This window comes from Lonchura striata, chromosome 2 (assembly GCF_050655825.1).
Source record: "Lonchura striata isolate lonStrDom1 chromosome 2, ASM5065582v1, whole genome shotgun sequence".
NCBI lineage: Eukaryota > Metazoa > Chordata > Aves > Passeriformes > Estrildidae > Lonchura > Lonchura striata.
In genome coordinates this window covers 125793181-125865269 of record NC_140704.1, presented here as the reverse complement: position 1 = coordinate 125865269, position 72089 = coordinate 125793181, and the positions used below count along the sequence as shown (strand labels likewise).

The following is a 72089-nucleotide window of genomic DNA, read 5'->3' as shown; positions in this document are numbered from 1 at the left end:
CTTATGGAGGGGTATTTATGAACATCAGCCGTCATTTTTTCATGTGGCCACTAAATTTTATTTCATAAGGGGAATATTCTGCCAGCCTTACCTACTCCATCAATATGATATTCATCATTATCTAGAACATCCAGATGCAGTCTTAAATTGTGAAAGAAGGGTTTAATTCACTTTAATTCAACAAAAACTAAGAATATACATGGCAGTTCTGTTCTTTCCTTCTTAAAAGACAGAGTATAAAACATCATAAAACACCTCTGAGCCATTTACCCAATCCAGAAGAAATTTTGGAGGAGGCAAAAGGAAATCTACCTTGAGAAACTGTGCTGGTCATGTTCCAACCTCCAGCAGATGTAAATAGAAATAACCTCACTGTCAGGAGAACACAGGCAGTGAGGCTGTTATGTTTAATCCTTTTGAATAAACTATTTAAAGAGGGCCAAAGCATCATAAAACAATTAGAGGCTGTTTACCCATTGGTTAGTGAAATCTTTGGATCTGTGGGTTTTGCTGCAATGGGAGAGGAGGAAGTGGCCATTTCTACTACCAAAGACTGCTGGTTTCTCTTCTGGATGTAAAGAATAATTTTTTAAAATATATTTTCCAAATATGAATATTTTCTGAGCAAAACATTTTAGAAAGTTTTCTTTGGGTATTTTGAAAATGCATGATCCAAAAAAAATAGTTATTTTCAAATTAAGTTTCCTGTTCAACAGCATAGATGTATGTATGAATATGATAGTTCTGAAGGTGTATGTTTCTGCTGGGAGTGAATCTGCTGGCTCCAGGCTGATGTGGAGAGATGAGGTGTTGGGTTCCCACAAACACACCATGAGAAAGAAGTTTTTTACTTTTTTTACAGTCCAAATGTATGAGCTTATTATTCAGTGCCCAGGACTCAATGCCTCTTCTTTCTGTCTAGTCTTCAAGAGCTTCAAGTTCGGTCACTATGAGTGCTCCAGCCCAGTGAACGACTGATGCACATCTCTGGAAGTACCATGGTCACTGAAGGTGCCAGGGCAGTGCGGTGTTCTCCATCTGTAACGGGGTTAGCTGTCCCAAATGCCCTTGTGGCAGGCTGTGGTGAATTATCAGACTTGCTACAGAGCTGCCTTTGGTCAGTGAAGAATTGATAAGGCTTCTTCTTGAGGACTCGAGCTAAGGCACCTACTTTTCCTGCACTGGGCTGGAGCGAGGCTTAACAGTGGAATGCTGCCTGGGGTGAGGGAAAAGTCTCACAGCCAAGACCCTCATTAAGCTCTATTTGCATATTAGCTTTCATACTCCTAAGAAAGCAGATGAAAAGAGACCATGCCTTACATGTATGATGACAGTCAGCAAACCCCACCTATAACATGCAGTTGTGCCTTCCCTTTGTGAAAGGACAAAATTATCATATAAGAAGCGAGTTTTGGGAGCAAAACAAAGAAAAGCTTAAATTATGTTATCTTTTTTAACAGCCACACTTATTCAAATACAATATAAATTGATTATCTATCTACTTGTCAACCAGTCCTATTCAGCCCTATTTATATTTCCTTTATAGATCTGAAAATGAAAAAGATATTTGAAAATATATGTGACAAAATCATATTAAATTGCTTATCTTTTTAGGCCAGGAAAATGCGGAAAATGTACATTTAAAATTCTGAAAAAAAAAAACAACTTCTTGCCTTTTGCTTTGTTTCCAAATCAGATGAAAGTACCTCAAAGTACCTCATAGTTTTCCTCCTTGGCCTGGGGAGTATATGACTCCTTCCATTCTTCTCAGGAGTGTTTAGGCATGTACTAGATGGATTTACTAAAAACAATGGTCAAAAATCTTCACTAAACTATTTCTTAGAAAATGTTAGGAATGCTGAATATGATATTGCTTTCCCCAGAAGTCTGTCCATTTACCTCATTTCACCCCATTATTTTGCTGTCTTCTACTGATGACAATTGGATTGACCTATTTAAAAGGTAGGTTTAAGTATTGTTTAACTGCAAAGAAATTAATTCAGTAAATTAATTTTAAAGCAGATAACCTCTTTAATGAATGTATTGGAGTTGGGGTGAATGAAAATTAAATATAACTCTTTGCTGAGCAAAATTTAGGAGGCACTCAATCTCCATGAGTTTGAGAGTCCCGTACCAGATGTCAGTATTGTTCCCAGTTGACATTTATTGGTGAAGAATATCTAAATCTAGTTTGCCTGGACAAGAAGTAATTTAGGTAGATACTCACAAAATTAGAATCACAAGATAGAATAAAATAAAAGGAACTTAGAAATTTATTACTGTTATATTGAGAGAAGGATGGCTATGATTTCTGCAAGATTCAAGGATACCTACCCTAACGGAGGGGAAAATCTAAATATATTCATAAATATTTTCATAATTCTGTACTTCAGAAAGAAAATAGAAATGAGGTGTACTATGTCTGCTCTGAGGGAAGTCTGTGAAAAACAGAACGTTTGTGTTTGGTTTTTGGAAAGCTTTTCTTTTACTCTAATCAATGTAATAAAAAAAACTAAATAAGTAAACCCCATTGCTTTTACTGTATTTTCTTGCTTTGATCTCATTCTAAATGGGAAAGCCCCGTGTTGCTTAACAGGAAGAGAGACTATTCAAAGATGCTTCACTTTCCCATTCTCCTGGGGCTCCTTCAGCTGACCTTTTTCTTGACTTACATAAGAATTTCAGATGTAAGATTTTCCCCTTCATTTCCTACAATATCATCACAATTTGGAGGGGTGGAGGGTCCGTGGTCCCACTTTGTGGAGAGTTCATCTTCTTTCATGAATGATATTGATAAAGAATCACTAATTTGAAGTTGCTTTGCTCATTAGTGTTCTTTAATTTTTAAGAACACTCAATACACTTTATGCCCAATAGATGGCAATGAAGGACTGGAAAAGGCACCAGCTTTGTTCATGATTTTGTTTTTAAATGTCTTCTGCAGTGAAAATAACGAGCTAATGCATTATGACCTAATGCTTCCACGGAAGGGCAGGCAGAATTTTAAGTTCCCTCTAAATTCTAACCTGACGTTTCAAAGGAATGTGAAATTTTCATATGCATCATATTTCTGATTTTTTTTTTTTTTTTTTTTTTTTTTTTTTTTTTTTGGTGACTGTTTCTGCTTCTGTTCCTCTTTTCTTAACTCTTAAAATACCTTTTTAACATACACAAAAGTCTGTGCCTCTTTTTTAAATTAAATGTCAATCATTGTTGACAAGGTGATGATAAATTCCAGTGCTTATCTCTTGGTTAAAATGGCATAATCTCATCCATGTCTCCAGGATAATGGCCAATTGAACCACTTCTGAGAAATACCAAATGTTTTACTGAATTACTTGAAGTTTTTATATCAGCTATATAAAAAGATTAGGTTTTGCAGCAATCAAGAGAGTGAGTTTTCTTTGGAGTTCAGAGGAGGAAAGTTGTTTTCCACTGTATGCAATATTCCAGGTATCATTATATAGCAGTAGGATTTTTTCAGAAAACCTTAGAGCAAAAATGTCACATGTCATTGACTGATTGTTCATAAGGGCCTTGCTATCTTTTCACCACGAGGCTTCAAGCTAAAACTGATAATTTATTTGCACTTCAGAACAATGTGAGCTGCAAAAAATGGTGATGCCCTATTATTGTGCTTTCAGTCTGGCAAGATAGTCAATGAAAAGTATCTGCAAAGTAATATTTGCCATTTAAAAACTAGGTGAAAGGACAGGTGTCAATTATTTACAAAAGGATGCACATGATATCTGATAGCCATAAAAGCTGCACATCCACTGTATAAATATATATTTCACAACATATATCTTCCCCTCCCCTTCCATGGAACAAATGCTTCCTTAATAAAGAACTTGTATTTATAATTCCATTTACTAAAAAAAGAGTTTCCTCATAGCTTCTTGCAAGAGTATGGAACTTCTCTAAGGTTTCAAAATTTTGTCCTCACTTTTTCAGGTGGTTGGCCAACATTATAAGATGATGTGCATACACAAAAGAGATCTTGAGAAGACCAGTGTGAGGCAGAGAAAGAAGCAAAGGGAAGATAGTATGAAAAATTCCAACAGAAGGTTCCTAAGCAATGGTTTTACCTGTCAGATGATTAAATTCTTTGCAAGAGATTTCTACCTAACTAATTCCACAGGCTGATCTCTGCTATTCCCTTAAGGACTAAATTTAACATCTGCTTTGTGATATGGAATGCTTCAAAAAAACTCTAAGTAAAGATGTTGGGGATTTGCCACTAGTGATAGGTTTCACTGCTGCCTTTCTAGCAGTAAAAGCCAAAAATACAGGCCTGCCATTTTGTGCTCCCTGAAGTGAAGCAGCTATTTCACACAAACCATAAAGGGTGCAGTTTGCAAAAGAGAATCAAATTTTCTCCTTTGGTAGTAGAAAATTAATAAAATTTACCATGGCTTTTTGTTGGCTTCTTTATTTATTTTGTTGTTTTGGGTTTTTTTCTTTTTTTACCATCAGTTACTATGTAGTAATTTTTTCCTAACTTCAATATTCATATCATTTTGGCTCACACCTCTTTCCTGTAACAACATTATAATAGCTCAGTGGTTTGGATGGAGATGATACATCTTTAAATATCATGTCAAAATCAGCCTGAATAGTTCAAAGAACTGTTTTGGCATTGGATCAAAATTCACTAAAAAAATGTAAGCTTGTATTTATACAATAAACTGTGCTAAACAATGTAATTGTGGTTCATCATGTCAACTTGAATAAACTTGAAAGGTTTCACTATTTTTAATGCCATTGTAAAAATGTACCAAATGTGAAAAACTGAATACTGTGTATTTTCTATTGAACCACAAAAGAAGTATAAGTCCAGATAATACTAAGGGTCTCATTTAAAAACCACAAACTCCTGAGAATGTAGAGTTAATACCAAAAATATAGTCTTAACTTATTTTGTTGCATTTAGGTACTGAAGAGGTGGAACTACCTACACAGAACGGGGTTAGTTAAGGATCCTAAACAGAGTTTGAAAATATCCACAGACGCACCATTATATGTCGCCAGTCCCATTTACGGATACTGCTATATTAATGACACAATATTTGTTTTAGAGGCCACCAAACATCTTTGCCAGATTAAACATTTGTAATCTGGATCCAACTTTAATATACCCTTTCAAATGGGAAAGCCACAAACAGCTATAGGCAACATCAACACAGTCTCCCTCAATCTGTTAATTTGTCAGAATTACAGACAGGGTAGAGCCAATAATAATAAGCACCTTCCATGAGGACATTAATTAGAATGTTAAAATAATGGACTCCTTGCTATAAACAAATCTGAGTTTAGTGTGTTGGAACAAAAATCTTCCACTATTTCAACAAAAGATTGGCAGTAAACAGATCAGTCCAGAGAAATGAGAGCAGACTATAAACCTCCATCCCTCCTTTTAGCCAAAGATGCTCATGATCTGCAACTTTTGAATACACCTGACCACCTTTTCTTTTTATGACTTGGTCCTTGCTTACCACTTTAGGCATATCTGCAGAGTATTTCTGCTCACCTAAACATAGAATATAACTCTCTTAGAAATGTCCATTTCCCTGCCTTAGGTGGAACTAAAGGGATTGTCCTGTATTTTCTCTACAGCCACTGGATTTGCTTTTTCAGTTGCATGGGCTTTCAATGACATGGCAATAAGGTAAATGGAGAAGAAAGTGGGAAAACAATATGAAATACAACATTAATATGTACCAATTTCAGCAGTAGAGACCTTTTTCTGAACAAGGGCTGTGTTCTGGACTAGTGGGCTAGATTAGTGATAAAAATATGGGACACCTGCCCATGACACTGAGCTCAGTGGTAAACAGCTCTTTTTCTGTGGAACTCTTCCTTATTCCCTCCCCTCCAGTTCTGGCATTTCTGCCCTCTGTTCTTAAAGAGGAATTCTTCTGCAAAAGCAAAACATTTTCAGTAAAAAATTGTCTTTGTAAAGAAAGGCTAATTGTGGAACTGTTGATCAATTTTAAGGTTGAAAAATGGATATACATTTAGGATCTATGCATATTATGGCTGAAGTGCCTGTGTGGAATATCAATTTTATTTGTGTCTGGTATCTGCCTCACCAGGTACTAATGTTCAAAAGCCATTGGGTCAACCTTCTCACAAAAGGCAAAGAACAAACTAACAGCAGATATTATGTTGCTGTTTAAATATTATGCTGCTGTTTTCCATAAAAAATTGCACGGAGATTGCACAGAAATATAAGAGTCACTATGCATTTTTTTTATTACTATTTTGTCTTTTTTCTGTTTGTCTCTGTGTTTCCTGATGTATTGGTTTTTCATGGCCTGGATTTTTTGTAGCGGGGAGGCGTTGCAGGGATGGCTTCTGTGAGAAGTTGCTAGAAGCTTCTTCCATGTCCAGCAGAGCCAACCCCTGGTGGCTCTAAAGATGGACATTCTGCTGGCCAAGGCAATGAAATAAAAACAAAAAGTTGGTTCACATCTTTAACTGCGGCCAGAGAAGAGTGGAGTGAGAACACTGCAGACCAAGGTCAGTGCAGAAGGAGGGGCAGGAGGTGCTCCAGGCACCGGAGCTGGGATTCCTCTGCAGCCCATGGTGATGACCATGGTGAAGCAGCTCTGCCCCTGCAGCCCATGGAGATCCATGGGGATGCAGAGATCTGCCTGCAGCCTGTGGAGGAGCCTCACACCAGAACAGGTGGGTGCCTGAGAGGAGGCTGTGAGCCCATGGGAGACTCTGCAGGGAGGGGCCCTGCTCCTACACTGGAGCAGCCTGGCCTTGAAGGACTGCACTGCATGGAACAATCGCCCATGCTGCAGCAGTTTGGGCATGGACTGTTGCCTGTGGGATGGACTCACATTTCAGTAAGTCACAGGGAGCTGTTGCTCATGAGATGGACTCACATTGGAGAAGTTCTTGGAGAACTGTCTCCCATACGCCTATGGGAGTATGGACCCCACAATGGAGCAGGGGAAGGAGTCCTCTCCCTGAGCAGCAGGAGAAGTCATGGGTGATGAAGTGACCATAGCACCCATGCCCTGTCTCCTCATGATGCTGGGGTAAGAGGTAGTGCTGAAAGGAGGGACAGGTGGGGGCAAGATGCTTTTTAAGGGCTTAACTTAATTCTCATTATTTTTGTCTAATTTTATTAGTAATAAATTAATTTCATATCTGTAAGTTAAGCCTATTTTGCCCATGGTGGTATTTGATGAACACTCTCTCCCAGTTTTTATCTCAACACATGAACACTTTGTTCTATTCTATATCAGAGAGGAGTGAGTGAGCAGCTTTGGTGGGTGCCTGGAATCAAGCCAGCCTGAACCCACAACACCTGACAATGCAGTCATTATTATTTTTATACAGTACATATTGACAATTAGGGGCATGGTTTTGGCAGTGTGAGGTTGACTGTTGCACTGAATGATCTTAAGGATCTTGTCCAACCTAAATGGTTCTGGGATCCTCATAATCCTGTCAGTCAGTGAGGCCCAGAGAGAACAAAGAGGTTGCAATGGATTGGACGAGTGGATGGTTGGACGAGTGGATAAATAAGCAGAAAATGGGTTGGAGAAGGGGCTGGTGGGACTGAAAGCCAGGAAACAAAGATTGAAGTTTGATAGGTACAGCATTTTTTAACATATTGAGAAAGAGCAAGGAAGAAGACAACAGGAGTGAAGAAACCTACTTGCAGAGCACCACAAGCAAAGCATTAGTTCTGCCTTATTTAGCCCACATACAGAAATCTGTGGAAACTACATGGTGTAATGTCACATAAATTACCTGCAAACATAGTGAAGCATTTTCAGATTTGTTTGGGGAAAAACTCCAATGACCACAGTGACAGTTTGCCTGTCTCCAAATTAAGCAAAGCAATGCCTATATCTGTAAAATCAGAGGTTTGGGCTGCTCTAAGAGCTTTGTGGCTGGGGTCCATGTGTTACAGTACAGGGTGCCCTGTACTGCATGGGGGTTTTAAATCATAATTACAGTAGTTATTTTTTTTCATTATTTGATGCTAAAATAAACTTGCAGTCCACTTCCTTATCTTTTAGACAGCATAAGATCCATAAATCCTCCCTTTTCTGCCTCACTCTCTAACATCTGTATAAGGATGCCTGTGTCCTGTCATTTCTTCAGAGGCATTGAACATGATCCAAAACTGAATATGTTCCAAGCAGGGCAATTGAGTCCAGCAACTCAGAGCTGGCATACCCAGATGTGGGGACACTGTGAGTGATGGTAAAATTATTTGCCTCCATTTTCAAACTACAGCTTCCTACTGCATGATTCTGCATGATGAAGTGGAGCACGTGCTCCACTGCAAGTGCTCAGGATAGGCAGGTGCCTGAACAATACCAATCTAAACACTAAGAAATGGGAGGTAGCAGTTAAGCACATTTAGAAGAGTGGATTTATAGACACACACAGGTGGAAAGACACAGGGCCTCCTAATACTAAAAAGAGATTTACTTCCTTCCTTACTCCCTTGCCTTACTGCTTGAATAATGTACATTGGGAATTTAGGAAGTGATCAGCACAGTAGGCAGCAGAAAAACAACTGGGATATTTACCTACATTCAAATATTGAAGTATGCAAATCCTAATAAGTTTCTTTTCAGTATGGGAGTCAGTCTTGCTAAAATGATGGCTCCTGCCTAAAAGTCCAGCCTGTAAACAGAGAAGCTACAAACTTGATTCCCTAATACATCTTAACATTAAAATGAGCAAAAATTCTGCAAAATTGAGTTTCTTCCATTTAGGACAATGTTAGAGGCTTATTTGTGTTGTTTGCTAGAAAGCAGTGAAGTTTGGAAAAAATTTTATGTGTGAAAGCCACTTAGTAGCAAACTCACTAAAACTGTTCAGATTTATCTTTTTGGAGTTAGGTGTTCTTGTTCTGTATAATAGTCTGTAAGCATACAGTCCAAAATATGTTGACACTGAAGTACCTGGGGTTTTTGTTTTGCTGCTGGGTTGTTTTACTGTGGTTACTTTATTAATGGATCCATACCTTGGATCCATAACTGGAGGGAGTGACACTGAATTATAAAATTAGTTTTGAGTGCTGTTATTGATATCTCTTCCAGAGCATATGTTTAAAGGAAGGTGCTCTTGAGAATCCTGATATATTGGGAAATAAATCAACTATTTTATAGGTGCACATCACATTTTTTTAATTTTTCATGAGCTCAGATAGACAAGACATTTCCAAAATCACACTCTGTGTAAGTTCTTTGAGCTCCAACACATATATTTACATCCAGTGGTTAAAATTGCATATTGAATAGTATTTTTAGAAGAAGGAAAAAAGGTCCTCATATTCTGTCTTATTTCCTCATTCATGAAAGAAGCTGGTTAGTGTTCTCACATATGCCAGGCCATTTTTAACTAACATTTGTACATGTGCAGCCAGCAATTACAGAAAGTTGCAGGACATCCAGAGACACATAAGAAAGCCTCTGCCTCTTCTAGTAAAGCAGAAATGGACTCCAACAAACAAATATTTATTCAGATCTGTGAGTCACAGATGCTTTAACTTCAGGCTACAGTTTCATTTTCAAGCCTGCAAAGTTCATCCACTTCATATTTGCCAACTGCAGCATTGATGTGTGTTCTCTTTTGGTTTGCTCCAAAAGCAGAACGATTTTGATTCCAATTGATTCAATGTCTTTTTTAGGTAAAGATGTAGGAATCATTTATGTAGACAATTTGATGACATACATTTAAGAACTTAGTTAATTTTTCCAATATATTATATAAGGGAAAAGAGCAAGCTTTGGCCTGTTTGTTATTTTTGTACCTGATCTGAATTTAACATATTCTTTTACTCAGAGACTAATCCAACACCTACTGAAATTAGTGGAAAGATTGTGTTCTTCTTCCATAATAGATGCCCTCAAATTAATTTGTTTGTGGTGTGCTAATGTAAAATAATTTCTCTTGTGTTCATTAAAAACCAAAAAAATAATTATATTTAGAAAATAATTCTTAAAATGTGACAACATTTTAAAATTAAATTTTCAAAATTTTTAAATTAAAAAACCTCATTTTTTCCAAGGCAACTAATATACACGATACTCAAAAAATTAGTCATTTGAAATATTCAGATGGTTCAGAAGCATGACTGTGTTCACAGGGTATAATTTTTGGTGATGTGGTACGAGAGTTGCTGTCTACAGGGTGTAATGATCTGTGACCACAGACAAACTGACCCCAGGATCATCAGCCAGCCACAAACACAACACTGGGATTTAAATGTGGCTTTCAAAACCGCAGACCTCCACCCAGTGAGCTAAAACAGCATCTCTACTAGATCAGCTAATAGAGGTCTGATGAGCAAACACACGAGGAGATGCATCGTGTTTTCACTGCAGCGCATGTGTGCTTCAGTGATCACATCATTAACAGGTACCAGGAGGTTAAGAAAAATAAAAGCTTCTCACACAGATCTATATTTGACAGCAGCCTTGGGATATGCTTGGTCTCTTTTGAAATAGATGAACATTCTTCTTGACTAATGGCTCCTTTGGAGTCTCTTCTCAGCCCTGCCTATTTCATAAGGCTTCAGTGTTTTCTGTCTCTGTAACTAGAGGTGGAGTGCTGTGATAGAGCCAAATAAACAGGAAAGCAATGGGTTTACTGTAGAAAATTGAAGATTCAAAAGGCAAAGTAGCAAGTCTGCTAAACCCATGATTCTTATCTGATGGAAGAAAAAGAAAATAAGGAAACTAAAGAGGGAGAAAGGGTATAATTTTCAGTACATTGTACAAAGTTATCATCTCCAATAAAAACTCCTCCCCTGACAGGTTTCCATAAGAGCATATTAAAACTGGAGAAAGCAAAATTCTTCATCTGGATAGCCTTCATCAAGAGCCTTTGTCATTCTTCTCAACTCACTATTACAATAAAGTTACCCAAAGATAATATTTGCAAATATTCAACATCAGCATTAAATATTAAGTGAGAAAGAAGGTGAAATCATATTTGGTGGAACTCTGAAAGACTAAAAGTAAATTATGGCATATTGCAGAAATGTGACTGACTGGAAATCTAAAAAATTTAAAAGTGTGCTCACATTCTCCCTTGATGTTTACATTAAAAGTTTAATCTCAAAGGATTTGGGATGAGTTTGTTCATCTTGTTCAATTAGCCCTGTGTTTTGTTAAGAGACATCTGTGTTCCTTAGATACATTTTTTAGAAAGCTTTCAAGTAATTTTAGTGAAAAACATAAAATCACCAAGTAATAGCCAAATCTTCAATAGGTATAAAATCAGAACTCTATTAATCCTGTCATTCTGGATCAGAAGAAGAATTACTTTTAAAAAAATAAAAACAATTTTAGCTTTTTTTCTCCATGCATCCCAGTCTTTCGACTGCCTGTTAAACTGTTATCTGACTATTAGATATTCAATGGCTTCTTAAGCATGTAAATTCAAGAAAAACTTAATTTCAAGTCAATTCTGGTAATCACAAACCTAGGGCTACCAAAACTTGTCTCATTTGAAGCCTGTACTTCAATCGCTAATGTTGCTATGGAACTGAAACTCTTTTACTGGCTATGTACATATCTGCCTGAAATCTGACAGCAGTAAACATGAGTTCCTCTTTCATAGCTCAACTCCTTCAGGACTCATAAAATGTACATTCCTCCACTTCTCCCAAAATACACTTTGATTTGGTAGATGAGCATACTTATCAGCACTTGCCCATTCACCCCTTCCCACACATTCCCAATCTAGCTGAAAGAGTAACTCCTGTTTTACTCAACAGGCCAGGCATTAAAGTTCTGGGTGATTTTAGCATTTTTCATCCCTCCTTCACCAGAATTTTCTTCCCACTCTATAAACAGCCAGGCTGTGGTATATTTCAGGGTTATCTGTGTGTCACTATGGCAGAGCCTCGCACTAAATTCTTGCATTACCACAGCATCCTGGAGCTGGGGTTTTAATCACTATTCAGGCAAGGGCAGGGACTAGACTTTGAATTCAATCATCATGAACAAAACAAGGATACTGAGAAGTGACATAAATCTCTACTAAAACCATATCCTCATCTGCTGTTTTGGAAAGGACTGATTTGTTCACATTATCCACACGGATTAAATATCAACCAGAAAAGTCTTGAGAATTTATAACTTTGCCTACAGTTTATATTTAGAGTCGTTATTTATTCCAGTAACAATAATTTTTTTCTGGCTAATGGAGTTTAAAAAGCTATTTTTGCTGATTTGAACCTCTATAAAAATAGTCAATGTATTAATTTATTTTGGATTTTGTTTTTTTAACAAAAGTCTCTACATCAATCACTGAAAAATATGGAATAGTATTTTATATATATAGGATAATATACTTAATGTGTGTATACTGTAACAAAAAAGTTCTCTAAAATATTGGCACAGGAAGAGCAAAGGCAGAATTATTTTTACATAGAAACATAAGTTTTCCTATTGAAATAGTTTGGACCATACTTTGCTTCTGGGTAAGCAGAGGAAATAACAACAAAAACATTCCTTTGGAAATTTTGAATGATACCTGAGAAGTTCCAGGAATTTGCTGTCAAATACATTCAGTACCTTCTGAAAGAAATTAATAACATAAATCTCAGATCAAAAGTCTTTCTTCCTCAGGAATGGTCACTGTCTATTCTTAAAAGATGATAAATTGTGCCAAATCCTGCTTTTCTACCTGTTAAGCCACAAAAACATGACAATAAAACTCTTCACTAATGCCTCTATAATGAGACAAAGTAGTTAAATTATATGAAAGGTTTGATGTCACTGATGGTTTCCTGTTCCTACAAAGATGTTTAGAGTTTTTCCAGTTGATGGAAGATTTTTTCCCCTTTAATAAGCATCATGTTTATGACATCCTTCTAAAAGCTCCAGGGAATGAAGCAGCTAGAGAATAATGTCATGATCTCCAACAGAGGTGCTGGAGTAATATTAAAAGAAGCTGTCTCCCAATCAGCACTATAAATGAAGTTACATGGTGGAACTGCTGGCCCTTATCCATACACTGCCTGGAGTTCCCTCCAGTCTTGTGGTGAGGGCACAAGGCAATTGCCAAGGAGCTAATAATCTTGGATACAAGGGGAGGGGCTAGTAAAAAAAAAAAAAAAAAAAAAAAGGGAAAAAAAGGAAAAGGAAGTGTTTGATTAACACCTATTTAGCTTTTATAATATATTTCAGACATAATTATACTGTCTGGTGATAGACATATGTGTCTCGTTAACAGTATTATATATACTTATGTATGTTTTGGCAAGAGAGACTGAATCTCCAAATTTTTCATAATGACAACCTTGCAGTTGTTAACTTCACCCTACATTCTTGTGATGGCACTTCATTCCAATATTTTCATACTTCTTTTCCTACAAATAGCTCAGTTGGAAATACAAGATTGTTTTGAAACCAACTGTTATTTTCTGTTGAAAATAAACATCTCTGCATTTCACAGTAGGAGACTTGCTTTGAACTTACTCATGGTTTTCAGACTATTCCTTCAGAGTGCCTCAGGTCCAAGCTTTCTCTTCCTGCAGCTTGATCCTCAAAAAAATTGAGCACTTCACAAGCTAAAACATGCAGTATTAGACTCCTAATGCAATTGCTATGGTACAGCATATTCTCCCTGCAAATCCACACATGCTCAGATACAATGACCTCTTCACATAGCTGAGCTGATGCTAAAATGTCCCTATGATGCTCTTACAGTGATTTCCTAATTCTGTCCCTTATGGCTTCAACAAGCCCCTCATGTAACAAGCAACCATGAGAGGAAACTTTCAGGATAAATTTTAGCTTAAAACAGTGATGTCAAAGAAAGAAATATCCTTGCTGTCATTTTTTCACAAAGGTCCTATAATTAGTCAAATGTAATTGGATCAGTAAGAACTTCATTTACTCTGCCTTCTTAAGGAATTTGGACCCTAAGTTCTTCTGTTCCTTGATGTTCTAGGGTGGACTTCTTACCTCTTACGTTAGCATTTCTGGGGGACATGGTTTAGCAATAACATGGTGGTTTGGGGACAACAGCTGGACTTGATGATCTTTGGGGTCTTTTCTAACCTTAGTAATTCTAGGATTCTTTTGTCAATGGACATTTCAGTTCTTCACCCAGCACAAGCTGTTTCCCAATGCACCTCCTTAACTGACTGAAACCAAGGCTTTACGTTCTTCGGGAAGGACGGTAAAAATGCTGCCATGCCCATACACAATACAGCATAACTGTTCCAATGGGTCCTCAGTAAATGGGAGCACAGGGCTAAGAGTCCAAGGATGTGAGGTATTCCAGCAGCAATTCCCAAATCATATGAGAAGAGAGAAGAGAAACAACCAGAAAACTCCACTCCATGGTGGCACATAAACAGGTGTAGTAGTGGGCAGCAGCGACCATTACACTCTGTTACACTCCTCCTACTTCCTTACTGCAAACCTCAGTGTGCTTCCATGCTGCAGAAGGGAGTTGGAGCCAGGGTCCTGCTGCTTCAAGAAGGCCAGGCTGTCCTCTCTGAGAGTAGCACAGCTTTGTCTTTATACTCACACATGGCCCTTGGCAGGTGAAAGCCTGCCAACTAGCAGTGTTAGAGCTGCAGGGCAAACAGAGAAAGCAAGAGTTCCCACATGCTAACAGAGTGTGGCTGTTTTCTCTTTTGCAGGGTAGAAGAATCTTGAGAGATTGGAGAGATGGGCAGAGAAGTAGTCACAAATTCAGCAGAGACAAATGCAGGGTCCTGTCCCTGGTGAGGAATAATCCCACACACCAGTACAGGCTGGAGGCTGATCTACTGGAAAGCAGCTCTGCAGAGCTGAGAGTCCTGGTGGACAGTAACCTGTTCATGAGCTAGCAGTGTGTCCTTGTGGCTAAAAAGAACAATCGTATCTTGGGGAGCATTAGGAAGAGCAGCACCAACAGGTCAAAGCAGGTGATCCTGCCCCTATACTTAGTCCTAGTGAGGGTACATCTGCAATTCTGTGTCCAGTTCTGGGCTCCTCAGAATGAGAGAGACATGGAACTTCTGTAGTGGGGTCAGCTAAGAGCAACAAAGATGACTGGGGGACTGGAGCATCTCTCTTATAAGGAAAAGCTGCAAGGGTTGGGCCTGTTCAGCCTTGGGAAGAGATAACTGAGAGAGGACCCCATTAATGTCTATGAGTATCTGAAAGGATGGTGTCAAGCGGCTGGAGCCAGGCTCTGCTCCATGGTGACAAACAATAGGGGAAGATGCAATGGGCAGAAATTGATGCACAGGGAGTTCCACCTGAATGTGAGGAAGAACTTCTTTACTGTGCAGGTGACTGAGCACTGGAACAGATTGCCCAGAGAAGTGGGAGAGTCTCCCTCACTGGAGATATTCAGGAATCATCTGGATACCAATCCTGTGCCATGTGCTCTAGGATGATCTTTCTTGAGCAGTGAGGTTTGACCAGTAGCCCACTGTGGTCCCTTTCAAACTGACTCAGTCTGTGATTTTTGGTTTCAGAGGATTGCTGTTTGACAGGATGTTTTAGAAGAATCACCTGGGATTTCACAGAGGGCTGGCAGACAAATAGTTCCAATTGTTCCTGTAAGGTGTTGACAGGGAATTTCTAACCAGACTGCTAAAACTACTCTCAGAACTCTTTACTCTTCTACCATGTTAACAAAAATTCTGGTCTTATTTCATGAAAAATTGTATTGTTCTTACAGAATAAGTATTAGGGGTTTTACAGCCTGTAGTTTCATAAGATTTTGCAATACTTGATTATGAGATATGTTAATAAATAATGAGAGGAAATTTAAATTAGTGAAATTTGAAAATTGCAAAACTACAATGACAGCTGGAAGATGCTCAATCATTAACACTGCAGGAGTAGCACAATATAAAATGCATTGCATAATCTCAACCTTTTGTAAGTCCAAAACAAATATTGCATACTTACGCAGCAATAAACGTATAATATAAACTTTGGCTAATACAGCTCCTAAAAAGATAATTCATATATTGTCTGACTTGATGTGATGACAGCTCTAGTACTTTATTTACACATAGTTGTCTAGGACATTTTGTTTTAAGGAAGAAGGGTGGGTGGTGAAATTACCTTTGTTTAGTCATACTGATTTCCACATGATCTTCAAGATACTCACCCCTCATTAAGCTGAGAACAAGAAGGCTCATTATGTGGTGAAACCTTAGTTTAGAAACTTCTGGATTATTTTCTTCACATTTTCAACTCATAGGAATGTGATAAACTCTGCTCACTAAAGATGCAGCATTAAAGCTTTCACAGGTGGACTCATGTTAGTAATACAGCATGAGAAACTGGCCAGAATACATAAAAATAGACTGAAAAACCTTTTAAATTTAAGCTGTCTAATAAATGGGTCTTTTGTTTAAAAGTAGCATATGTATATAAAAAAAAAAATCAATGTATACCACACAGATTTTAATGACACTTTTTTCAAATGTGTCTATGTCCACTTCTCCAACATTATGGCTCTCTCCTTCTCATTCCTGAAGTTCCCCCAAAAATTTGAGTCTGTCTTCTTTAATTAATTGACTGAATTCAGATTACAGAAGTTCAAAGGGACTAATTCCTTCTGTCTATATGAAATGGATCTTATTAGTTTCCCTTTCCTACAGATGAATGCAGGCAGTGGAAGGAAGGTGATATGCAGCAGACCATGTTTTGATGTCGCTGTACTATTGATGACAAAGCTGTCAGCTTCTCCCCTCTGCTTCAAAAAAGCACAGGAACATCACATGGTGAAACTGTAGGATTTTGAATTTTTCTCCTTCCCTGACTATCTCTGGTCGGCTAAATATTTGAAAGTTCAACTTTGACCTATGTTTTGCTTTCTAAAATAAGGATTTATTGATTCATTTAAATACTGCTTGAGAGAATGAGTCTATCACCTCCTCAATAAAACTCACTGCAAATTGCTACAATTCATATAAAATGTTGAATAAAAGTTGGAACTTGTTTCTATCAATCATTGTCTGTTTCTGAAGGCTGGCCTGAAAGAGTCTCCTTGTCCCACCAAGGATATTGATAAAGCCCACTCTAGTACTGACACAGAGGTGAGAAATACAAAATGCAAGAAGATAATAATGAAAAGTACTGGGATGAGCAAGATATCCCAGAGTAGAAAAAAAATGGGGTTTATTTATTTTAAGTTATTCAATTTTTCAAAAATGAGTAAAGACAGAGAAGCATTCTCCATGCCTGTGAGGCCGGACAGACTCGGTCAATACCAGGGGCAGGACACATGAGTACCTGAGGCAATGTTCCAGCTGTGGGAATGAATGACATCTGCTTCCTATAGCAGAGAAAATGGGTGCATGAGGCTTGACCAAGCTGCTGAATATCCCCAGGCCCCAGAAATATGTGTGACACTTAATTCTGCAGCAAAAAGATCAGTAAGCAGAGAGGCAGAAGAAATGTCTAGATCTGCTAATTTTCTTTTCCTACAGGAGAGGAAACCAGGAACCTTTGTTCTGAAAGGAACATAGTAATTCTTAGTGGTATAAAATGGTGTAAGAGGAGAAAAATGTGAAACGAGAATGCCAGAATTCCCCTACATTCCCTTTAACAGGAGCTGGTTTTAAGGGAAGGAAGCAAGCCAACCACCTGGAAAAAAAATGTGAGATTTCTTAAAGATAAAATTAAGCAGCAATACCTGTTGTCCAACATGCATATGGAAAGAAGCAGAAGCTATGCCATGTCCTTTGCCCCTGGGGGGAGGTGGGTGTACACTGCAGTCTTACTTTGTCTTAATTTTTACCCTTAGATATTTTCTCACTCTTAGAAGAGGTATAAAGAGTAGAACTCTCTCCCAGTGAAGGCAGGACCAGCCTAACATTATATAGCTTTTTTCTTTTGTTCAGTACTGTCATGTGCTTTATGCTACCAGCTTGTCTTGTACCTTCACTGCATTTGGAAAAAGTGTTGTGTGTTGGAACTAATCTGCTGCACTTTTCTTCAGTACTGTTTGGCTCTTCAGATTTTTTTTTTTTTAAGGATAAAATAAATCTTCTCTCCCTCACTGGCTATTAGCGGGCTGAATGTTTTTCAAAAGGAAAAGTTGAAATAGCAGTCGTAATGACAGAGTGATATAGAATGTGGGAGAAAGTTTATTTTGGTATGCAAAAGTGGGCTATAGAACTACAAGTTACAGGGATTAAAAATTATTTTACCAAAAATGGTTTATCTTTGCCAGCAACTAATATAAATTAGAGGTTTCTTTTAACTGTCACTCCAGTTAAATCTACTGTGCATGTTTCTATCATCTTTGTATTTATTCTGCCTCTTACTCATTCTGCAATTCCTCCTTCTCTCACTTTCTCTGATTTCTGCCTTCTCTTGGCTTTCTGCTCTATGCCTGCTTCATTCTCATCCTGCTTTGCTGATCAGATCCTGCAGTCATATCCCTACTTCTTACTTCTCCTTACTTATATTTATTTACCAGATTTTATTTTTTACGCAAAATCTATCATCAATTTCATCTATGTACAAACAACTCCCAAACCATTTTTTTTTTTTTTTTATTTCTTCCTCAAATTCTAATCCTTGTGTCCAGTCAGATTTATATCTTTTATTTTGCCTTTAAAATCACCTTCTGGTTCAGGGAGTAGGTGAGAGAAATAACAGAAAAAAATCAGTAGATTTTTTTTTTGTATATATAGAATCCACAAGCACAATTCAGATATATGTAGATCTTAAGCTTCTGAAATATAAAGGGAAGCTACATGCTGAAGGAAGTGGCAGGAGAGTTTTTGAAACATATCTGAGCATGGCCATGTGCAATCTCGGAATTGATACAAAAGTATGAAGAACAAGATTCTTTCTACTAAGTGAGCTTTCTACTAAGTTTCTCTTCTCAAAAGATGCTCAACTCAAAAAGACATTTTTATCTTGATGAAGGAGCAGGAAACCAGCTATGAAAAAAAATCTGATCTGAAGGTTGTTTGGTAGAGCTTTCTCTGTTTAATTTTCATTGGGCCATGTCAAGAATGAGACCAGCCAGATGCTAGGAACTGTCATCTCTTACCTCTTTATCTATACAAGTTATTTATCCAACTGAATTTCATCAAGGGTTTTTTTCTGTTGCTTTCTTAGTGAACATGCTTCTTTACAAACTATTCACCAGCTAATACTGCCATTATGACATTCATTGTACCTACAGTCAGCTTACCTCCTAATTCAAAGTCAAATGACTGATACAAAATTGATTTTTTAAGCCAAACAAATCTACCATCCCATGGTTATGACTAGAAGGAAGACTGAGAGCACAAGACAGAGAATTGGGTTTGGATGCCATCTCTTCTAGCACATCTTTGTCGTACACAGTTTAGTAGAGAGCAACTGTTTCTTTCTTCATTACCCCTAAACACAATAATTTCCTCAGGGTATAGACTCCCTGACTTTTTGTACAATATAGCTTTTAAAAACTTTGATTCTGCCTAATGATTAGTTCTGGTGGCAAGTGGTTAGTTTTGCTATTGGAGATAAACTGGAAAATTTTTCATCTTCTTCACAATGTCAGGTGTGCTGGTTTTAATACCAGCAGGAAATGAAACTCCAAATCATTCACTCCCCTTCCCCACCCCTTTGGATAAAGGAGGGACAAAAAGGAGTGACTATGGGTTGAGATAAGTATTTACTTATGGGAAGAAGAGTCAGAAAAAGTGACTACACAGTAGCAAGATGGTAGCCTTGCTCTGGATATCCTCAGATATCGTTAGTGTTTTGTTAGTGAAATTTTGGCCTTCTCCATGTATGTTCTGTCTTCTTATCAGCTTTCACAGACTACAGTCATGGTGGCATGACATGACAGGAAAGGGAGAAATCTGCATTGTTGCTCCCACCACACACACTGTTAGGCAGAGCTGAACCAACTTCTGCTGGAGTCACTGGCAAAATTTGCTACCTGGGATAGTGCCAGATCAGATTTATGAAGCTGAACTTAATTGAAAGCCATTTAATTTAAAGGATGGGATAGAACAAGAAAGAATACCTCTGGTTATTGAAGCATCTGCACAAACAAAAGAAAACTTAGCTGGTGCTATAAATCAAATAACAAATAAGGAAAATGTGTATTTTAACTGTGGGAAAACCAAAATCATCCTGTTGCCATAGTAGCAAACTGGCAACACTTGCACTTAGATTTTCTGATAGCACATTTTTTTAATATAAACTCTCTTCATTTATCTGCAGCTTGCATAAGCCTAGGTGTCAAAGGTAGGAGTGGAACAAGCCTCAGTGCTTTCACTCTACGGCTTATGGGTGGATAGAGACAGACAGAACTATTTTCTTTGGGTTTATCAGACTATGCTTTCATTTGGCATAATTTGCAGACATGGTTCCCAAAGTGTAGCTTGCAGAGCACTCACTGGTGGTCCATGAAGAAGTAGCTCATCAAACAGTGCACATTTTGCTGCCTTTCTTTTCCTTCTCCTTTCTAAAAAGACTAAATCTGGATTCAGTGCTTTGCTAGGGCTCCTTCTCAGGACAAGAAAATGTTGTACTACTTGTTGGAATGTTACAGGTTTCTGAATGCATTGATTTAAAAAGTTTATCAGTCCTTCCACTGGCATCTCCTGAAAGCTAACAGCTGGCCTTCCTTAGCTATCTGGCAAGCACTGGTGCACAGCAATGCGAAATTATAATACTTGTGTTCTTTTTTAAAAACATGACAAGGGGCAATAGAAAAACAAATCACAGTAATGCACAATTATTCCAGCCTTGGTTTGTGCACAGTCAGCATGCTGAGATATTCCAAGCCAAGAGGATTTTTTCCTTGCTTTTAAAGAAAGATTTATTCATAAGGGTGAAGAGGGCAAATTCCCAACATTTCAGCCCTCAGCTGGCTTTTGTCAAAGGTTTCTTATGCACACACATGGTGAAGCTTGGCTAAGGTGCAGGGGAAAAAAGTTATGAAGTAAATTCTATGGATTAATATACACTCTTTGTAGTAATGTTAAGGTTTGCCAAACTTTTCATGGATGAGGAATGTGAAAGCTTAGGAATATATGCAGATATGAATATATTTTTACATGCACAGATAAATAGCATAGTGTTTGTTTTTCTGCCATGACTTTACCATTGTATTATCTTACTTTGCCATTAATCCCACTACATAAAGTCAGTAACCCTTTCATCTACACAGCTGGAATAAAGGAGCAAAATCTGACCTTGTGTGACCCTAGACTTACAGAGCTCACATCCCTCCCTCCCCCACCCTATCTGTAGTGTAAGATCCAGGCTTATCAGATGAGGCTCTCCTTCACTTCAAATTAAGAAAACATCCAAGAGAGAACACTCATGATGTTTAAAAATCATTTGGATTAATTTCTACTTTCATTTTTGAATTTTTTCTGCATGAAATAACACATACTTCAGAGCTGGCTTCTACCTAGCAATTCTGAGGACTTGCTCAGCCTATGCAAGGTTTAGAGATGAAGTGATACCCCTACCCTCAGGTTAGATGTACACTATTCCATAGCAGGTGGTGGATTCTAGTCTGTGTTCCTTGAAATTATGCATTTTGCATTCTATCTTTAAAAATAAATGCATAATGTTAGAGATTTTGCATTGTATAGTGTTAGACATATTGCATTGCATAGTGTTAGACATTTTGCATGCCAAAATCACTGTCCACAGCAGCCACAGTCCTGAGAGCAGGGGCTGAGATTTGTAAGTCTTCCAGTCAGGCATCCAAACCACCATTTTGGTTTTACCCTGGACCTCTTCCATGACTCTTCTACACCTGGCTGTGCAGCTGTAGATCCTTGCCAATGATTTTTGACAATGCTCTTCTGCAGTTATAGAAAGCTTTATTTGAGAGTCTAAAGAAAGTGTGACAAAGGGATTGAATCCCCTCTGGACAAGGATGAAAGTAACTCTGAGGCTCCTACTTCTCTAAGAGTTATCTAAAAAATAATAGACAGTATGTAAAACACCTAAACATTCATATAAGCAGCACTTTCTGCCAAAACCTCAGCCTCTTTTCTTCCCAGACAGCAAAAGGAAGAAACTCCATGCTCTGTAACTCTTCTGAGCTTTCTCTTTCTTCTTCTTCTAGGAAAAAGGCTCTAGCCCTCACAACTTGGGATTTCAAAATTCGGTTTTCCTTTTACCATTGAAAACAGGTGAAAATGCTCTGCTTCTATGCAATCTCATCTATAGAAGGACATTGTCAGTAGAAAGAATGAAGTATCAGCCACTTTCTTAGATGTAGATACTTATATTCTAAGTAGATTTTTAAATAAGCGAGTTACTTTCTGGAATTTTGCCTTTTTTACTCAGCTGTTGTACCACGTGGTGCATAGATTATTGTTTCAGTACCTCACACTCTTAGCAAGCAAATAGGAGATTTTTATTAATATAATGGTGAGAAATTTTGAATATATATATATATATATATATATATAAACAGCACTCTTAACTGCTAGTTAAAACTAATTTCATATGTTTTGTCTGGAAAGTTCAATTCATATTGAAGTATGAATAAGAATTTAGAGTAGAAACTATTTTCCAATGTCACTGGGTTTACAGTAAATAAACAGCACTGTTTACCTTAAGAAAATAAGGGCCCATAAAGAAGAAGCTAACTTTTTACCAAATCAGATATTTAATTTATATCAGCCTTTTCAGTTTAAAAACTTTTATTGGTTACATTTCTTCTGTAAATGCAGCAGTCAGAAATAAAAGTATTTACACTTAAAAGTGAGTTCTACAGTATGGCAACTTCAATGCACAAAACCAGCATGTGCTAAAATAGAAATTTTCAATGACTCTGAGTTAAAATTATCTTTCCATTTGCATAGCTTCATTCAGCTGGGATTTTACTCCTTCTGATGGATTTTCTACTTTTTCTAACCCTGCCCTCTCTGTTATATGCTCATGCACATTTGGAGAAGAGGATAAAATTTTTTAAAATTCCTTCACTTGCTGAGGGAAAGCAATACTTCTTAAAATGGTTTGTGTGCTGGTTTTGACTGGGATAGAGTTCATTTCTTCATAGTAGCTAGTATGGGGCTATGTTTTGGATTTGTGCTGAAAACAGGGCTGATTACTTATGGTTGTTTTTATTACTGATCAGCATCAAGGCTTTCTCCAGTTCTCACCCCACTGCTCCAGCAAGCAGCTGGGAGTGCACAAGGAGTTGGAAGGGAATACAGCTGGCACAGCTGACCACAACTGACCAAAGGGATATTCTTTACTGTTTGGTGTTGTGCTGAGCATTTATTACTGGGAGTAGAAAGAGGAAGCGCAGGTGTTGGGAGTGACGGTGTTTGTCTTCCCATGTCACTGTTAGGCAAAATGGAGCCCTGCTTTCCTGGATGGCTGTGGAGTCTCCCTCACTGGAGATATTCAAGAACCACCCGGACACAATCCTGTGCCATGTGCTCTAGGATGATTGTGCTAGAACAGGAAGGTCAGACAAGATGACCCAGTGTGGTCTCTCCCAACCTTGCCTATCCTGTGACTCTTGGCTTCAAAAGATTGATGTTTGTGTCCATAGTTGTATATCTACAGCAGTATATGAATATAAATTATGCTTATAATAATGCCAGTAAATGGCATTATTTCAGAGGAGAGTTCCTTAGAAGGTATCACTACATGGGCCTCTGTGAAAAAGTTATTACCATCCACCAATACTAGGATACTAGCTTAGGAGAAGAAAAAGAGACAAAAAATCAGATAACATGATCTTCTGCAAGAAGCAGGGAGAAAGTTATGCAATAATACCAGCAAGATTCAAAAAAATCAGCATTCACAGAGCATGAATAACAAGCTTTAAAGACGACTCAAAAGAGAGATTATGTTTGAGGGTGAACTGGTAGCATGGTCATGAGAGCAGGGAATTATCTGACTCAAAAGATGTATTGGCCACCATAAACTCCTGAGGAAGAGAGTGGCAAAAAGAAATGAAAATGCCTTTTATGGAGGAATAAAAAGCTAAAAAGAGCCAACTAAGTTGAAAATATATGCATAGATTAATGATTGCGGACCATAGTTAATTTTTTTTTTTTTTTTTTTTTGTAATGGAAAGAGAAAAAATGGATAGAAATAGAAGGAAAGATCATTTAAAAAGTTTAGCTTCCTTTTTTCCTGAAACATTCCTCACATTTTTTTTCAGAGGACCTAAAAGTAATAGAAGATGAGTGGATATTCAGGTTGAGTTTATTCCCACAAAAATTAGAGGAACTACATGCCTGGGTGACTAAATGATGGTTATTATAGAAACTTCAATAAAATCTGAGTAAAGAGTGTCTTTATTTTTCTTCAGAAGTATGTCATTCTGGCAGTCTTATGAAGAAAGTCTATGCTTTAGAAAAAAAAGAAGCCAAGCAGGTAAGGAAGAAATCTGACACTTTCAAGAGGGGAGGATCTTTCACTGCTGTGCATTCTCCAGTCAGGCTGTCCCAGCAATAAAACAAATGCTTCCCATCTGTGACTCCTGAGTTGCCATAGGAATTACATTTAGACCTCTAGCTGGAGCTTTGTCATATAAACAAGGCTACTTCAATATGATGGTTTCATGCTTATTGAAGGCAGTGGAACAGACTCTGGAGATTGAAATGTCACAATATCATCATGAAGTCCTGCTCAGGGTTCCATGTAGACTTGTTTAGCAAGGAAATAAAAGTATTGTAGGGCTGCCAAAGACATCTTCTGTTCCTGAGCCACCCCTGGAGCACTCCTTACCCTCAGCTCACTGATCTATACTGTTCCCAGGCATTAGATCTTGGTATACAGCTCCAGGTGACTACACGGGGGTTAGAATAATGGATAAAACAGATATACTCACTTAAAACCAGTGTGCTTATTTTGCTTTTGGACATACCCAAAATAATCAAACAGAAATGTAGAAGAGGAACATTTTCCACTACCTGTGAGGGGAAAAAATCCTTCAGGAGATGGCTAATGACAAACAATTTTCCATGTCTGATATATCAGCAGGATTCTGGCACTGCCCTTTGGAAAAAAACCCACATGTCTGTGCACATCCAACACACCCATAGGAAGACATTGTTTTTTTGCAGCCTGCCATTGCAGTTATGTTTGGCATATACATTTTTCATTGGAAAATAGAAAATGCTGGTGGTATACAGCACACTAAACAGTACACTTTCTACTGGGAGGAGAATGAGATGAGAATGACTACAAAGTCATGCAGCTCTGGGAAAAGCTTAGAACAATAGGAGATTTTGGGTAAAGCTAAACAAGTAAAAAATATCTCTGGGTAATGAAAATAGCAAATATGGGGAGAAGTTTACATGGCAAGATCTGCAGGTAGCTCACAGTAAGTATGAAGACTTTATCAACACACCTGATCCAAACAAGGAGGAAATACCTAGACTCTTTGAAGAATGATGCAGAAAAAATGGGGAAAGATAGAATCCAACTTAAAGCAGCCAGCTAAGGGTCCTACAGTGACTAAACAGACGTAGAGAAATTAAAAGCTTACAGAACATGGAATGGCACTTAAATAAGGCAAATTTTTTATTCACCTTCCACATGTATATTAGCATATGCCTCTCTGTGTTCTGTTCTATGTTCTAGTACAACAGTATTATCAGGTATAGACTCAATTCCCATGGCTGCCAATGAAAGTGGATTTCAATACATTCAGTTAAAGAGAAGGCTTTGGATGTTTCCTAGGTGGAAAAAATCTCCCATCATTATTTAAGGTCCTTGTTGGCTGAATATGCCATCACCTCAGTGTTGCCAATGTCTACAAAATGCTGTAAAACAGCACTCCAAGGTTGTAGCTGCAGATGTATGGACTGCAAATTGGCCAAAACCTCAGAGAGTTTTGGGCTTACAGACATATTTTCAAACTTTTTTGACAAAAAAGTGCAGTGGAGCAAGTCCAGAGCTAGATTTCACAGACAAAATCAAATAAACCTGTCCTGCCTCAGATAAAAAGACGATTCAAAATGATGGAGCTAGAGCTTAGGATGAAATCCCACAGAAAACAAAAAAAAAACATAAAAACTGCCAGGTTAAGAAAACTCACTCTCAATTGCTAATATCTGTTAAGAACTCTTTATGTTGTTTTCCATGACATGTTTTCATTATGTTTCTGTGAAGGCCTGCCATATGTGTAAGGAATGCAACTACTACAATGGTCCCCCAGTGAAACACAAGGCATTATGTTAAAGACACAGGAAAAGCTCATCTGGATGAAGAAATAAATTTTTAGATTATTGTTACTAATATGAAAAACAAAACAAAACAAAACCCAACAATAAAAAAACCCTAACAGAAAAAAAAAGCACCAAATTAGAATAAATTAATATCTCTGATGTCAAAGTCACTGTGAATTTGGAGAATTAAAGATTAAGACAAAACTTGTTTTAACTGGGCTCTAAGGCACTGCATGATTGCACGAGAAGGAAGTTGTCTGCCTCTCTCCTAGGTTGTAAATGGCTATGATGATACATTCACTGTCTGCAGATATACAGATATATCTGGTTATTACCCTATGGACATATATTCTGTTGGCATGGTAGACACTTTCTCAAAAAAAACAAGGAAAACACAATTTCCTAGTTTACATGAGGTTCTCAGCCTGGCCATAACCACTGTGCAATGATATAAAGGTACACCAAACCATGGCACCACAATGAAATGTGGACTTGATGCCTCCTGGCAAGAGTGATGTAATTTTTCCTGCTATAATCACAACTTAGAGCACCTCATTACATCTGAACTGTGGATTCCACAACTGCTTTCAAACTCTCACACTCCATCTTCATCTACTCTCCATATTGGTGTGTGAGCTATGTACATATCACCTTCTCCATGTTTTGATTCCTCTTGGAGAAAAACCAAGGTGTGAAGACCAGATGGAAACCATGATTACAAAATTGGAAGACTGAGACATGGCACTAAGTAGAAAACTTCAATTATCAGTTCTGTTTCATTCTTAGATCCAGATAAAAGGGCAACACAGAGAAAATGAAAAAATACTCTAGATGTGTCATAGATAGCATTGTCTTTCCAAAAACTGGAGACCAATTCATAGATCATGAGAAAGGAAGAGAGGCAAGATAGAAAGAATGAAAAAGAAACAAGTCTGTTGAGAAATAAGAAATTAGGCAAAATTGCATTCTATTTGTCATGGTCCAAACAATACTGGGCTCAGATGAGGGAGAGACTAGCAATAACACTGAATATTGTTTCTCAGATACCGACATTTGACATAAACCCATTACAATTGCCCAGAGACTGCCAACAGCTTGTGCTGTATTTATTCAGATGTTCATAATATTAATCCCTAATTTCTTTAAATTTCTACATCAGAAACAGGTGTGATTAAAATCACAAAATGTCATCACACAAAAAAAATGCTATACTAGGGAAAATGCATGGTGGCATTGAAAGAAACTGTTCTTCCTTCTATTTTTTCCTATATTCTGTAAGATTGTGTACTTCTGGCTGAATGTCTAAATGATACATAAATAACTTAGTGTCATGCCGAATTTTAAGAAAAGTAGGTTTTTTTGTGCCCAGCTTTTGATGGATGAAACAAAAAGAACCAAGAATTTACACATTGGATTTTAATAGCTTTTGTGATGATAAGTCTAAGCATTTTAAAAATGCCTTTTCTTCCTCCCTCTGTTCCCCCTTGTCCTCATGACACAGGCTCCTTTTTATTTAAAAATATCTGGGTTTTGTTTTCAAATGTAGTTTTTACAGCTTGCGAGGAAGAATAATCATTCAGGAACAAAGAACTACTCTTTTTCTGACTGCAGCATGGTTCCTTCCATGGAAAAAAAAACCTGGCCAATTGACAATCATTCCTCTGAAATTTTCTGTGGATATCTCCTTTTGTCACAGTTCAGATTTTTCTACTTGGCCAGAGGCACATAACAAAACATACCCTGAACACTAATTCTGGTGAAGAATTCCACCTCTCAACACCAAAAGACAGGCTCCTATCCATATGGGTGGATACATCAAGAGATTTCAAGTACATAATGGAGCACTGGTGTAAAGCACATGCACTTGTATAAATATATTAAAATGGAATTTAAATTCAGTTTAGATCTGTCCTTTACTGTCTCCCTGAAAACTTGTCTTCTTCAGGGTACAAGTGGAAAAAGGAAACCACGAGAGATGTCTCAAAAGAACGTCAATTGTAAATATTGATAATTTTACTTATTTATTTAAATGCATAGATGTTACAAAATAAATCAAAATGGTGTACAGTTTCATAGCATTAAAAGTTGAAACAGGGATACAAATTTATATCTCAGGTATAATATACATATATATATAATGTCATATGACAACACAAAAGAAATTATACATTGGTAAGTTCACTGCAACACCTGTTAGACAACAAGCTTTCTTCTCCAAAAAACCAGATACAACCCCACCCACACAATTATCAAAAAAACCTGAACAAGAAAAATGAAAATATATAGGGGGGGGAGGGGGAAGAGCATTTCACTCTATAAACACTGAACATTTTTTTCACATGGGTTCAGATTAAAAAAGCACAGAAATATACTTATTTTCTAATCCCCAGCATCTTTAAGCCTCAGATAAATCTTTCCTTGTTGCATATGGAAAAAAGCATCTGTAGATGGTTTGCTTCTTAAATGAACCCTGCCTTTAAGCACCATTTTAATTACATTAGAACGCTCTACATGAAACAAAGCTGTTTAACTCCTAAGAACTATTGATTTCAACATTACCATTCACTCTTAAGGAAGAATTTTATTACTTTAAACATCACATCTAAGACACTTCCTGACTTACAGGATGGTCTATTGAAGCTGTAGAGAGTTAGCAGCAATGATGAACAGCCAGTGATTTGAATGACAATTGCTGTTGTGAGCTAAACATATAACCTGAGAGATATTCCCTCTCTTTCCTGCTGGCCAACATAACCCTAAGTATAATTTATATTCACTTTCAGTATGAGGGATTTTGAAGAATTTACAATCTTATTACTCAATGATAACACGCCAAACTCTTCTTCCACTCTGAATTTTGTCTTTTGGCAGGAGCTAATGAATTGCAACCATTTCAGTCTGGATTTCTCACAGATCACACTCAGGGGAACTCTACAGAATGTGGATAACAGTCAAAACTTTCTATCTGCTCCACTGGCTTGTGTGAATTTAAAAATGCATTGCCCTGTAATTCTTTTATAACTTACCCTGAGGGTAAGTTGGGAAATGAAAGCTAAGCCAGAAGAAAGTATTGAAATTACCAATAGAAATCAATTTATTTTATCATTTCTTGAATTAACCAGATAGGCTGTTGCCCATCTGTTGAATCAATCAGATGGGAAATTGTTATTTTTTCTTAATTTTTTTTCAACGATTTTCTATTGAAAGAAAACAGTTTGAGAAGGTTATTGCTATTTCAGACTTCTATTGATAGAATTTCAACATTTTTATTGCAAATTTAAACAAAAAGGTTTGTGCAATTTGAGATCATCAGACCAATTACGTATCATCTGAGAACTAGAGCATACAAATTTTCAATTCTGCTAGTTTTAAAAAGCACTACAAAAAATTTGTGTGCTTGGATTCCAAGATAATCTCATCCGAGAGAAGGAAAGTAAGAGTCTTTTCTTGAAAACTTACCAATAATGGGCAGATTGCAACAGTAATTCAGGTCTTTAAGATTTTATTAGGGATCATCATAATTTAGTATCTGAGTAATGAGGCTTCCCACACACTGGTTTTTAAGAACTATATCTGACTTAACCCTTCTAAAAATTCTTCTGACATCTGAATAACTCTGGTTTACATCATATTCATAAAACTCTCTATGTTAGGTAGTCACCAGCTAATAAAACTGTAATTGAGTTCTGTACTTACAAATCATGTAAAACTAAGAAATGGAAGAGTTGTGCACTGCACCTCTTTTCTCAAAGGAAACAGACAAAGTCATGTGTCTCTAAAATCAAGGCCAAAATCTTTAGATTTGCATTTGTTTTCAAAAAATCCTAGAACCTCTTGGATTCCTGTGTAATGAGTAGTGGCATTCTTAACCACAAGAGGGCATCCATGCTTTCAACCCGATCCTCAGGGAGAATGTATAAACATATTTATCTATCACCTATCATATACCTTTCCACCTACCTACAGATACAGATATGGATATAGACACAGATATATTTCTTTCCTTGCAGTCGCAGTACTTTTGCTCTGGAAGGCTTTCTCTTTCAAAGGGGGATGACATACAAAGTCTAATTTCACTGTTCACAAAGCTCTCATGGAATCCAATTTTTCATTCCTGCAGAAGTTATATTAAAACTCCTCTGGTTTTTACTAAGACTTGATCAAACTCACCTCAAATTCAGAGGGAAAAAAAACCTGATCTCAAAGAATAGATACCAAGGATAAGTGTGCAAGGTCAAGCCCAAATTTTCTGAAGTAATTTATTTTTCAGAGAGATGATCTGGAATCACTAAAACTTGCTCAGCATCAATCTGAAGTCATGACTCTGAGAGGTCTTACTCTCCCTGTAATTTGTTCCACAGGCACTTGCCTGTTGTGAGGAGGGGAGGGTACTGTTTGTTTTGGTTTTGAACTGGAATACATTTTCCTCTCTGATGCACATAAAACTTTTATTAGAGCCTGAAACAACCATAAAAAGGAACTCTGAAAGCAAATATGACCTAGTGGCAATTTATATGTTTAGCTGAAAAAGATCTCACAAACACTGGAGTGTATGTGGTAATATTTCCACAAAACATAATCTGTAACTTAAGCACCAGAACACAGAGGTTAGCACCAAAAGGTATCAATGGCTACCCCATCACCTTAAATGTTTAAATGAGGCAAAAAGTCACAAGCAGATATTATTATAAACAGCTGCACTCAATAATTAATTACATCAATTTCATTACATAATTTTAGTCTTATTCCTCTCACAGTATTTTGACAAAAAATAATTTTTTCCTTATTTTAGCTTGTGCACACTTCTAAAATTTTATATTTAGAACAGAAGTCTGAGCTAATTTCTTTGTCTTTAAAGGCACACCCCTCTGCTGAGAAGAAATTAGTACTTCAAGGCCATCAGATTAGCAGCTGGAGGTGGTTTGCCTCAGCATGGCCTTGAACTCATCAAGCTCAGCATGTATTAAAGCTACCAAAGACATGTGAAGTCTTCTGGATGTTTCAGTGGTTTGTTTTTTTTTTTTTTGTAGTAGCACTTGGTGTCAGGTAGTCAGTCAGGAAGCACTGGCAATCAAAATAGAGCTTTACTGGCACTGTCATTACCTGGCCCAAGAGCAAAAAGATAATAGAAACTGGGGCAATTCAAATAGGCAATACAGAAAGGCCTTCCACTTTAAAGTGGAAATTTCATGTGGCAACCAAATGTCTGATGACCTATAATCCTCTATGTTAAATGAAAAAATATTCAGCAAATGCTTGAGTGCTTGTGGCTAGTTTTATCAGGAGCTGCTCGTATGAAATAGCTTATTTCCAGATCATATTTTGCTGCTGTCAATGACAGTGTGATTACAATAGTTAATTCCTAGCACCATTATGGGATGTTGTGAAAAAACCTGCATACCTATTTGTTAAAAGCAAAGTTTTCTATATTCACAGAAAACAAAATATTCCACAAAATCAAGGTATTTGTAGCAACTTAAAAAGTAACAGATGCGATAATATATATACCCGTGATAATAATTTCAGCTGAACTACAGAATTATAAATTAATTTACAATGTCTAGTTCTGTTTGGAAAGTGTACCATACAACATACAAGTTGCAAGTTTCAAAGTGCATAGTCATTTATTGTTAGACCTACTGTTGTAGGCTTCATGGCTTAACCTGAACTTTTTCTTATGCTCTGCTTCCTATTTGTATTTCAAAAATAAAAATACTGAAAATGGGTAGATGCACTGCTTTAACCTCTATAGCAGATTTCTTATGCAGAACAAAAATGCATTTTTCACCTGCATCATTGACAAAAACTGTGCTGGCTGAGGGGCTAGTCACCCACTAAGTAGTTTTGTCTCACTTTTACTTCAGTGTGTACTCAGATAATGCAAAGAGGATGTCTTTTGCTCCCAAAACAGGACTGGCTTTTACTCTGTCAAAGTATTTGACTGATTGAGTACTGTTCAAGTCCACACTCCTTTGAAAACAAAAGGAAAAATGTTTATAATGTACCTGTTAGGATAAAAGTTAGTAGAATATTACAGTTATCCTTCTACAACATAGACACATCTAAAGGCCTGTCTAGTTCTTGTCCTGTCAGATACAGAAGTGTCACTAACCAGATATATCTGAAGAGCCATAGGTCAGCTGCTGATGTTCTCTGAGGGATCAGAGTGCAGAGAGGGGCTGCTACATTCCATACACTATACAGGCTGTTCTTCAGATACCCTAAAAAAACTGAATTAGTGACTTAAAGATACATACATATATGGCTCTAGTGAAATTATCCTCTGTTGTTCCACTTGCTCTACTCAGTATTGCTTTTCAAAGTTCATAAATTTCAGAGGTCTAAATGTAGCAGGGCATGCAGATTAAACACCTATATTTAAAGTGGAGTATATTCTGCCCTGTAACGTAAAGCCAAAATTCAAGGTTATTTCAACGACCTAGTAACAGTGGCAGACATTTGATCTCTTCATTTTAATAATCTGTTTTTCAAGGACAGTACCTGTATAATATTTTGGTTTCAATGTTTCTATTAGCTACCCATAGGGCATCTAGGTTTTGGCAGAAAGTTTTTGGCAGATTTGGTTTTTAATGATGCACACAGATATTTTCAGGAAACAGTGCAATATATTTTTAATGGACACTGGCAATTGCTTTAGAAATTTGAATTTTTTGCAACAAATCTATATAATTTTTAAAGATCCCTAAAGTCTTTTATTTACAAATCTTCCTACCTGTGTTTACGTCTGATCCCTCCTGATTCTCAACTGAATTTCAGTCAGAGGGACAACATATATACTGGTAAACCTATAGTGTAAAAAACATTATGCATGTCATGTATTGACAGATATTGCTTTGTAGCAATATATTTCTTCCTGTAAAAGAATAAATATACTCCTTCTAAGCACCATTATAGAGCTATACTGTGTTCAGAAATACAGGAAGGTAGAATCAAGCTGTGCTGTTATACCAGTATTTTTACAGTGATGTAGCCTTCTATCTAGATACGACTTTATGCACGTGGGTTAACAGCCACTGCATCTTATCTGTGTGATTCCTCATCCTCTTCAATATTCCTGTCTGCACACAGACATGTGATAGCAGCAGCCATGTGCTGAACTCTTGAAACACCATAAATTAATTGATGCTGTGCATGAGGTAGGTAATATCCTGCAGTTTCTCTTGCACATATGTTTTCCTCTGCTCAGTGTCCCGCTGACATTGCAGGTGGAAGCACAGGTGTAAACAGGAGGAACCATTGGGAGTGTGAGGACAATTTGTTCCTTTGCATGTCACACTCTATTTTTAAAGCACAGTATTAAACAATGACCCCTCTCTTTCTAGAGCTATTGTTTTTAAAAGGAAGTAACATTCTATCTTCTGATGTGCTTTTAATATAATCTAATCTTCAGGAAGCTATACTTGCTAAGATTAAAATGGGTTTGTTCTCCTTTAACAAAATGTTAATCTAAAAGGGATAATGTGAGTCTTAAATCCCAAATTATACTGTACTTTGAAAGCTAATTATACAAAAGCATACAAAAAGAAAATATCAGAGTATTATTACAATATCTCTCTATATATAATATGTGCAAAATTCAATACAAAAGATTCTTGTTACTCATCTGTGGGTTTTCTTTAAAATAATGTTAACCTTAACTTATTTAAACCAGTATAAGTAGTTTGATGTTACTCCTGGGAAACAAAGATTGTCGATGCAAGAACCTCCATAGCTTGGAGGACAAGCTGAACATGGGACTCCAACTTTGTATGGTGCTTCTCCAATCCAATTCCCCCTGAAAATAAAAAATGAAAAAGAATGCTTAATAATTTCAGAGTGGAAGAAAAAAAATCATTAACCATACTTGTTTTCAGTGATTAAGGTTAATATCTCCACTGATATCGCATAAATGCTCTGTTAGTAAACACATGACATTAGTTTACTTCTGCAGTTTACTGATAAACATTGATCTAGCAATTCCCAAGAAAGAGCAGGAAAATGATCATGTGAATCCAGGCCAGTAATATCTATGCAACACCCTTTAGTATCAGTGGTGAAGTCCCAGTCTTCTTGCTTTTGCTACAACCAAGTGATTTTTGGTTCTCTGATCCCATGACAAAGTATTTCTTACTGGAGATCTATATTTATGAAAAATAGCAAAATAAGCAGTGATGCAAGGTTTTCCTTGAGTACGTTTTTCTCTGGCACTTATCTTAAAAGTTAGTGCTTGGAAGATGGATAAACAAACTGAGTGAAACCTTACTCTTATGTTGCACCAGCCTAGGTTCACATTGTGAATCTCTGAGGCTGAATTCATGATTAGAGAAAAAGGAAGATAAGAAACTATTAAAAGCAACTGGACTGGGTCATTTCCAGAGGTCTCACAGATGAAAATGAGAGGAGAAGGAGGGCTCCTGTTTGGTGAAGAGAGGTGTGCAATAGACTCTCCAGGGAAAGGGGTACAAAGTCTGGAGAGTGATCATATGAAAAAAGGTAACTCTGAAACATCTAGGAACATCTGAAAAACACATCCAGACTTTTAGGGGTTTATATAAACCACAGACTTTTAGAGAATCATGTAACACTCATGATGTAGGCAGAAAGTTAAAATTAGATTTTTATTTAAATGTTATGTCTCACAGAGCAGAGAAGTTTCCTTTAGTTTGCATGTGACGTGGAATAGCAGTGAGTAATGCAATTATTTATGAAATATTTTGTCACTCCCCACCTCCCAGCCAGTAACATTGGATCAAAAGCCCTTGTCTGGGTTGTGCCTTGGAAGAAAGTAGGAATCTCAAATAATTTGCTCATTCCTACTTCTCTTCCAAATGAGTACAGCAGACTAAGTGCTCAGGAAATATATTTAGTCTGATAACAGATATGGAAATTCAGAGTTTGCTGAAAACTGTTTTCTGATTCATTTTCTATGCAACACATGGCAGATTTGTGTGAGACCACTAAATAATCTGGGGCCTTTCTAAACTGCAATTATCCTCCTTAACTTTAGGGGGTTTTCACTCATTTCAGAAGGATAAATATTTTTCCGTGTTACAGCATGCGATCAGTGAAAATATCTGGAGTTCTAAATCCTAAATCTTTGCCAAAATCCAATCTTAATAACTCAGACTGGGGCTGTGATATTCACTCCTTTCCTTTTTAGAGATGTTTCTGATGTGCTTGTTGCTCAGAAGGACAGACTTTACTGAGTGGCAAAGAGACTTCTGCATGTGTGCCCAAGGACTCTAAGCCCAATGTCCTTAACCCAATTAAATTTAGCAATACAACCTTAATCCAGGGAAGACCACTCAAGATAATTTTTGTGACCCTGCAAGAATTAGATGTGGAATCATGATTCTACTTCCTGTGACTGAAAGGTCCACTCAGTATCTCACACAGAGAAAGAGCTTGCAACTTCAAGCTTTAGTTTGCTGTTCGAGAAACTTTTAGATTCAGAAAATACAAAATGTCATAATTCATTGCTAACTGATACACAAATACTAAATTAGTTTCCAAAAATGCCTAATGTATAAATCCATTTTATTCTTATATATAAAAATAAGTATTCCAGAAAGGTTTTTTTTTGTTTGTTTTATTTTTTAAATTAGTATACATTAAAAATTATCTTAGAATCTTTGATTTCATCTTGTCCATGTTGTGGAGCTGTAAGTCAGAGTCTTTGCCTAATCTTTGCTCCCTCACATTAATTTCTTGCCATTCTTTTCCAGTAAATATTAAAGACAAAAGGACAGAGAAGTCTCCTTGATTTCCAAAGGTGGTTTTTTCCCCAAGTAAATTTTCTTACGAAATCCTATCTCTTTTTCAGTTGCAAAACCTTTAAAAATTCTTTTTACTCATGTAACAACTACAGTAATGACATATTCTTGCATATTCTTTACCACAAATGGACCTGTGCCACCAAGAGTTTATGGAAAACATGCTCAGTTAATTATACTCAGGTTCCTATACAGAACTATGTCTTTGCCTAATACACAGGCAGAGCAAGCAGCCACTTACACTGTGTGGCTTTTGCAACAGTGGTGCAAACCAGACCGCAAATTGAAGCTCTCCCAGAGCCACACTTTACTGACTCATTCTGCACCCAAAGGCAAGCTTGGGATGATGTCTAGGAAATGCTGGCAGAAAATTAATTTCTGCATTTCAACCAAACACAAAACTCTGCAAGTTATGAGATACACAGCCACCTATGGGTGTCTGTGAGCTGTATTTTAACAGACCCTAATATGGAAGGCAAGATGAGGTAGGTTTGCACACATGGAGTTTGGGCTGATGGACTCTATATGGAAGCAATGCTACAGATTATGTAGCACGGTCATAAGCAAAGGTATCCTGTGGGCAACATGTACCAAAGAATGAATCACAGAATAGTTTGGGTTGGAAGGAACCTTAACGACAAACTATTTCCAACCCCATTGTCACAGGCAGGGAACCTCTCACTAGACCAGGCTACTCAGAACCCCATCTTGTCTGGTCTTGAATACCTCCAGTGATGGGGAGTCCACAACTTCTCTGGGTAAACTGTTCCAGTGCCTCACCATCCTCACAGTAAAGGATTTCTTCCTAATGTCTGATCTAAACCTACCCATCTTAAGCTAAGGCCATTCCCTCTTGTCCTATCAATAGATGTCCTTGTGAAAATTCCCTCTCGAGCTTTCTTGTACGACCCCTTTAGGTACTGGTAGGTTGATACAAGGTCTCTCTGGAGCCTTCTGCTTTCCAGGCCAAACAGCCCCAGCTCTCAGCCTGCCTTCATAAGTCAGGTATTCCAGCCCTGATCAACTTGGTGGCTCTCCTCTGGACCTGCTCTAATAGGTTTTCTGTTTTTTTAAACATGTCTTTCTTGTGCTAAAGACCTCAGAACTGGATGCAGCTCTCTAGGATAGAGAGCCAAGTAGAGGAGAAGAATCACCTGCTGGGCATATCTCTTTTGATACCCAGGATACCTCTGGCTTTCTGGGCTGCAAGCATGCCCTGATGAATCATATTGAGCTTTTCATCTACAAGCAACCACAAGTCCTTCTCCTCAGAGCTGTTATCAATTTGTTCTCTACCCAGCCTGCACCTGTGCTTGGATTAACCCAATCCAGTTTTGTTTGGCCTTACTGAATTTCACAAGATTTGCACAGGCCCACCTGTATGTAAACCAAGAGCCTGTCTGGAAACCAAGAGCCTGATCTACAGTGGGATTGCTTACCTGAGGAAGTCTAGTCCACCATGCCTATCTATAAAAGAGAGTGAGGAAATAAGGAATTCAAAGTAAAGTGAAGTCAGCACAAAGAAGGAAGAAAATTAATAATAATAATAATTATAATAATAATAATAATAATAATAGTGAAACGGGTTTTTGGTTTTCTCCACACACATCAAGTTAATTCCTTTTCTTCCTTGAATACCAAAGTCATACATTTCTGTATGTTCAGATGGAAAGCTTAAACAAAGGAGCAGCCCACAGAAGAAGCACAGAGAGGTCATGCTGCAGAAAAAGGAGTAAGTAGTCCTATGAGAGGACCAAAACATGCACAAAGTATAAAAATAAACAAAAATAAAAGAGAGCAACTCACTTTGGGGCATAGTTGCACACCAAGTAAACAGCTCGCCGCCAAACAGATCCCCAGACGTTCATATTGTGGCATGTGTGGATTGCGCAGCCTATACGATTGGAAGTGGCCCAAACCATCTGAATAAATATTTATTATTGGTGAAGTCCAAATTGAAAAGGAATATACATATACATATATTTATAGATATACACATACATTTCTTTGAGAGAGAGGGGTATATACACGTCATAGGAAAGTTCAGCTTTGGACATGAGATTTTGAATAGAGGAAATTTATATAACCTGTGTGTAATGGGTGCACATGGGTCCATAACATCGCATCGGGCACCTAGGGTTGCAATCTTGAGGATAAGGGAAAGCATAATCCTTCACCTCATCATACCATGGCTTTACCAGCTGGAGAATAGATCGATACCTGGAAAGAAGTGTAAGAAAAAAGTCCTTTTAGATTTCTCCTCATATCATCAGGGTCACAGTTGTAAGCAATAATATTCTTGAGCCAAACAAACACTGACAGATATAGATATATTCTATAGATAATAGATATAAAATACTGGATGACACTTGCATCCATCAAAGATCTGGACCTCAAAGGTTGTTCAAAGTCTGAAAAAAATAATTGTTTTGTAAGGTATCCTCTTACCTTCCAGTTCTTACAGACAGGTTCTGGCCCAAAAATCTCAGAAGATAGGAAGGACCATGGTCCCAAATGCATGTAGCAGCCCAGGCCTCAGCAGATTTGGCAAGAGTTTCATCCCAAACCTGACAAAATAAAGTATCCTTAGCAGTAGAACAGAAAAAGAGCAGATTATATGATTATATTATTATAGTGCTAGAATAAAAAAAGCAAGTACCTTAACTCACAAATGTACTATTGTGATACATCAGATCTGAAACTAAGAAGAGAACTGTGGAGCAGCCTGTACAGAATCCAGCAGGATTTGCCCTATTGATGGACAGAATTCCTGCCCCTATCATTAGAAGAAGCCAAGTATTCTGATTTCTCCCTTTTTTTATGGAAAAGTCCTTCACCAAACAGGCATTCTCATACCATTTTCCCTTCTTTGTTGATGAGATCCATGTGTGGAGAGGAGTGAAATGTTGGCTGGGACTCAGAAAGTGAAGGAGAGGAACACAGGGAAGAACATTTCAGCATAGGTATTACATACCCCACAAAACCCCAACACATTTGAAATAGGACCTCAGGAGTATCTATAGCCAGAGACAATTTGTGTGGCAGCTCTTCATATTTGAGGTCACAAGGTCAAGAAAGGGATTCCACAAAGGCAAAGACTATGGATCATTTCCAGGTACAGTATGGATTTCACTTCTTTATTCTGCACAGGAGCTGGCTTTGTTCACTGCCTGATATAAAAAAGATAACAGCTCTGTAAGAACAGACAATTTGACTTCTTAAGCCTTCCAATGTTTGGTACATGACAAGTGAACTTAAACACTGCTTCCTTTATATGCTTAGCCTGCTCAATTACATGCTTGATTTGTAACTCTGCTGTTTTTTCCACAGCAAAAGAGGTTTGTCTCAGAAATAATGGAGATGTTGGCAACAAAACCTAATGCACCATTGGAACTCCTGATAAAGAATATCTCACTGACACATTACAAGTGCACACAAATCCTAGTATATCTTAGTGTTTAAGGGATACCCAAGTAGGCTGTAGATTCTGGAATTACATGTATATCTGAAACACCCTTCTTGGAGTGTTTAGGTGCAGAATAGTCATAGTGAATTGCAAGTAGAAAGGTAGAACAGAATGTGGTAAAATTGTTTATGCAGACCATCAGTGCTTTTAAACACAAACACAAACTCATATATCTTGAGTGGTTATGAAATATATTATGCTCTCGGAGGCATGAAATAAGAGGCGAAGTCAGAAATTAACTTATCAAAGGATAAAGTGGCCCACATCACAAATATTTTCTGTACTATGAGCTCATAATGATTTCTAACATTTAATTCAGTTTTAATTTCACAAACCTGAAGAGTGAAAAGACTGATCACTGACTAGGACAATAATTCATGACCTGACTCTAGTACTTTGTGAAATTTGTCTTAGTGAGAAGGACAGAATTTAACATATTATGAAACTGCTAGACCATTGAACCAAGCTTTTGCACATATGGAGTGGATAAGGTACCTCCTCGGTTAAAGGTGAAGAAGCACAATAGAGACTAGTAAGAGTCCTTAACCTAAATAATTTTCCATTCAAGTAGAATCACCTTAGGGATGTTAAAATGGGTGGTGCTTAAAGAAAAGAAGGTTAATTTTACACCCATTCATAAAATTTTCCAAGACAAAGACAAAGCAAATTGCTAGTACAAGGACAAAAGACAGAAGACTTAAGAAGAAGCATGCTACAAAGGAATACTCTTCAGCTCTGAAAAATTATGGGAGGTTCTTGGAGGAGCTAGAGATAAAAAAATCCAAAAGCCAGGATATTCTCTAGGGCCCAAGGCGAAGAAAACTGTGTGTGCATAAACATTTCTTCTGCTTTGTATCTCTGCCATTTAGTTTACTAGCTGCATGTGGCCAGTATATAAAAACCCCTTTATAATCCCTGTGGTACAGCAGTGGTCCCAAAAAGAGGGCTTAAAGAGCAGGTACAAAATAAAAGAGTGGCTGGGGAGTGTGCCTGAGAGACTGGGGCCACAGCCGGCGTTTGGAGCCTGCCCGGGCCCAGGGGAGCAGAGGAGCTCGCGGATCCAGCGCGTGGGTCCAAACACAGCTGCCTGGTGTGCATCCACAAGGAGCTGCTCTGCCAGGACTGTGACACCCCATAAACACCCTCCTGTGCTGGGATTAATCACACTTCTGGCACCAGTGCTCCTGCCAGGAGGCTGAACATGAGGTTTGCGTGCTTGCTCCCAAGTGCCCTGTCTGCACTCCCACAGTAATCCAAACGTGCGCTGTATTCGCACAAAGAGCGCCAACATCCTGACTTCCACCCAGAACATTTTTGTGTGCTGAACGGCCTCACAAAATAGCACGTTAGGTGTTTGCAAGAAATGTGAAGAATGGACTAGGTTTACACTATTAACACTCTCTAAACAAGGCACAGTCCCTGCCTTGGGCAGCAAGGGCACTTCTAGTTCATTTATCTTACTCCTCAGCTTCATTTCTGGTTATCAAGAATCATCTGCAGCACCGGATTGGTAAAGTTTTGAGGTGTTGTTTCCAACTCAGTTAAAATGTTTTGAGTTTGTCAAGTATAGTACACTCTGCTTTCCATTATCTGTTCACTCTTAATCCCTCTCCGGACAGATCAAATTTTTGGCAAACATAAAAAAAATAGGAACAAAGAGAACAAGAACTTATGACTAAGGAGTAAACGGGAGGGGAGCATATGCAGCTTCTTTAAATTTCCTCCATTCTTTCATTAGCAGACTGGTGAAAAGCCTTATAGAGTCCCCTATTGCTATGTAAACCACTTGTATTTCATGGGAGAAGTTGATTGCCTCACCTCAATTTTTTTTTTTTTTTTTGCTTCGTTTTTTCAGATGAAAAGGTGGTCTCAGTCCTTCTAGGACTAGCTCTAGATAATCACCAGAAGAGCAGAATACAAAAGGAGACCTTATAGAGTCTTTCAGCACCTGAAGTGAGCCTACAAAACAGCTGGAAAGAGACTTTTTGCACTGGAATCAAGAGACAGGACAAGAAGGCTTAAAGCTGAAGGAAGATAGGTTTAGATTAGATATTAGGAAGAAATTCTTTAATGTGAGGGTGGTGAGGCACTGGAACAGGTTGCCCAGAGAAGTTGTGTATGCCCCATCCCTGGAAGTGTTCATGGCCAAGCTGCATGGAGCTGTGAGCAAACTGGTTGAGTGGAAAGTGTCCCTGCCCATGGCAGGAGGGTTGGAACTGGAGGATCTTTAAGATCCTGTCCAACCCAAACCATCCTATGATCCTGTCAAAAGGCAAACAACTAATATAGGCTGAAGGTGAAAAATATTATCTCATAATGACCCAAAATATTATAAGAGACTGTGAAATTAGTTCAATCTTTCAAAAAAAATTCTGATCCTGAGTCTACAGTTGTACTAATTTTTATCACAGTTCAGTCCCCTGTTTTGGGCATGTAAAAGAACAGAGCAAAGACATTTAGATTTTGAAGCCATGTGGTTTCATTACATGTACATAAATAAATTGCATATCAAGAAATTCAAATATATCCTAAAAAGAGAAACTGAAGTAATTTGAAAGTGAGAGGGACAGTTTCTCTACAAGGACAGAAATTAAAAACCTCAAGACAATTAGCAAAGAATTTAAAAGAAACAGAGTGATAAATAAAATTACAAACTGAAATATGGGCAATCCAGTGTTCCTATTAAACACATCCGATAAAGCTCTCTGTCATGAACACAAAATTGTAAAAGAGAAGCAGGAGAAAGATTTCCATACTCAGTGGGTTCTAAGATCTAAGAAGGTGACTCATCCTGAAGTGCTGATCATGCAAACTCCCAGTGCCAAACTATGATCATCCACTCCCTGGGGACAGCTAATCTTCATTTACTAGGTTGCAAGTAGATGAGGAAGAAGTCGCCTTCTATTCAGTATAAAGATGCCCCCCAAACTCCAGATCACTGCTTTGGTCCAGCATGGAAACCTTCCCACTTCTCAGCTGGGTCTAACTGAGCCACAATAGAGTTAAAGCCTGTCACCACACTTCCACTGATAACTTGAACATCCTTTGGCCAATTTATTTTTCTTTCTTGAGCCAAAGATTATTTTCCTAGAAAGCTCCCTGACTGTGAACTCTGTGCTGTTCCCTGCAAAACAACACTTCCAAACTACATCTCACTTGAAAATTGCCAAGAGGTCTGAACACAAGGAACAGGACACTGTTTCTACATGGGGAGTTTCAACACCTGAAACCACTTCATGAGGCAGCTCTGGGGTGCTCTCTGCACTCACACAGCATGTGAGAGTTGCTGAGAGTTAGCACTAAAATCTTAGCATTAATAAAGTCAGCAGGAATTTTTCCAGTGAGCCAGAATTTCACCCTAGATTTTGGTTTTTTCCCTCTGTAAACAAATAGTAAAATATTTAATCCCCAAAATGTGTAATAAGCAATAGAGTGTACAACAAAGTATCTTTCATGTTGAATGTAATTTCTTGAAGTGCAAAAAGTGGGCTTCCTTCACTAAGAAAAGCCTTTTAATATTGTGGATCACAGTTCCCTCATACATTTCCTTTTTATAGCTGTTTCTACAGCTGCCTGTCAGTTGTTCTTAGATAATTTCCATGTAAAAAGGATGAAGTTGTCTTTTTGTGCTTGGTTGGAACAGAAAGTCCTGTAAGAACTATGTTCTTAACATAGTAAGAACTATGCTCTTAGGTATTAAAACAATGGTGAAGCTGAATAAACATTCTGATGATGAAAAAGAAGTAACTACAATATTACAATGATCTGTCCATGACATTTGTTGAAAAATAATTGGCTGTTCCCTTCCTACTTTGATACCTACCTAATTTGAGGAATTGTGTACATAACAGTTTTGAACTATAACTTGAATTTAGAAACATGGTTCTGCTCATTTTCATTGCAGGCAGAATTGCAGTCCTCTATCATTTAAATGGAGCAGTTTTTTCTTGACACTGCTCAAAAAATGTCTTAGGAGACAAACCTAATCACACAAATGGCAATGACCTCTCCTCATCTCTGCAAGTACTCTGAAATTACTATTAAAGGCAACAGCAAGAATTGTGATCTAAATGCAAAGGCAACAGAATGCAAAGCCATACACTGTATTAGTTATCTTCCCCTTCTGTGTGGATATCTGTGGGTATACTGGATGTTTATAGATGGACTTAAATTTACAGTCCTCATTGTCACAAGAAAAAAAAGAAAAAAATGTGGTAAGTAGGAATGCTTCTTCCGTGACAGTGCCAGCAGACAGACTGTGAGATAGAAGATGTGAGATAATTGTGGAATCCATAGATATGTTTTTACCTGATAGCCTAAGGACTGTGCTAATGATCATTGTAAAACACTCAAGCAATCCAAACCTGTGTTTTCATTCTTCTTTTGCCATTATCATCTTTAATCCTTCCTGGCTCATTTTTTATTGCCAGTAACTGGGAAGCTCTCCTTACTTGCAAAAGAGCGCAAGACAACCTCAGCAGAGCGTTGCTCTGGATATTAAATATCAACAGCAGCCCTCAGTACCTTACTATTACTGATTGGTCTGTTTGTTGGGGTTTTTTTAAATGACATATCAGCTAAGATAATACTATGCATATTTCCTAATAGTAAAACCTTAAGCAAAACATACACATCCTGGTCACTCACTGCCTTCCTAGGAACTCCCTGAGTCAGGGCTGCTGCCCATAGTGCCAGGACAGCTGAGGTGTAACCAGACCCTCAGCTGGCTGCCACCAACTGTACAGCTGAAGTGACAAACACAGGGTAGAGATGTGAACACAAATCCAGAGCAAACAGGTTAAGTTCACTGTTCTGATCACTCCCTTCTGTAACTTTTTTACACAAGTGCAGTTGCATGAAGAGATGGCAAATTAAATACTGGGTGGGATATGCAATTTGAAGAAAGTTGCATGGCAATACTGCTACATTTTGAAGCAATAAAAACTGGCAATTTTTTTTCTAGTCTTGGCATCTTATTTTTCATTTATATATATTTTCTGTGGATTCCTATTAGTGATATTCAGATTGCTATTTCACACAAACGGATCTATGGCAATTCTTAGGCATCTCAGATAGATGACCAGTATGACCTTCTTTTAGCAATGATCAGTTAAAAAATTAGCCTTTCCATGTCAAACATATTATTTTACTCTCCAGTAGCCCCCTGCTTCTCTTTGTTTGCCTAGCTGAAGATCAAAAGCTCTTACTTCCAGAATGGCAGCAAGCAAGAAAGAAGAAACCTTGACTCAAGCAATTTCTTCCTGTGATAAAAACACTGTGAAGCCAAGGGATGAAATCCAACATGTCCAGTCCATCTGTGCAGCTGCATTCCACAGCTGCTCGTGCAAGTCCCAGAGAGGATTAGCAGAGGTACCCTGGAACACATAGGTCCTGTCCTCAAGGGTCACTCAGCCTTGCACCGCTCACCTGCACGTACGGCAACTGTCTCACATCCCACAGCAGCGCGCAGGGCACGCAGGAGTCCTTCGCTCCCCTTCTCTTTCATATAGTCAGACCTGTAGCATTTTCAAGTTTAGAAACTTTCTGTAGGACCTCCCACCACGTCCACTACCCCAAATCTGGCAGAAAGCTTAATAAAACAACCCAACAGCCCTTCTGCCTGCATGCTTTTACAGAATGACTGACAGAGCCTTGTCTTTTTGCTCCCACTTTTTTCAATACATACTGTGTGATGAAAACATATGAGCTCATTGGAACTTACAGAGAGATGTGGCAAACTTTATATATTTACTTAGGCTCTGAGATCATTTGGACTTTGGACTCTCTCTCTCTCTAAGAACATGTTTTTGTTTTTTTTTATCTCAACAGCCACCTGTTAGAAATTTTTGTATGTATATTGTAATTGGTGCCTACCACACATGCAGGTACTTTCTCACATGCATTAGGTAATAATTAGAAAGTTTACACAGAAAATTTCCAGTCTACCCTCTAGAGAAAAACATCTTGAATATCTTGAAAATAAACAGAGGGTTAATACATCAAGCTGCTTGTCCAACAATCCACTGCAACTCAAAGTAAAGCTGTGCAATGTTTTATAGTAAATTTACTCTCATATATCCAAACCTCCAAACATCTGAGTCACACTTCTGAAGGGCTCAGTATTCGAAGGTCTGGCTTAATCCAGGCATCACCAGACATATTCCCAAGAAACCTCACTGCCAGAAATACTTTTCTTATGAAAATTCAAGTCTGTGTTTTACAAAGAAGTTTATATTCCTGGGTGTCTATGTGGTGCAAACAAAGTGCTATCATTTGAGGCTTTACCACTTGTAGTAGTCAATTTTCTTTATTCTAAAAGTTGTCTGCATTTCCTTTCATATTTGGCATCAGGCTTTTAGACAACAAGAAATAAAGAAAATTGGTATGCTGTCAGATTTAATAACAATAAGCTTCTCTGATATGCTATTCTTTGTTTAGCTTTTGGAAAAGTCAAATATGACAGCTATATATCTTAAAATATTCAGTGCTTTCCTAACCTGCTGCAAGGCAGATTTTAATTGGCAACAGCTTATCTCAGAACTGATAACAAAAAGGACCAAACTCTAGCTCCATGTCACAACTGGTCAGAAATCTGCAAAGGCACGTGTCTGACCTCTATCATTTTAAATATGATCAGAACAAATTGCATTTTCTTAGAAACACAAAATGTGAATGAAAATGGGTTTTTTTGTGGCGTTTCATTCTCTTATATACAGAAAAAATCTACATTTCCCTTTTCCTTGTTATTAACCACTGAAGATTTCCATCAAAAGAAAAAATGTTCTTAATTTCTTTAAAAGTTTTCAAAGAAAATACATTTTATAAGTAGCTCTAGGTGAAAGATATGACAGCATGACATGAAAGAAAACACATAGAAGCTCCCTCTTTCTGCAGAATAAAGAATAAGAAAAATAGTTCTTTATTCTCAGAAAAAGAAAGCTCAAGTTAAGATTCTTTCTCTTGATACAGACTAACAGATATCACTGTTATGACAGATAGCTGTGCAAAACCAGTTAATTCTCAGTTTCATTTAAACAGACCTCAAACCCCATCCCAGGGCACCTGCAGATGCATTTATACATAGAGGAGCCTGAGCTGAAGACAGGAATCGGTGCACAAAAAGCAATCAAGGGGCTATCCTGGGGCTTCCATTTTTTCCTGCCTCTAGGATATACATTTTCACAGACCTGTGATAGACTATTTATCTTTTCAGGTAGAGAAAGGGGACAAAAACGTTGAGAGGTTTAAGGTTACTATCATCTCCATTCATGTATGAAACAAAGTACTGTGTACTTTGGATCGAGATTCTTGTGAAAAATGCCCTGTCTCTGTTTTTAGCCAAGAAGTTCAAGAGGTGCCACATTTAATAATAAAGGAATGTCTAATTCTGAGGCCTCTAGGCAGGCTGCTTTCTATCTGAGACTTTACTAAGTTGTTTTTTGTTTGTTTAAACTCCTAGAAGGCTTTCTGCTAATACTAAATTTAAATAATGTAAATATTCTTTTCTGAAACACCATCAAGATGGATGTTTTAAAATTGTTATGCATAAAACATTGGAACAGAGTTGCAGTACCAATTCAAGTTTAACACTGTCATTCTTTTCCACAAAAGTTATCAATACCAACATTTTTGGGGAAGTTCTTCAGATTATTCAAGGAGTGCTTTCCAGGAAGGGTCTTTTCCATTCAACTCTTGAACAGGTCTTCTATCATTCACTCTGAACATAACAGATGGCTTTTGTACTTCTTATTAGTAACTTTCTCTTGGATTTGACCCTAGATGAACACCAGTTACTGAGACTGAACAGGCTTTTCTAGCTTTCTGTCAATGAAACTGCAGGAAAAATGGGCAACACCCTACATGTCAGTGATAGCTAAGTGGTTCAGTGCTGCATTATTGACACTGGTGCACTAGGAAATACCTGCTCACCTGTGAGACAAAAAATATCTAGGTAAGTCTATTATGCAGAGAGTAAGCTCCATTTATTCCTGCTTTCTCTCCGTCAGTTGACATGCTGTGCCTCCACTGCAGAAAAAGCCTGAGTTTCTGTTGCTGTGGAACAACAGCTTCCTTTCCAGGCTGTGATGCAGACAGACACCATTAACTGTAACCATGTGAACCACATCAGTTCCCTCCATATTATTTTAATTTCCTGAGAGGATCACTATTCCAGAATGCATTTGTCTATGATCTTCAGACATTCCTGGTGCTGGGTTATGGTACCAGGCAGAAGAAACATACTTAATTAAACAGAAAATCAAGTGGTAGGAGACAGAAACTGGAACTAGCGGACCCATTCCACCATTATACTGCTTCTCATTTGTTCTTACCTCACTCATGAATTCCCAGCATAGAGCAAGCTAAAAGCCATGGCAGACTAGGACAGGGGGTCCACAGTGGAGAAGCTCCAAGTATCTTCAGCTCTCATGAGCCAGAAGACTGAAGTGGACCATATTTGCATTTATTTTGCTCTCTGGCATGATAAAAAGCAACTTTGTACCCTGACTCATGATCTGGTTACTTTATTTCAAACTTCACTGTGTATACAGGATTTAAGGGAACAGGGCTACTGAATGGAAAAAGTATGCTGCCAGTAAATTCTACAGTAAATTCTTCATTGCATTATGGCAGTTAGACATGCACAATTAAAACGATGGGCCTAATCTTCTTTGACATCTAAGGGTCTTGTTCTCTAATTTAGCTAAGGAACTGTAAATGGAGTGCAATTGTAATTTGATACAATATGCAGAAGTATTGTAATAATATACAAATTGAGGAAAGATAATATGCATCTTAATGCCAAGAAAACTGTCAGTAAGGGTAATTTTTTGAAATGAAAAAGGATAGGAATTCTATTGGCAGTTTAAAAATACATATAAAGATTAATTATCTGAGCTTTAGAAGGAAATATTTAGGTTAGACATTTGGAAATAATTTCTATTCCTAAAGTAAAATATTTGCCAAGAGATGTGACTGAGACAGCATCACTATATGTGTTCAAGAGTAGACAAGATGAAAACCATATGTATGTAATGCAGAAGGCAGTCCTGCAACAGGCCAGGGATAAAGTACATGAATTAAGAGACTCTATCCAACTCATTAGACATAAATCTTGAAGGAACTAGCCCTGCAATCCTTACTCACAGACATGTATGATTTCAGTGGGACCATGTAAATAAGCCAGGGCAAATGACTCAAGAACAAAATGTCCTTAAAGATTTAGAATGGTCTGTAAGAAACCACAATAAAAACAGTAAAAAAAAAAAAAAAAAAAAAAGGTAAACAGGTTGAGAAGTTTATTTATCAGAAAATGCTATTGAATTGGAGAGAAAACCTAACTCACTCTTTCCATGTCTATACAAAAGCTTTTGGTATTAAGAAGAACTTTGAAAAACTTGAATTAGGTTGCTGGGATTTTTCTGACTGTTTTACCCATCATTTACTGCATATTCACTGAATATTTTTAAGATCACCTTGACAGCAAGAGAATTTTATCAAGACTTTCAAACTTAAAAGTGAAATAATAAGGAAGTTATTTGCATCTGTGAGCATTAACTGGGCTATATCTTGCTTCTCTGACCTGACTTTGGAAATTACCTGCAAATTTTCTGGGATGTGAAGTATCCAAATACATCACCTTGGCAAAGATAGTCATTCCTGGGTCACACAGAGCGCACATATTTCCAGCATGACACATGTGGACTCCTTCACAGGACTACAGGAGCTTCTTTTTGAACACAACTACTTTTCTTCTACAACAATAAGTCCTTTCCTTTGTTTAGTCTATTATGGTCTTTTATGTGGATTTACTAGAAGTTAATATGCTGAAATTCTCCATTCTCTTCCAATTCCTGTGCCATCAGCTCATGAGAAACACAAAATAACTCCTGGGTAGCTAAACTAACTCATTTCAGGCTAGTCTGGAAATCTTTTACTACTTTGAGTTCTATAAAATGAGTCAAAGTGACAAAATTCAACCAGGGGCAGACTTTGCCAAATATAAAAGTGCTGAAAAAAAAGAATTGAAATTGCATCTGAACATCTTTGGTACATCACCAGGCTCAAGTTTATCTACAGCACTTTTTGCACTTAAAATCATCTGCCAGCTTTCTGCAAACATGTTTTTGAGTATGCAATCCTGCCCTCTTTATTATACTTCAAACATACTACTGCCAGTCTATTAATAATTATGTTGATCCATACCAGGCTAAGGACTCGTCCTTGCAGAGCCAGCTGTGAAACTACTTATGACTTATCTTTTGCTATAACTCTTCAACAAGTTATTCAGATCACCTTAGAGAAAGAAGTCTTAACTAAAACAGATTTTCCCATTTTGCATGGGAATGCCATGGAGGATCATGTTCAGTGCTCATCAAGGCCCACTTATATAAGTTACTGCTTCAGCATGCAAAGCTTTAAAGAGCATGTCTGTACATAAGCACCTGCTTGATCAGCTTTTGCACAAACTCAGTGATGTGGGATACAACGAAGACCATATAAACTTTGAAGAAACTGGCCTCGAGGGGGGATGACTGTAGGAAAGGTAAAAATAACTTTTGATCCTCATAGGAATATATATTTCATGAATGAATGTTTTAGAAGTCTAAATATAGTACCAATGCACACTAAAAGACATTTTATGAGACTCAAATTTCAGTTAGCAACATCTTGCAAATATTTACTGGCCTACCAAGTAGCTTAGATGTTCCAGAAAGGCGACACAGGTCTCTATAGTATACAATTAGCATTCAGAAAAAGGGATTTCTTTATTCACATGCTTCCACTGAACCTACAGATGTACACAATTTTCAGACTAGACAGCTGCTGGTAACTCTACACCCCACTTTTTCTGAATCATGAATTTTATGGAATCTTTCTGCTTTCTCCACAAAAAACATGCAAAGACAAGTAGATGACTTTCACCCTTCGTCAGGCCAAAAGTATGGTGTCATCTTTCTTTCCGCAGGTATGCCTTCAGCTTTTAAAGCACAAGGAAAGACTTTCTTAAAATGAAGAAGAAAAAAGTTCAAATTAAAAAAATATTCACTAATTCTGCATTATAAGCCTGGAAGTTCTTGTTTTCTTTCATTTTCCTTCACATATACACTTACTATATTTGTACCTGCATAAAAACTTCCAGTTGAAGGCATCAGCAACTCCTGAACCAGAACCAAAAGGAGGACTGCTTTAAAATCTAACACACCAGGTGCCAATGTCCCAACAGAAAGACTTACCAAAGTGTAACTGGCACAAGACACACCAGTTTCTTTCACTGGGGACTGGTACAATGCCACCCACCATGTGTGACTCCCCAGCTGTCTGCTTTCATGGGGGGCTGCACACAACAACAGGCTGGGGCAGCACTCAGACCCACCGCTCCCAAAGAGAACTAGAACACTTCCCAGCTCTGCTTATCTGAACTTCCCCTGCCTAACCAATGTGCATTTAAAGCTGTTCTTCCAGATCTCTTATCCAAAGTCCTACAGTACATAAACCTTCTAGACAGTAAGGACAGAGAGAATAACGCCCAAGGAATGTGAAGTATCTGAAATTCCACTGAACATGTGAGAAGTAGACTGGATCAGGGAGAGGAACACATTGTGTCAAGTGGAAAAGCCCCCAAAAAGGTTGGGTGTGGAGAACTGGAATCACAAGAACCAAACCATACAACCAAACCCTGAAGGGGTTTTATTCCCACCAGGGAGGTAGAAATAAAAGCAAATGGAACTGTACAGAAGTGAGAATGTGATATAGTAATTAATGAGAAGAACAGCTCCTAAAAGAATTAGGAAAAAACAACAAAACACAATTTACTATGACAGTGAACAAAGAAAAGATGAAAAAATATATTTTTCAAGTGCTTCAAAACTGCTTAGTTTTTCTCTGTTTCAACACACTTTAAAAAGATTTCCACAATCTACTGCATCTGTAAGCAATTCCAGCTCTCTAACATGTGACATCCGTTTTAGTCATTGTTAGGGAAAATGGGATAGGCCATTTTCTTCACTACCCCAGAACTTTTCCATAGTATTCAGGAAAGGCACACACACTCTGTAAGGTCCTTTCAAGCACAAATGCACATTGTCTACTGGTAATGACAATGTGTTCATTGTCTTATTTATGAAAATAAGTCCTGAGAAACATAACATCTTTTTTATACAGCAGCAGTAACCTCATGTCCCTGTAAGATACAACAGATGCTGCGCCACACACTGAAATTATTCAGAGACCAAAGAATGGACAAAGCCAACTCTGTTATTGATAATGGTGTTTCCACTCTCAGTACAGCATACAGCACCACATCATCTTCAAGGCCTCCCTACCAAAATCCTTCTGTGTCAGAGAGGTAAGAAGTTCCAGAGATAGTGCCATGACCACAATGCAGATGGCAGAGCACACCATGTGTGATGTTGCCCACTGAGCATTGCTTGCTCTGTTGCTACATGGGACACACACAGCCTTACACAATTCTAAAAGAGAATTGGTGGCAGAGGGGTGGCTGCCACTGGGTGATACAAGCTCAAGTTGTACTCTGGATCATTACCTACAAAGCTTGAGGCGCTGATCTGAATTCTGCAGCATGAAGTCATAAAGTACTTTCAGACTGGAAAACCAAATGTAAAAGAAAGCCTTCAGTCCTTGCACTTGAGACTACTGTTCAGGCTGATGCTACCAGGATCACAGGTACATCCTATGGCTGGCTGCTACTGGCAAAAGCAATAGTAAGAAAGGCAAGGAAAATAAAAGCATGCTAGCTGCAAAGAGCATGATTTCAATCCTGATTTTTTTATCTATGTTGCAGAAAAGCTGCAGCAGAATACCCACCAATATAGATCAAATCTTGGCAGTTTAGGTATATGAGTTCAATAAAATAGATTTAATCCAGGAAGCTTGCTTTCTATTTACAAGAGTTCTTTACTGAACAGGCTAAGAACACTGCACTTACAAAACCCTTGGGAATAGGACAGGGTGCTGGCTTCACTTAAGTGAACTGCAGGAGCACATTTCTAAAACACACAAGCCAAGGAAGGGTATGGTAAGCTGCCATTCCCTCAGACATTACAACAAAGTTTATTTATACAGAATCAAAGGAAACATCAGTGGAGAGCACAGCAATGAAAATGATGACTGAGCTTGACTTCTGACCGCTCTGGCTTTTCTGTCTCTGACCTTTCCACTTAACCAGACTTCAAACTCAGCCTATGGTCTTCATCCTGCAATATTCTGAGAGGACTAGGCATTCTGAGGTGCTGCTGGGATGTGCTGAACAGATTATATGATGAAATCCAGATTTAGGTAACATCTGTGATAGAAACATGTCCACATTGGTTAGTCATTAGCTGCTACAAAGGAGGAGCTGTTATTACTGATATCCCCTTTTTATGTCAACTGATGGTGTCCTGTTTCTCAAACCTATTAATTGTATGCTGTCATATGAGAAACTGTGTCTTTAAACATTTATTATGGTGCTGACACAACTAATCTCTACTTCCAAAATAGTGTGAATAACCTAATTACAACATAAAAAAAGAAATTATTGGACAACCTATGTTTAATATTAGAGGCCCACATTATGCATGTATGCAAAGCTGGAACACAAAGTAGCAAACACTACTTTAGCCAGCAGTGCTAAAGCAGTATGAGATCACAGTGAATGTGTAACTTCTACCATATCTGCAGGAACAGATATTTCCTATAAGTATTTTCCAATAAGGAAAAAATATGTCTGCCACATACTTTTTTTAAGCACATTGAAATACTACATATTAGAGAAACATTTAAAATCAACATTCATTTGATGGAAAGATAAAGGTATTAGGTATACGCAAACAACATGCAGTAAGAAAAACATATGAACAGGAGACAATAGTGCATCAGATGAACTACTTTGCAAACAGTCTTACCATACTTCTTCCATACATAATATGTGTGAAATAAATTGGAAATGTTCATTGGGTATCTTTTTGCCCACACCAGGGCAATGACTTTCAGTGCACTCCACAAAAACTATGGGGCTAATGATCAGCACTTTAAACACTTTGGTTTGCATGTGAACACATACCATTCCTCAGCTCATCAAGCAGTTAACTCACCACTTCACTTATTTCATTAGGACTACACATGGAAATGAAAATTGAACAGGTCAAGTAAGAGGTTCAGAGTTCAGTATTCAGCTTTTGCTGGCTGAAGTTAATGCAGCTTGAAAAACATAAGGACAGAACATTTTAGGAAGCAATAATAGATTAAAAAAAAATCATTTAGTTAACTAAACCATTACAATTTGTTTAATAAAATCAGATCACTGATTTATAGCTTGTTTCACTCTGAAATAAACAGTTCACTTACCATATATTCCATGTTGGAAGCAGGTGGGAATACTTTGCCTCTGACTTGATTATGATAATCAAGAATGGCAATCATATCATTCTGAGAAATGTAGCGCTTCCGCCTGGCTTTGGGAATTTTTGCAGAGTCCAGATGAGCTGCCAAAGCTGTCTTGATGTCAGTGAAATTATTGTCTGACAGGAACAGGTCAGTGGAGTTGGGTAACACTAATGCACTTGTTTCACAGAGAACAGAAAATAAAAGGGAACAACTGATTGCAGCAATTACTGTCATTTTGGGGCCAAAGGAGACAGGTCACAGAGGTACTTGCTTTAAGTCAGGGCAGCAGAAAGCAAATCTGTAGAAGAGAAGATACTTAAGATGTGATTCTGTACATCTGTGTAGCAAGACAAAGTGAACAAGCAGGCTGAGACCAGAAAAATCATTCTGTCAGCTCAATCATAAAAACAAACCGGGCAGAACACGTGTTGCTGAGCAATTTTCAATAACTGTATTAAGTGATGATGGTCTTACTACGACACACCAAATGAAGTATCATTATGAAGTACATGGTCAGAACTAGTAGTATTCCTGAAATAGTGACAGTGCTATCACACCCATAAATATATAATAGTGACAGTGCTATCAGTCCATAAACCACACTATAGATCTTAAAGAGGGAGACTGCAAGAAACTTCACATCATGTTTTCCACTGAAATTAAAAATACATCCTCAGCTATGCCTGCCCCATCGGCATGGACTGTTTTGACACAATGTGGCAGAGATAAACCAGTAGGCAAAAGAAAACATATACAGCATGAAAGCAGGACATCTTAGAAATAGCATTCAAATCTTAAATTCACCAAGTGTGATGAACATTGACAAAACTGCATGCAAAGCAAACTTATGGAACTGAATGGCTTACCTCTGGATAATACCAAGAAAAAAAGAACAGAGTCTACTGTTCTCCCAGTATATAAAGCACTCTCCTATGTGATGATATGAACCTTTGTGAAGAAGTGTCTCTTATTACAACCCCCCAAAGAACAAAACCGTGCTGCTTGTGAAGCTTCTGGCCAGAGTTGCTGCTGACAGCCTTTATATGTTACAGCCCGTGCGAGCCAGCCCGGGCAGTGTCCCGGCGGGTCCCGCTCAGCCCAGGCGGGCGGGAGGGGCTGCGGGAGCACACGGCAGCCATTGGGTGGCACCCCGGGGGTGGGTGCTGGGGGGACTCGGTCACACCCCCGGCTGATGCGGCACAAAGAGGCAGCGTGCAAGACCCTCTACTCGGCATTTCCTACCTCTTCTTTTTCCCCCTCCGTCGCTGTTTTTTTTTCCTCATTTCCCGAGCATCATGCTGGCTCGGGAAGCGCTGTTTCACGCAGCTCCACGAGCCCCCACGGCGCAGCGTGGAGCGCAGGGTTTGCAAACCTGAGTTGGTTGTCCCGGTCACAGGAAGCGGAACCCGTGCACCGCCGTGCCCCCGGCCCGGGCCGGCCCGACCCGTGCCAGCAGCGCGGTGTCCCGGGCCCCGCCGGGCAGCGGGCGAGCGGCAGCCCGGGCGAGCGGCCCCGCTCCATCCATCGCCGGCGCGGCAGCTGCCCGAGGGCTGGTCCCGCTCCGCTCGCCCCCTTCTCCTCCTCCCGCGCCCTCTGCCCTCCGAGGCACCGGCAGAGCTCCGGGCGGTCGTGGCTGTCCCAGAGCAGTTACCTGAACGTCTGCCAGTGGGAAGCTACGGGAGCGGCAGGACCGAAAGCTCCCGCCACTGCCAGGGAGACATCTGTTTCCCATTAGCTAGCCTATAGCTGGAATTCTTTAAGCGCAGAATGGTCCAGCCACTCACACAGCAGAGCTAAGGGCATAACACTGAGGCCATGACGAAAGCGAGCAGAGAAGCAGCAGCAGCCAGCAATTGTGTACTGGGGGCAGCTTATGGGAGCTACTCAATGTCAGGCTGACCCCCCACCAGGACTGGGCGACCTGGGTCAGCCCGTGAAATGAGGCCCTTAAAAGTGCCACTAAACTGAACTGCTTTGTGACATCATGAAGGAGCTAGGAGAGAGAAACACAACGGGTTTGATATTACACCAACACTTAGGAGTGCTCAAAAGTTTCGGTAGCTCTGTTAGAGAAGCAATATGGGATTTAAGTATTAAGGAAGTGCAGTCCAGTAGTTGGAGCGCAGGGCTGGAAGCCAACACTCACGCTCTCCTTTTGGCTCTGCTGCTCACTTGCTGTGTGGCCTAACCCAAACCATTTAATCTCTGTGTGCAATCTCTACAACAGTATAATAGTCTTCTACAGACATGTTGTAAGGATCAAATGACTAGTGCTTGATAGTGTACTTTGTGATGAAAGGTGTTAAGTGGAAAGTATCATAATTAGTTACATTACTGTATGTATGCCCAGCCTGTACAAAACTGCTGCTTAAACTGCAAGTATTCCTTTGCATGATTGTACAAGAAACTTGAAGACATAATTTGTCCTTGCAAGACTAGATGTTGGATGATTAGTTTAATTCAATTTTCTTTCTTCTGAAATGAAGTTCATATTTGTTCGTGTTAAAGTCAGGAATTGTCTTCCCATTGTTTGAATACAATAAGAATTCTCAGCTCCTTTGAATTGCCGCAGGTCCTTTGATTTCATCTGAGCTTCAATAAGTTATCAGAGGGAAGACACCAGCTTAACATGTCAGGAAGTTCAGGGTGTAGATTTTACTAGTTAGTCACATTTTAGAGTGGTATAATTATTTCCTCATACCTAATGGCAGTACTTGAAGGCTCTTAGGATACAGGGCACTAATCAGAACAGCAAGGATATACAAGCAAATGTGAAATAGCCACAGCTTTCACATCTGTAAAACTGAGCTGTACTTCCCTACAAACAGACCAGCTTATGAGGAAATTCTTTTATCTCTCTTACCATCTAATTAATTGTTTCCATGTCAACAAGCAGTCAGTGCAACCAGTCACCTAAATGTTTTTAAAAAAAAATTATTATGAGCAATGCTGATAAGCATTATTGCAAAAAGTTATTGTCAATGTGAAAGGCCTTAAAGCATGAGAGTATCTCAACCCAAGTTTGTTGTACTGGTCAGTTGTCAAGAAGGAATTGCAAATAGTGAAAGCATGAGAGCAACTCTCAGGCTTGACAAGTAAGATAGCAAAGACAATCACACACACATGTGCATTCAGTTTTCTTCTGGAAGAGTCAATCACCAGATACGCAATGAAATTTAGCAACCAAGACCAATGAAGCCACACTAAAATTCTCATGATGGTCTATGCCAAGGAGTGGAATGTCTAAAATGAAGAGGAATGAAGAAAAAACACATCAAAGACATCTGAAAGGAGAAAAATAAGAATTGGATGGACCTCTCTGCAACATACACAAAAGGAAAAATTTCCTGAGTCTTTAGACATCTCCAAAAAGACAAAGCAAGCAATCAGACCTGTGATAAAATACCATTATGGGCCAGAGACAGAGCATTAGTGAGACTTTGAATGAATCAAAATATCTGTAAACCTAATTAAGAACAGAATGTGCCAGCTGAAATGGCCACAAAATGGTTACTGAGCAGTCTGGAAAAAAATAAAGGGCAATAATTCTTGTACTTAATGTCGGCAAATGTTACCAGTGAGAAAAGTTATATAATCAAGAATGAGAAAGAATGTTGAAGAAACTAAGAAAGAAAAATAACTCAGTTTATCTTTTGAAAGACTCAGTTCTAGTAAATGGACTAGATTTCAAGGTTTCACTAGAAAATATTTACATTTTCACAGAGCAAGTGTTCATGCATAGGAAATAAAGGAGAAATGTCAATATAGCGTATTGGCATAAGATCTAGATTTTGTCTGGGCCGTAAGCCTATGACATAGTCTTGAGTGTACAAAGACATGGGTTGGAAATAACAGGATACAAATTTATTAAATGTAGCATCTTTACCTTCACAGCACAATAAAAGTGATGATTCACAATAGTCAGAAGAAGAAGAACCATATAGTTTTCCTTTCATTAAGACTATAAATCCTGAATTTCTGAGTAATGGGTGATTACCCATTGCTCAACAAAGTGGGATGAACTTCATCATGTTGAGTGACATTTATTTTAGTAAATGAATTAAGAATTTATAAAAGCTGAATTATTGTCATTTAAGAATAACACATTTACAGCAAAATAATTTTATGCTGATTGCTAATATTAGGCAGTTAAGCTTGAAATATTTATTGCAATGTATTTTACTTCTGAATAACTTGACAATACCTGTCTAGGATTTGAGAGTCTTTTGATATTATATCTGTAGTGGCAGACAATAATTCATAGAGTTGAAGTCTAAAATGCAGGGTTTTTTTTTCCTGTCCTTTATGTCCAAGCACGGTAAAGTTTAAAAAACTCACATATTCATATTTCTCAAATCATATCAGACACATAACCTGGAAGGTTGCTTGAACAACTATAAACATCATTGATTGTGCTGACTATATCTTAATTACACAGGAGGTTTAAGCACTCAGATTTTATATATATTTATATATATATATATATATATATATATATGTATATATATATAGACAGTACTTTTAGTGGCTTTATCTTCAACAGAATCTTATCCAGTATTTCAAACTGTACCAAATATAAAAGCTTCAAACAAGGAAGATAGAATGAGTATGATATGGACAGTCATATTCTCAGCATTATACGTTTTTTCCAAATGAGGTAAAATAAAACTTTCACCAAACACAAACATTATTTTCCTTAATATACTGTGTATCCAATGGCACAGGATTGGGTAGCAACAATAACACAACTGCATATGGAAGACTCATGAAAATATTTCACAGAAATGTTAGGGTTGGAAGGGACCTCTGGAGATCATCTAGTCCATCCCCCCTGACAAGGCAGGGTCACCTAGAGCAGGTGGCACAGGACCAGTCCAGATGGGCTTCAAATATCTCCAGAAAGGGACACTCCATGACCTCCCCAGGTAGCCTATTCCAGTGCCCTGCCACAGTCAGTGTAATGAAATTCTTCCTCATGCCGAGGTGGAACTTCTTGTGTTTTACTTCATGGCCATTACTCCTTTTGTCACTGGACACCACTGAAAAGAGTCTGACACTACCCTGAGAGGGTCAGAGTCTGACCTTCTTGACACTCACTTTTGTCATATTTATATGCATTAATGGGGTCCCCTCTCAGTCTCCTTTTCTGGACTAAACAGGCCCAGCTTTCACAGTCTCTCCTCATAAGAAAGATGCTCCCAGTTTGCTCAGGTTTGTCTGTTGTTACTGGAAGTATATCAATAGCCTAGAAAATAATTAGTAGAAAATGAGGAACAATTATTTATAATGAGAGGAAATGCTAATTACATGTTATCAAGAACTCTGCTCCGCCAAGAAATTCCTGCCGAGTAGAGTGGATGCTAAAGAGCTGTTGCCAGTCATAATATAACATTTCTTAGAAATGAGGTAACTAGCACATTTCTTGGCACTGATAAAATTAGTGTTCTTCTTACTGACACATCAGCAGAAACCACTGGTCACAGAGAAAGGAAGCAAAGGGTTAAGAATTTACTAGGCTAAGTGTACCTGTCATTTCAAGCATATAGTTTCCAGAGTTTCCTTTGGTTATTGTATCATATTTCACTACTCTGGGCATCACTTAAGAATCTCACCATAACCAGCATAATGCAAACATATGAATGCATCATTACTTAATTTTTTAGGATAGATAAATTATAAAACAAAATCTCGCTAAGCATCAGAGTAGTGTCTTCAGAACTTGTCTTGTGTGATCATCATAATCAAATGTAAGCATTTTTTTTTTGTTCTCTCATCGCTCTTTGATGATGTAGTGTCTTTATATGGTGTTTTAAGCATCTCTCTAATTGAAAATGGAGTTGAAAAATCCACTTTATACCAATACCAAAAAAAGCAACATTTCTCACTCCAAGTGCAGAAGTTCGTGTTTCATTTCTCCTGGACTGAAGCATCCTCTTTAGAACTTGGAAAAGTACTGAAATGAAAAAGAGAATAATATTTTAGTGGGTGTTCAACATTTGTCATCTGCCAATCAGGTTCTTACTCTAGCATTATGTCACTTTCAACTCTTCTAATTTTTTCTATATAAAGCAAAGATACATAGTGACTTGGCACTCATTTTGGAGAATGGGTGTGTATATTTTGCGGTATTTCTCCTGAACTTTAGAGTATTCATTTTAGGAGCAAAGGATCAGAGAATCATTTAGATTGGAAAAGACCTCTAAGATCATCAAATCCAACTGCTAAACCAGCACTGGCAAGTCCACCACTAAGCCAGATCTGTAAGTGCCGGATCTACATGTCTTTTAAACATCTCCAGTGGCCTGTTCCAAAGTTTGACAAACCTTTCAGTGAAAAAAAAATTCCTAATAGCCAATGTAAATTAAATAACATATTAGACAGTCATCAGTAAAGGTATTAGACAGAACTGACCCCAGTACTGAACCATGGAAACATTGGTTATGACCAGACACCAACTGAATATAACTTCATTCACCAGTACTTTCTTGTCTAGACTAGTACTTTCTAGTCCTAGCCATCCAGCCAGTTTTTTTACCCATTCAAGCCATGAGCCACCAATTTCTCCAGGAGAATGCTGTGGGAAATGGTGTCAAAACCTTTCCTGATATCTAAATAGACAACAATAACTTCCAGTTAGCTGGGACGTCCACAGTCAGCGAGGACTGCTGGTAAATTATGGAAAGTGACTCAGAGTACACTTTCCCCAACTGCCTCAGCACCTTTGGGTGGATCCCATCTGGCCCCATAGACTTGTGTCTAAGTGTTGTAGCAGTTCACTGACCATTTTTCCTTGGTTTATGGAGGCTTCATTCTGCTCCTCATTTCTGTCTCCCAGCTCAGGGGACAGGGTGCCCCAAAAACTACTGCAATGCTATTAAAGACTGAGGCAAAAAAGGTCTTACAAGGGGAATTTCCTTAGCCCTCCTTTTGTTGCTTTGTATTTATAGAAAGATTTTTATTGTCTTTTATGACACTAGCCAGATTAAGTTCTACCTGAGTTTTAGCCCTTCTAATTTTCTCTCTGTTTAACCTCACAATGTCCTTTCAGTCCTCCTGAGTTGCCAGCCCCTTCTTTTGAAGGTCACAACCTCTCCTTATTTTCCTGAGTTCCAGCCAAAGCTGTCTGTCCAGTAAGGCCGGTCGTCTTCCCTGCTATCTCATCACTTCTCACATGAGGATGGCCTGTTTCTGTATTTTGTTGAAGAATGTCCAGTTTTCCTAGACTCCTTAGCTTCAGGACTGCCTCACGAGGGACTCTGCCAACAAGTCTGCTAAACAGGCCAAAGTCTGCCTTGTGGAAGTCCTAGGTGGCAGGGCTCTATTTCTCTGATATTTGAAAATTCTCATTTCATTACTGCTATACTCAAGACAGCCTCTGACCACAACACCACCCACCAATCCTTCTCTGCTCAAAAGCAACAGGTCCAGTGGGGACCCTTCCCTTCTTGACTCCCTCACCAGCTGTGTTAGGAACATACGGTACATATATTCCAAGAATCTGGAAAGCTGTTCACCTTCTTCCTTCATACTCAGATCCTGTGAGCTAAACAAACTTCTAAATTATGTTTGACCTGAATGTGCCAAAATGAATTTTTGCTTAAAGAAAATAAATTTTAAATTTAAAACGTTTCTAAATATTCATAGAATATAGAGTTTAGTGACCAGTTCATTTTATTCAAAGCAGAAAATGTGACATCAGTTTCTGGATCAGTTGCTGGTGTTCGTTGTGACTCTGGGCCATGTAGTTTATTGCTTACAACTTCAAGCAAGGGTCTAAATCTGTGCCTTTAAATGCCCTCTGTGTCTTTTTCTATCTCATCTATTTGCACTAAACAGATAACATTTTTAGGCCTGGAGTAGAATAAAGTACTGCCTGAATATTGCATTTTTTTTTTTCTTGTGAGAGGTCTACTTACATATCTATTTTTCACTTCCACAACATTTTTATTTTTATGTTGCTAACTTGCTCGGTATTTTGTTGTCACACAATCTGACACAAGTCTCCCACAGACCACTGTCTAAAGAAATGGAGGAACAGTTTCTTATAACATGAAAGTTGAAGTGGTGAGTAATTAAATGCCTAGTAGCTAATAAGCTAAATAATTAAATGCAGTAAAAATTCCTCAGAAATACAGCAGAAAAGTTGAGCATGAATTTTGATATCTTCATATGGATGAATAAATTAATTTTTAAAAAAATATAAGCAGAAGATATTTTCATTTTTATATATGTACTCTTGGGCCAGAGGTATGAGAAGCATTTATTATTCCAGAAAAGTGAAATGGCATGAAGCAGCTATCAGCCTGTACTAAAGATATTTTAGGAAAACAGAACTCCTAAAAACTCTTTTAAAATATATCAGTTTCTTACAAAAACTTAAAGAGAGGATGAAACTTTCCAAGCATTTACAACAGATTTGAAACTCTTGAGTTAAATATGTAATTTTGAGGTTTTATGGAATCCCTAATTCAAGACTGAATTGTAGTAAGAATCAGAGACCCAAAATGGAGAATGGGATTCTAGGAGAATGTGACTTTAACATAAACAAGAATTGTTCAAATATGCAAAACTGAAGCTAAGAGACATGATAGTTTGCAGAGTAGTTTCCAGGTTCTTCTTCTGTATCTTCTGAGACCTTCTTCTAACATCTTTGGGGAGGTGTAGACAGTCTTCTACAAACTTTAGAGCAACTGTTGCTGGGAAAGGGTAGCTGTTCCACATTTTTTCTTCTACCAAATCTATCAACTGCTAAATACTTATTCAGCAGTTTACACTAAAACGTGTAAACCTTTTATCTTGGCTGCCTTCTGATTTGGGAATGTCAAGCAGCTGCATCTGGGAGACATGAGGCTTTGTCCCCAGCACGGCTCTGGAGGGAGCCTAAAGGCTGACCCCGTGGGACACCACGTCCTCACTTGCAGCAGCCGTGCGTTTGTGAGGAGCCAGGCTGCCGCGTTAAGGAGATGTGGAACAAAGATCCGGAATGCAGCATCTGGGAAGATGACAGAGACTCAGCAGAGAGGCTGAAACCCCAACTGCACAGAAGGTGGGGGAGCCCTATGGTTTTCAATTAGAAGTGAAGAAGCCAGAGAAGTTTGGAAACATTTGTAGACAGGTGGAGAAATACACCAGTGAGATTTCAGCAAGGAGAGATGCCAAATCCTTCAACTGGGAAGAAACCTTTGATACAAGCTGGGCCTACTAGGACGCTGGCAAGGAGCAGCTCTGTAGAAAAGGACCTGAGGCCTTGGTAGACCAAATGAATATAAGCTAGCAGCATGTCCTCACATCAAAGGCTGACAGCTTCCTGGGATGTATTAGCAGAAGCAATTATTCACTTTTACTTGACAGTTTTTAGGCCACATCTAGAACACTGTAGTACATCCAGTTTCCTCAGACATACCCTACCCAATAAAAGAAAGACACCAGTAAGATGGAGTGACTTCAACAGAGGACCATCAAGATGATCAGAGGCTGGAACATTTGTCCTGAGAAGAGGATAAGAATAGGCCTTATTCAGCCTGAAGCATACATGAATTTGAGGAAGACCTGAGACCTGTCTGGCAGAAGATATGTGGAGTGAATTGAGCAGATGGAGCTAGGATCTTCAGAAGTGCTCTGCAGAAGAACAAAAGAAAATGGATATAAATTGAAACAAGAAGTTCAGCCATAATAAACCTTTCTTTTATGTGGGCAGAACAGCAACAAAACAGGTTGCCCAGGGAGTTTGGATGATTTGTGTTCTTGGAAACTTATAAGACCCAACTGGCCAAATCCCCAAGCAGCCTGATCTGAGCTTAGAGCTGACCATGTTTTGAGACTTCCAACCTCAGTGATTCTATGATAGCAGGGCAAAGCTACATCAAGTTCTTGGAAGAAGAACAAGACAATACCACTACAGTATTGACAAAGATACGCTAAGAATTTGTAAGGCATAATCTCACAGGAATATGCAAGTCAAAAGGTGACAAAAGGTGACAGTTTCAAAGAGACAAAAAAAATGAAGCAGGAAACAGCTCTTGTTCTCAAGAAACAAAGGCTCCATGTAGTATGAAAGCAAGTACAGGCCTAAACTGTGTCCTGCTGTTGAACAGGCATTTTGTTTAAGATAAGTCTAGACTGCAGTTGTAAAGAAATAAGATAAGAACTACTCTAAACATGAAGACAGCTTTTGCTCTACCAGACAGAACCAAATGCAGCGGCAACCAATGTCATTTGGTCTGTATTTGTTGAGAATTATTGCAAAGATAGTTGCCTCTTGAGACTGGAACAACCATTTGATGTGTTTATAAGTGAGATGCACAGGCACAGGTCATCTCTGTAGGTGAACTGCAGCAAAGAAAAAAGCTTAAAAATATCCCAAAATACTAGAACGCAGTTAAACTTTATGGAGAAAGATGATTCCTACTTACTGAATGTAAAGGTAAATCAAAATCTTAGAAAAGCAAGATTTATAATTGTTTCAGAAGATTTACATGAAAGTTTTATAATAAAACCCAAGGAGATAGGGACAAAAAGTATGATTAAAGGCAAGAAATATTAATTAAAGTTAGCAAGTGAGAAGCAAAAATGACAGATGGCATAGAAGAAACTCTACAAAAATGTCAGTGCCAAACCTTTGTATCAACTCAGAAAAATTCACCATGAGGAAATACTTGTTTAAGCAAATGATAAACAAAAAAAGGTGAATCAGTATGGAAGGATAATTTCTCAAAAGATTTTTCTCTTTCATGATATACAGACATAGGACAAGAACTTAGCTTTTGTATTCAGTAACTACCGATAAGATCCAGATCCTTCCTTCTTCATTTTCCATGTCCATGGAGCTACTCTTGCCACACTAATATATTGGCATCATTCAGTTTCTGAGCTGACTTAAAGTGCAGTCTTCCAGCAGTGGAACAAGCTTACCCTCAGAAAGGGAGAGCAAAGTCCCTGACCCTACCCTGTCCTTTAAGAAAAACATCATTGCTATTGAACTGTTACTGACACTCACCATTAGTGTTTGTTTTGCTAAGAGAAGGTCAAAGATACTGACTTTGTCTGACTTTGAACTTCATCTCAACCCTATGACACTAGAACCCAGGGGAAAGATCCCTCTATCTACAGAAGGCTTCTTCCCATTTTAGGAAGAACGCGTTAACTCTCTTTGTACTTAGGTCAAGTTACTCTGATTTCTGACATGCTTTCATGTTTTGGTTCCCAAAACCTTTGAAGAGCCTTCTATGCTGTGCTTTCAGGGCTATGCTTCATATGGTAAAATTATTTGCTCACAATGTGTTATAGTTTAGTTTTGTTCATAGGCAAAGGAGTCAAGTGACATTAAAAAGCATTGATTTGAACTACTCTACATTTAAAACATCACTCCCATTTACTAGTTGTCTGTGAGAAAATAGAGAGTATTTATCCATGTATAATTATATTCTGTGAAGTTGCTATCTAAGGGACTTTTTATAGAGGAAAAAGCAATTCTACATGTTTGACTCCTGTGTCTCTCATTTCACCTGGTGTGCTTGAAACAAAGATAGTGAGAAATGTGAACACTTACTTTTACAGAATACTCTGTGCCCTGTGATAAAGAGCAGATTAATGTAAACTGGGTATTTTTTTCTTCACTCTTCCTCATTCCAAGGAGAGTTTAGAAATCAAAAAATTTTTTTTATTTTTTTGTCCAGTTCTGAGGTGCTGTTGTCCACGGTTTAGTCATTCTTACAGAAGGATAAGATAAGCAATCATAGGCCTTTCACATGAGGAACCCCCCTGTGGAGATGTGACGGATAGCTGTCTGCAGCTGGTGCTACAGGTATTTTGCCCCCTTCTTTTCATCTACTTCCCATGTTTCAACAGCAATTGTGATGTGAAAAATATAACAATATTTAGCATGGTGTCAGATTTACATCAGAAGAAATGAGACTCCTATTTTCCTTTTGCTGCTTATGGTTAAATATTGTCTTCTAGGAAGTGCTATTATAAGAATTTCAGACAAGTCTAATCCTAATGACTTGAAGACAAAGAGAAAGCCACTGGCATCAGATGAATCTTTTTATATTGATTACTTTTGCCTCACAAAAGTTTGTTCATGAGTGTTGGCAGTTTAGGTGCAGATACGTCATTCACTTTGGATCCTGGGTAGATCAAATTTTTTCATTTGTTTTGTATTTCCTATACAAACTGAAAAATGCAGCCCCTGTATCAAATGTGATTCACAAAATATTTTCTTAAACAATATATAAAGGCCTTACTTTCAACACAAAGATGAAAGGACACCATATGGAGAGCAAACAACACATAGTGCAGCACTTGAACTAAGACTTCTTTCATATTAAAAAAATTTCATATCTGTTTCTATGAGTTTGTTTTTTTTTTTAATTGATAAAAGAAATGTGGCTCAGTCCTGTGATCTACTTAAAAAACTTCAATGAACTATCTCCATTTTAGGCAAAGTGTGAAGGAGTCAATGGCTTTTACAAACTTTGCAACGACTCGATACAAACATTCATTGGGGAAGAAGGATAAATGGCACTTTTTATTTGTCAGTGAACTACTGTCTGGAAGAATTATGGGGAAACCATATCTTAGGAGGCAAAGAGGTTGAGTAAAAGGCATTTCTTAGTGCTGAACAGAATGGTGGCAATGGTTTTATCAAGCTTGATCCTTAGTTAAAAACTTGGACTTGAGCAAAAATATTTTATTGTTAATTTGTTTCAACTCATTTTGTGGCATTTATTCCTTGAGGGTAAAATAATTTAGGAGAAAATAATTTCAATTATTTATATTACCTGAATTAAAATTATTGTCACTGGAAGAGTTGCTCTTGTACGTCTTTATTTTGAGATCATTCTTGTCATCAGTAGTTTTCCCCTAAATACATCTGCATTCAATTTGAAAAGAACTGGAAAAGACTAAAGGAGACACCTCAACTCATGTCAATCTTCTATGTCCTGTTAGATTATTTACCTTTTTATGAGTACAGGCAATACAGTGGCCTCTTTGACCTCAAGCAAAGATACTTGACAAAGATCTCTGGTAATATAACTAGGCAAAATATTTTAAAAAAGAGGAATGGTGGTGTTGAGTTTGTTTTTACAGCAGGGTTGCCAAATGATGGAAATGCAAAGTGGAATTCCACATTCTGTATTAACAAAAGACAGAGCACAATATTATTCTTTGATGCCCTGACAAAAGTTTTTTTCAGCTGTATACAACAATTCTGATCCTTTGGTAAGAAAACTACATTCCTTTCTTCATCAAAGTCCAAGTTCATAAATCGAATGAATTCTGATGTTGAGATCCTTTTAATTTAGTAAAACAAAGTCATTGTTTTATCGACATTTTTATATAGTGCTAATCAGAGTGATTTCACAGAATTATTATAAGCACTTACATAAATTAAGTGGAGATAGAAACAGCTCTTATGAAATCAATTATGTCCACTGATTAGACTGGAGTTTCATCTGGACCTATTCTTGTATTGTTGCTGTGTGTATTCTTTTCATTAATTTGCTAATAACTATTTTATACTGCAGAATAACCCTAAACTAGGAAGATTATCTAGTGTTTTATGAGACACACACAAATAGTATCTCTCTGCACTGACAGATACTATATTTGTTCAGTCTTTTAAGAGTCATCTCAAAGGATATGTTCCAAATATTTTAACTCTCCAGACAAATTATTTCACCTGCAATTTTGTCTGTTTGCAGTTTCAGTTAACTGAAACCACAGATGTTCACATCACCTGAGCCACATTAAAAATTAGGGAAACTAAAATTCCTCATTCAGATACCAGGTGTGAATGACAGCAACCAGATCTACCAGAAAGTCAACTATTGGCCAACAGTTGTTTGCAGGTGCAAACTCCGATACAAATAAGAAGATGAGCACCCAATTTTCACATCTACTAACTCAAATATAAACCTGACAATCCAACACCATTATTTTGAACTGATTTTTCATCAGTGTGTGCCAAATCCAGCTGTACTATCAGTACAAACTACTTCTAGCAGATCACAGCGGGGGGAAAAATCAAGCAGCATCACAAAAAACCCTAAACCCAACCAAGCCAAAACAGAAAAATCTTAAACCAATAGATTAAAAACTAAAGTATTTCCTGACAATTATCAGTGGAAATGTAAGAAGGCTGACTACAACCATCCAAGTCAGGATACAGCTAAAACATTCAGGAAAATAACTCCACTCCCTTGTAGAGTCCAGTGTGGTCTTTACTGACTATACTTAGTCAAGTACTCAGTGTCAAATTTTATAGGAAAATCTGATCCTCCAAAATGATGCCAGGTCAGTGATACTTACTGCCTAGCAAACCCAAATGCAACTGATAAACAAAGGTTTCATGTTCTGTTTCATCTTAATTTGAACCTTTTTTCATGACTGTGCACTTCCTCTAGTAGAGAAAAACATTATACTGAGAGTTATATGGTGAGCATGCAGGTTCTTTAAGTTATTTTAAATTTAGGGTTGCAAGTTGCTGAGCAGCCCAATTTAGAATTAAGGGCTTCATTTCTCAAATAGACACAATACTGGTAGATTATGCTGTGTCAGCTTGAAGATGGTACATTTAAGGACATCTGAGGATGAGTGAAATCACTGCTGATGGGAATGATTAAACTCCATCTGTTGTGTTTATAACCACTGTACTGTGCCATCAGTGAATGGTGGTGTCATAAATATAATGATATACAAAGTGAGATTTTACAAGTATTTTTGTTACAAACTTTTCCATTCCAAAACATCATTTGAAATTATGTACAGATTCAGAAAAGCATTCCTAGATTTTCAGTATGTTTCTTTAGACTTGCAAAAATAAAAATGTTGCAATATAGGTGCAGAAAAAGATGGTAAGTTTTTGAATTTTTTTTCTTATATGTTGTAACATTTTACTTTCCAAGACAAGAAAAAGGTCCAGTTTTCTCAGAATAGTCTTCAATCAACACAAAGATTAAGAAGACAAATGTAAAAACAAGCCACAAGTGTACACCAACCCACAGACAGTCTCTTCCTAATACAGGCCTCAGTCTTCCTCAGTCAGGATCTAATCTTGCATTTGCCTCCATCTTTTAGGGCTAGTTATTAGCCAGAGTAGATTAGCAATTCTAAAATATTTCCCCCTCCCCAAAAATACTATTGTTGTCACCCACCCATATTCACAAGACATTAACCTGAAAGTAGTTATTAACTTAACCAGTGAGTTAATAACCAGTTCTAGCAGATTTTTTCCCTAACAACAGAGAAGACCATATGTTAATGATGCCATGGGCATTTGACACAGGAGTCAAACCATATCTGCTCTTTAAATGTGACCATAATTTCATTCCAGGTCAGTACACTAAGTTTAGATACAGTACAGGGCAAAGGAGATGGAGGACATTCATTCCCTTCTTCATGGTTGAATTAGCTGGATTTCTGTCTCAGAATTTTTAAAGGTACTTATCAACCTTACAAAACAGAAGCCCCAATCACTGTAATTCTTATGTCCTCTCAGCAAAAGATTTGTTAGTTAAAACTCTCAGAAAGTCATATTATGTTCACAGGACTGTTAAATGCAATGCAGTGAGTGCTGGTACACAGAACAGTGTACTTGTTCATAAAGTAAATGTACTCAACTGTCCAGAAATCCTTGCCAGTTTTATATCTTGCCAAGAGAGATCACTTCAACAGATCAGCATTTATATTAGCAGTTGGACAAATGAATGCAGTGTGATACATTAATTATCTTAAGAAGAAACACCACCCCCTTACTAAGATTAACTGGAAATACCCCTGTCATTTCATTCTAAAATATTTCTAAATAGGTAATTTAAAATAATTAGCAAGCTGAAAAAATAAATAAATGTAATTTATTACGTGTCACATCAAGTTTCATACTCAGAATGATTTCTTTTCTTCTTTCATGTTTTCATCTCTCTTTGAACTGAAGGAAACCTGAGTCTTTCAGCAAACTCATCAGTTTACCATTTTGAAGGACAGTGCTAGTGCTCACACCTCTGTGATAGCATTAGTAAGAAAGAGATCTTTTTGCTCTTGTTTTTGTAATCAGTTACAACTTTGCAGCTTCAAAAACTGAAAATTGCTTTACAAGATAAACACACTCGGTAATGAACTTAGCACATGTGTGTGTTAAAATCTGAAAAAAAACCCAATTATCCCAAACTAATACCAAAGGCTGTATTCAGAAGTAAACAAAACCAGCATTAAGAAGAGTAAATAATTTGAAATGACAGTACTGCATTAACATTGCCAAGTGAAAACTGGAAGGAGATTTGATATGTTCAAACTCCATCCCCATGAAGAAACTGAGTGGCAAAAGAAGTCTAAAGTTCTTTATTTAAAATTAGCTACTGAGCCCTGGGGAACTGTAGTAGAACAACTCTTACTCGTATCTGAGTGTATTTAACTGGTCCATTTTTTTTTGGTTTTAATTTACTATCATGAATTCATCCCAAAATTTCCACATCCTAACATAATGTTAACTCCATATTGAAAAAACTACTGGATAACAAGGTTGCTGTTAAAGTCTGCATCTCAGGTAAATTTTGCTGCTATTTTAGGAAAGCAGTGGAAAGTCTTATATTGTCTTTAAATAATGCCAAAACTGCTGCTTACTATAATGACACAAAATAGGTTCCTTACAATCTCAGATTTGGAAAGGAAAAGATAGAACTGAATATGCAGTTCTATCTTTCATATCTTTCTGAGAAAAGAAAGTGCAGCAAAATGTTATTGTTGTCAATAAACCAAGTAGAAATGATTCAGAATACAAACACAGGAATCAGACCTATGACTAAGGCACCATTTTTAAATTCAAAGAAAGATATTATTACAATTCAAACTTTATTTCTATTTTTCATCTGCACCGGATGCAACATTTTCCCGCAGAAGAAAAAACATGGGAGTGAAAACCCCTGATAACTAACTAAATAACTAAACAACTAACTAACCTTATCATCACTATCTTTTACTGACCCCACTAAATGCTGCCTGGAGAACAAGACACATCTCTGACCTTGAAAACATAAAAGTCTAGATGTAATTTTACTAGGGAGGGATAAATGAGAAAGGATATCATGTATCAACATATGAGTATGTCCACATGGGGTGGTTCTGTGACCCAATTTCAGTGTTTATTTTATAAAGGAGCTTGGGAGAAGATTCACATAAGGTGTCAGTCTGGTGAGGCTCTTTGTCTTCCCTTCTCTTCCTAGTCAATGGAGGTACAGTAGCCTCGTAGCCTTTTAGAAAAGGAAAGGGAACCTATGAGAAATGAGAGGGAGCCTATGCAAAATTCACCTTCTTCTTAGTGTCCTGAGTCCCCCAGGATAGTCAGTAGAGAAACCTAGATTTTTTCAAACTTCACCTGGCTTTTCACGCAGTGGTAATATAGATGACCCAGCAGTCATATTCTCATGTTCTACTGATCCCTGGGGAGGATGAGACTGACAAGTCCACCAGCCCTCCCCAGCCCTATCCTTTGCTTTTCTGTTTCCACAAGATCACCAGGCAAGTGACTGGGAGGTCCAAGTCCCCAGTGGAGCTGATTCAGGAGCTAGTTGGACCACAGGGAAAATTGTGTCATATATTCATACTCTGTCTGGTCACAGCCACAACTGAAGATAGTCAGAATATTAGCAGAGATTTCTGTCAAGACCTCTTTCATTGGCACATTTTTCTACATTTTTTTATTACATATTAATCCAAAAGAGCCTTTTTCAAGAATGGTTCTTGCTGCATTCTCACTATTTTAGCCAGCACTAAAAGATGAGGTATTTGCATATGCAAAAAAAAAAATAAAAAAATCTAGCTTCAAACAGTCTTTCTTTTGTATTTCATAACTGTAACTAAAGGACCTTACACTTTTTGTTAGAGAATGTAGGCTTAATTATTTTCACATTGAAGAATTGCTGTTATTTAATGCCTCTTTGGCACTTAACGAATAACATAAAATTAATTGACATGAGGCAACTGACAACAAAGTTTGGCCATAGAGGTTCATGGATGGAATAATTATTTAAATCCAGATTGCTAGAAGTATGAAAAACTTCCTGTATTGTACCCGAGGTTATGAGAAAGCCAACGACACAGAGATCAAATGGCAAATTCTACCTTCTCTTTTTCTTCAGTGGGCTTTGGACTTTGGAGACTGTCTGGAGAGCACTTGCATGTGCCATCTGGTGGCAGTCGTACAGAATTATATGTTTAGAAGGGAAGAGCAGGAAGCAAAACGGGCTCAGATGTTTTGCCATTTAAATCACCAGTGTTCCTGCTTTAAAAAGAAAAATGAAGCAGAAAACATAAATTTTGTTGCAAACTTCAGACTAGAGCA

The 72089-nt window shown here is 37.9% G+C and overlaps 1 protein-coding gene across 3 annotated transcripts; it reads right to left on the bottom strand.

Annotated features, from left to right (window-relative positions):
- Positions 1-30918: 30918 nt before the first annotated feature.
- Positions 30919-55167, bottom strand: PI15 (peptidase inhibitor 15). Of its 3 annotated transcripts, none has more exons than XM_085572262.1 (6): positions 54995-55167; positions 53714-54050; positions 38350-38468; positions 37989-38121; positions 37708-37823; positions 30919-33923 (listed from the first exon to the last, which is right to left on the bottom strand). In XM_085572262.1, the coding sequence occupies exons 2-6, from the start codon at positions 53984-53986 to the stop codon at positions 33788-33790; spliced, it is 777 nt and encodes a 258-aa protein (XP_085428388.1). In that variant the 5' UTR covers positions 53987-54050; positions 54995-55167; the 3' UTR covers positions 30919-33787. The 3 variants fall into 3 exon arrangements, with proteins under 3 accessions (XP_085428388.1, XP_021386284.1, XP_085428389.1); XM_021530609.4 differs by lacking the exon at positions 54995-55167 and adding an exon at positions 54619-54863; XM_085572263.1 differs by lacking the exons at positions 37708-37823; positions 54995-55167 and adding an exon at positions 54619-54797 and having other exon boundaries at positions 31155-33923.
- Between the last annotated feature and the right edge of the window lie 16922 nt (positions 55168-72089).

Bases quoted from the DNA above. Each gene is read 5' to 3' on its own strand.
- PI15 (XM_085572262.1), bottom strand. From the start codon at position 53,986: ATGACAGTAATTGCTGCAATCAGTTGTTCCCTTTTATTTTCTGTTCTC. The intron at 38,469-53,713 runs GTAAGTGAACTG...TTATTTTGTCAG, and splicing joins CTTCCAACATGGAATATATG to GTTTGGGATGAAACTCTTGC. The intron at 37,824-37,988 runs GTTATATAAATT...ATATTTATTCAG, and splicing joins TGTGCACCCATTACACACAG to ATGGTTTGGGCCACTTCCAA.